Genomic DNA, 58972 nt, shown 5'->3' with positions numbered 1-58972 from the left:
CAGGTGTTGCCCAAACTGTATTGGTGTTTGAGTCATAATACTTTATGAAATCTGAAAAATTCCAAATTCTGAAACATCTGACCCCAAGAGTTCCAGATAAGGGATTGTGAGCTTTATTAACTTGCTATAAGTAAAGTCCAAAGTGACTATAGAGGACAGATTTTGGATGGAATGCTAATGTATGTATTGAGGGAAGTTCTACAGGTAGACCCTGAGGAAAAGGAGTATGGTGATTTTCCCTGCCAATTATCATTCCACCAGCATTTGGAACTAGGAAGTATTTAAAGAAAAATTTATTCTGACATTGGTTAAAACAGTAAGAAAGACTATTCAGGGATGTTGCAATAGGGGGCAAGAATATTGCAACAGGGGAGAGAGATGGGGCGCACCTCCAAATACAGTGAAGACAGCTGGGAATTTTTAGTTATTGTGCAGAGTTGGGGCAGGGAGGTGGATAGAAAATTACTAAGAGGAGACATCAGGGGTAGGGAGATGCTTGCTATGCTGATTTAACAGGATTCTTGCTCAAGACAGGCAGGGTGATCAGATTCTGAGGGTGGGGGATTTCTCTAAACTGACTCAGCAGGATTTTTACTAAAACTGGACTAAGCAGGCTGAAGACAGGGCCTAAGATGAGCTCTAGTCAGAAAGAGGACTCAGAAGAACATGGCTAAAGTTTGGTTGAGGAGTCTTTATCAGAAGCTACGCACAGTCCCTGTGCATACTGTTTACCGCCTGTATTTCTATTATAGAAATTGATATCCTGAAGGACATTGCTGTAATGAAAACAAAATGTGTAGCGCTGGTTTACCATTCATATAACAAGCAAGTGGGGCATGTATTTCGGGTAACATTTTGTCACCTTCTGATTTAACAGCTGTAGGGGTAGCAGCTGGAAAAGCCAGAATGTGAAATAAACTGGCTGTTCCCTTATGCTTTTTAGCAAGGTATCACAAGAAGGAGCTTTCCAGTTTCCAAGCAGAGATGGAAGGAAATAGAGAAAGATCATTATATTAGCTACCTCACATGATTAGAAAAGCTAATTGTTTCTGTACCCTGAAAGCAGAAAAAAATTCAAAATGGTTTTATTTTTGAGGTATGGGAGGTGGAAGGGGAAGCCCAGTTAAAACTTTTCTGCCAAGTGTTAAGCCAAAAAAAAGAACCCAGCCCTGCAGTGATACTTGGGTGTTGCATTCCCAGTGCAGTCTTATTTTCAGTTGACTTCAAAGTAGCCTTTATTAGAGGGGCAGAAACCTATGAGGAAGGAAAAGGAAAAAGCATACCTTGAGAATTTGTTCTAGAAAAGAGCTTGATTGTGGTTCCTAGCATATGCAACTGAAGCATATAGACAGCAAGGCTGTTTTTGAGGGAATTGTACTGCCAAAGAAACGTGAGCTTGGCCTTCCAATGATGGGCACCAAAATCACATCAGCAAGAAGTGGACTGTTTCTGCAACTCCCATAATAAATGGAACACTCCCAAACTTTAGAGTTACAGGAGGGTCGGGGTGTGGGTAAATAAGGAATAACTTTCCAGACAGGGGAAGCCATGGAGAGCAATAAGGGAAGTCCTTTGCCAGAGATTAGAATCAGGGTCAAATCAAGGAACTTTATCCACTATCATGGGACAGAATCTTCACAGGGTCTCTCTCCTAGTATTCCACAATTGCTTTGAATTGATGTTTCCCTTTATTCCATATTCCAAATTGAGAGTTGTTATTTGGGTATCCTATCCCCACTACACCATTACAAATGGGCAGAGCAAATAGTCTGTCACTAGTTTAGTGGTTGTCAGACTACTAGAAGCCACATCTACAACTGACAGACCTTGATAGAGACCCTGGATTTTGAGCTGAATCAGTAACTGGAAAAGGAGAGGTTAAGTATGTTCTGTATATGGGAAAAAGGTTGGGCAAAGATACTTAACAGCAAGAGAAGGGGGCTGTGGCTGATGCTTCTAGGTACCACCAATATCCATTTCCACAGTAAATTTATAGCTGGAATATGGCTTCCAGCTAGGAACGACATTTCTCAGCAATTCTTGCATCTAGGTGTAACTAAATCCCGACCCACTGGAATGTGAGAAGACATATGAGCCATTTCCAGGCAGGCCCAGCCCATAAAACCCTGCATATATGCACCATGCACTTTTTCTGCAAATTATAATGGTGATAATTAGTGACTTGGAAGCCATGTTTGAAAATGGCAGGGCCATCCTTAGCTCACAAAGCCTACTGGTTTACCGTGCTTACCTCAGAACCATTAGTTGGATGAGAAACATTAAAAAAATTTTTTAATTGAAGTATAGTCAATTTACAATGTTGTGTTAATTTCTGGTATATAGCATAGTGATTCATTTATACTTACATATACATAGAGATTCCTTTCCATATTTTTTCATTATAGGCCATTGCAAGATACTGAATATAGTTCCCTGTGCTATACAGTAGGATCTTGTTTATCTACTTTATATATGGTAGTATCTCCAAATCCAGAACTTCCAGTTTATCCCTCCCCACCCCCTTTCTCCCCTGGTAGCCGTAGCTTGTTTTCTATGTCTGTGAGTCTGTATTCTATATTATTTTATGTTTTTTTATCTCTGTGTCTCATTGCAAGAGCTTAGCCTAACTTAAAAAATGCAACCACCATTACTTTGGCAATCTTGGATCCTTTGAATTCTTTGCTTTTATTTTTTGAATTAATATATAATATCCTATATTTGTTTTAATAAAAAATAGTATTCCCTTAAACATCTAGCAACTGGTACTTAAAAATAAGATACGTTACTTATCTTGTGGCTTTGAACAACCCTGAATACACCACTGCAGCCAGTTACTTTGGCAACTATATCAAAACACACACAATTTTTGAAACAGCCTTTTTATTAAACAGCAAAGCATAACTGCAACACAATTTTAAATGTTTGAAAATTAGGTCACAAAGGGATGCAAAATGTTTGCGTATGACTATTATATATTCATACAGCTAAAGTCATCAAATCTTATACCAATACAAACATAAGATTACTTCATGATTAGCCTAAATTTAGTAACCATAAGCTATATTAGTGGATCTCTTTTCCTGTCTAACACTTTAACATTACTCGTGATACTCATTTCCTTACCAAATGGAATCTACAAACTAAATTTAAAAAAACTGTTAAATGACTAAAACTTTGCAAACCAGCAGCTGGGTTTACAGAAGATTCTAAGTAGTGAGATAAAATACTGAGAAAGCATCAATTAATATACATGTAAAACTCTCCCATTTTATTCATGATTTTGATACTAACACACTCTTAAGGGATTTTGCAAAGTTGATCTGCTGGGTACTACAAATAAACCTGAGAACAAACTTTGTTCTCTTCCAGGTCTTGTTTACATAATGTTAGCCAAACAGTCCATTTTCTTATATATTCCCAAATCTAATCTGTGCCAGAGATTAACACAAATCTGAAGTAGAAACATTTGGAATCCGTTACAAGTATTTACCAAGTACTTTTCACACCCTATTTCTATTTTTCCTCAAATTTTAAAATTTCAAACACACACACAACCAGAGCACATCTTTTCAGAAAACCAAGTGGGTAGCTTTGTGCAAGGGAAGTCTTTAACAACAAATCTTCCCCATTTGACAATTCAAAGAAAAATCTTCATTTTTATAGCCTCCGTTTTCACTGATTAAAGAGAAACAACTATCCTATCTTACTCCTAAATACAACAAATAAGCCCTAACTGAGAAAGTATCTTATTTTGGTTAAGTTTACAGTTAGAGTTCAGATTACTCCCTATATGATTAACTATAGAAATTACTTTTTACAAATGTGAAACCAATTTTTTCCTTGGGGAAGGAAAATGAGAAGAAAGCAAACGGAGAAGAGGCACACAATGGTGGACAGGGTACATAAAGCTGTGCACTCAGTACATGATTTTGGTCACTTTTTCACAACACGGTGGTTATTTTCTTGTATCTCTAACTATGCCTATAATAAAGTCAGTGCTAAACCTGTAAGTCAAAGCAAATATGATAAAACATTCATTTTCAAGTTTCATAAATATATGCATTTCTAATTATAAAGTCTCTACAGCACATTTGCACGTTTTCATAGACTAACATAATACACAAACTCATGGGAGTTTTCTGTTATGCTCTTAATTTTGCCTAGATCTGACATTATCTTCATAAATACTCAGTGAAGCCACAAACAAAAGTATTATAACGTCTGGAATCTATCCAAGTTTTAAAGAAAAAAATGATCAGCAGCAATTCCATAAAACATAAGGGATAATCCCTTACTTTCTTTTGCTTTTTGTGTCAGTTGTTTGAAAAACACTAGAAGCTGACATGAGGTTTTCTATATATTGTCCAAGAACTTGGTTTTCTGATTTTAGCTTCAGATTTTCTTCCTTAACTGCATCTACTCTTGCAGAGAGATCTATATTAAAAATAAAAAAGCGTATTATCAATAAAATGATGGCAATGATGCCACATTATAAAGTGCTTATTAAGATTCATTCTTAAAAGAAATACCACAGTCCTTAAATTTTCTGCTTTTAAATTCAGGCTAATTTAGAAGTTAAACAAAGTGAACTGAGTACCAATCAATAGTCAAAATTCCTACAAAGAGATGTCACATTAGATTAAATGTTATTCTTTGTAAACAGCATTTTTGTTAAGTAGTTAATTCTTAAAATGGTTATTTTTAAAAATACAGTTTTAAAAATGTGAATTTTGGTCCATATCTTACCATCATAAAACCATAATGTCTTTACAGAAATGTTTAAGAAAATGTAGTAGGTGAACATAACTGAATTCACATACTGGATATAGGCAGTCAGTTTCCAACTGATCATTATGTATTTTCACATTAGCAAGAAATTCAAAATAGCAGTTCTTGATGATAAAAAAAGATATTACCTCCATTCAGTAAGGATTGGCTGCCTTCTAAGTCATTCAGTAAGTATTAAGTGCCTGTAACAGGCACTGGTCTAGAGGCAATAGTAACAAAAAAGAAAGGTCCCTGCCCTTTCAGAGTTTACATTTAATGTGCATGTGGGCACAGGTGCATTAATGGGGCTCAGGGCGTGTAAGGGATCAGGAGAAAAAACAAGAAAGGTAAGGGTCATAGGAAGCAAAAGGAAAGCTGTTCTTTTATATAGTATAGTCAGGGATAGCTATTTTGATTAAGGAAATTTCACCAGAGATCTAAAGGAAGTGAGGGAATGAGCCATACTGACACGCAAATGATCAAGGGAAAAGATTCAAGCACAGGGAACAGCAACTGCCAAGACTCTGAGTTAGAGGCTTAATGAAAGAATAGCAAGGAGGTTGGAGTGTCTGAGGCAGGATGTATGAGTCAGAGAGTGTGACTGGAGTCTGAAAGTAAAAGGAAAGTAAGAGACTTCTACAGAGTAACCTGGCTTTCATTAACTGTGAAACGGGAAGCTACTGGAGTGACATGATCTGTTCAATCTGATTTCAAAAACAAACAAAGCAAACCACAATCCCTTAATTTCCTTAAAAACCAAAGTATATTTCAGTGGTAGAATTAATTTAATGCGAGACATTCAGAAAATGAAAAAACTCAGATCAATTCCCTTTTCATTTTTGAGGCTAATGTGCTATTCTTACTTTCATATAAGCTTTATTAAAGTGGACTTAGTATAACAGTGAGGGGACTTAAAAGGGCTCTCATATTAGGTCAGACCTTAAAGAGGGAAGCATAAGAACACTGACTTTCTTATTGAAACATCTCTGTTCTTTAAACTGACCAGCCAAAGCTACTGGCAGGAGGGGAAAAAAACTATTGAAGTAGACTTGAAGTTTATACTTTTAAAAACTGTGCACAGTAAAACACAAAATTTAGCAACATAAATGCTTACAATTTCAATTACCTGGATGTTAGTCAAGAAAACTACAAAATACAAGCTAACCTTCAAGTGTGTGTTGGAGTTCCAACACTTGATTAATAAGTCGTGTTTTTTCCTCCAGTTCCACCTGATTTTCAGCATCAACTGCTGTAATAAAAAGGTTCAGATTTACTATTAATTAACATTAGCTACCATTTGCGTAGTATAGCACTTAAAAATCTGTAAAATGTTTTACATTCATTATCTTATTAGACTTATACAAGAGCCCTATGAAGTAAAAGGTTATATCCCACATTGCAGATAAGGACACCAAGGTGAAGGCAAAATGTTTTGCCAACATCTCACAGTTAAGGAATGGAAGTTGCCTTATATCCTTTCTAGAACTATATGGGATTATAAATAGGTAAATTGCACAAGATCCAAGCCTTCTAAATATTGCTTCTCTGTTCTTTCCATTGCTTAATAAAGCAGTGTATGTTCCACAAAACCAGGAACATACAGAAAGGAAAACAAAGAACATACCATCCATGTCAGCATTCATCATCTTGGGCCTTGGATACAAAATTCTTGATAAATGGTCTGCAATAAGAAAGTCAGAAACACAGGCATACATAGCAATGAAATATAAGCTTGTTTTTCAAAAGAAAATTAAATGACCCAGTTGGACCCTTTTCGCATACTTTACTGTGTCTAAGAATAAAATACTCAGTGGGTAAATAAGCAAAGAATATGTACAAATAGTTTACAAAGAGAAGTATTCAGTAAACAAGAGGAAATGTTGATTTTCTTGGTAATCAAAGAAATGCATAGTAAAATACCACTGTATATTTCTCAAAATATTTCTCTAAAAGAAGATAATGGTCAATGCTAGAAAAATTATGGAAAAGCAAACACAAAATATTGGATACAAATTATAAACATGTAATCTTTTTGGAAGGCAGTGCAGTAATAAACAAGATTCATAAAAACATTTAAATATTTTTTACAAAGCAATTTTACTCTTGGAAATGTAGCCCAAGGAAAATTATGAAGGAAAAAATTATATCCATAAAAATCTTTACTTCAACCTTATTTATAACCCAGTAAATTGGAAACAACAAACTGTCCATTCGGAGTCTGGTTAATTGTAGTTGCCATTTCTAATAGAGTGGCTACTAAAAATAATTATGATGACTATAATAACACTAATGTAAATTATTTGAAATATAAGCATGGATAAAGAGAATACAGCAAAATGAAAAAATCTAACATCATTATGTGATGGTAGCAAGGAAGACATCTCTTAAAATAGTCTTCATTATTAAAGCATTGTTTTATATATAGCAATTAATACTTTTTAAACATAAAATTCTAAAGAAAAATACTAGGTATCTGAAACACTAATATGGATTAAATGAAAACACGTCCATTGTCACCTCCTGGTTATGGTTAAAACAGATTAATTAGGATATAAATAAGTAAATAAATATTAACATTTTGTTTCTATAAAAGGCTCCAAAATATTAGAGCACAAAATTCTTGTGAAACATGTCCTGCTCTATAGCTAACATTCATTCACATGCAATGTGCTCAAAATTTATAAATAATGCTACCAGATTATTACTGAAAACAGATTTGTTAACCAATCTAATCTACTCACTGAAGGAACTTAGACCTGTCAGTTTTGTTACTCTTTCAACAAGTATTTATTGAACATCTACTATATCCAAGGCATTGTTATGCCTCCAAATGCTGAACAGTAGAACCCAAACCTATTGAACAAAAACGTCTACTACTAGAACTATAATCACAATCAAAACAGTGATCAGTGTGTACTACCTCACAGTTTCAGTTAATATAACTGTGTGACACTTCAGATACTAGTGTGAACATGGGAACAGAATGCTCTGTACACAGGTATAAACTACATCTTGGTGAAGATATCAGTCTAAAAAAGAAAGATATTAAACTTCCTTTACACATAGCATTATTAAAGAATTACTAGCTACAAACAGTATAAAAATAACGCTTAATAAATCTACCTCAAGTATTCTGGCATCTTTCCACTGATCCAGCATAAGCACTGCTCTCCCTCATATCTTTTTCACATGGTTTTAATTCTCAGGTTCTTTGTACTTCAGAGAAAGTTTTAAGTAGGTAGGTAGGTAGATGGGTGGATGGATGGATAGAAAGAAAGGAAAGAAAGAAAGGAAGATATAGATGCAGAGTTGACCGCTGAACAGCACAGGTTTGAACTAGAATTTTTTTCAGTAAGTACTACTACAGTACTACACGACCTGCAGTTAGTTCAGTCTGCAGTTGTGGACTGCGCATATGTAAGGCCAACTGTAAAGTTATATGTGGATTTTCAACTATGCAAAGAGTCGGAGCTCCTAACCCCCTTGTTGTTCAAGGGTCAACTGTGTAAATATGTGTGTACATATACACACACACATCTACATAAATCCAAATACACTGATTATGAAAATTTTTTCAGAAGTTCTTCAACCCTGTGTAGTATTTGAAAACTACACTTCAAAAATTCCTCTGCATTCAAATAATGTATCTTTATAATTGAAGAGGAAGAGTGTTAGCAGTGAAAACTTTATTTGGCACTTCCCCAAGAGAAGAGCATTTTCATACCCCTTCAACTACTGATCTGGCTAAAGTCTGGGAAGAATAAGAGGTAACAACCAAAAGCAAAAGTAAGTGATCTTGGGAATACTCAGCAACAGTAGACTTCAACTTGGCTATTTACTCTGCTACATAATACAGGTATCCCCCATTTTTTGAAAGTTCACTTTATGCCACTTCATTTGTATGAAAGACCTACATGAGTACCTGTTTTTGCTAAACAAAAGTCTGAAGCAGATTTTCGCTTTCATGAAAAATGGCAAAAAGCAAAAATAGCATTCGGTGTTTGTTTTGCAGCAAGCTATAATAGAGGCAGCGTTCACTCTGAGCAGTGAGAGTGATACCACCAAGCTCCTTCCCTGAAAACACACAGCATCTCAGCATCAAGCCACCATAGCTTTGAACTGTGTCTGTAAGCTCCTGTGCTTTTATCTCTATTTTGTGCATCTGTTCACAAGATATGTCTTAAGATAATTGCTTCTTCACTTTACACCAATTGGCTTATAAAAGGTTTCACAGAAACACTTTCAGATAGTGGGGTAAGCCTATATATTAAATGCTTCAAATTTCTATTTATACAGTGTTTTGAAGACTACAGAGGAAACAGAATTTTCATGACAGCTAAGAAGGGTTATATAATATTCAAGCTAAAGCAACAGAAAACGACAAAATCTATGCACTTGATTTTGAAATTAGATCGAGTATAGGGATGGGTTATACTTCTTTTGCCTGTGTTTTAGCTAACACTAAAATTGAACCAAAAAGTCTTCTACAAAAGTGAAGTGTTCCAGATTAACCAATATAGTAGGTAAGGAAAGAGAAGCCAGTTTCTGAAGTTTTGGCCACATATAACCAGAACAATAGACAATTTATGCATGGCTTATCAACAGTTTGAATTCATCTGAAAAAAATAAAAGGAAAAAAAAACCACAGTAAAACAGGGTGAAGGGAGCTTATTAGAGGAAAAATTACTCTTAGAAAAATACATTCAAGGTTGGGGTGGAAGAGCATGGTGCGAGGACAGTGCTATAGGATACACCACGCAACCCGAGAGAGGACTACTCACACATAGTTACACACATAAGATTACACGCTAATGGTTGAACAGTGCAAAACCTGCCTAACTAGCATGGCAGCCCTGTGCAAAAGGGCAATACCCTTCACTAAAGTAGACCCGAGCACTACCAGCTGCCTCTGCACAACAATGATAAAAGACAATTTTTTCCTGTTGTGGTGTGATAAAATAGACTGACCTGAAAATGCTGCTCTTGAATATATTCTAAGAGTTTCAGGAAATTTAGAGTAATAAACTGGTTTATTTTATATATGTGATCAAAAGGTTTGTTGAGCTCTTTATGTCAAAATATTTGAGCCACGGATTTTACTTTCTTCAAAATAGGATCAATCTTCATACTCTGCAATGCCTACGTTAGCACAGTACTATGTCAGAACGTGCACTCCATGTAAGATTGAATTTTTCAACTATAAAATTTTTTCTCAAACTACAGTTGCTATCAAACCACTTCTACGTCATATGTGCTCTTAAGAGTTCATTTTCAACTCCTGCTCCTACACATAAAAGCAAATATGACATAAAAAGAGAGAGAATCCAGACCAAAATATCTCAAGTGTGGGAACACTGAAATAAACTTAGGATGCTAAGATTGATCTATTTATCCAAAATCGGCCTGAGTTCTGAAATAGATATGGTTGTCTGATATTCTTCAACTCTGACCAAAGCTGAGGTCAGATATCATAAAACTTTTCTCAAAAATCAGTCAATTTTGGCAACTATCTTCTTCATCTAGCCTTGGTCAGTGGAAGAGAATCTAGACTTACTTTGATAATTTAAGTCCAAGAAGCAGAAGAATGGAGACAGCAAGGATCAGGAAGTGTGGCACACACCCAACTGATCAGAGATTATCATTTGTATTACCAAATACACATCCACCTACTTTGCTAGTACCCCCAGCAGTACCACAACATCCTTCTTCAGAAGACGCAGTTTAGCACAGTGATTAAGAACATGGATTTAGATTACCTGGATTCAAACCCTAGCTCTGCTGTTTATAAGCTCTAGAATTTTAGGTAAGGTTAGTTAACATCTTTGCCTCAGTTTCCTCATCTGTAAAGTGAGGATAGTAATAGTACATACCTTATAGTTTTGTTGTGAGAATTTTACGAGCTGATATCCATAATGTGCTTGCAACAGTACACAGTAGGTGTTTTATAGTATTAGCTCTTATCTTCTCTACTTTTTAGCTGTAATTAAGGTCATAAGAATTTTAGAAAAATCACCTAGTCTAACTGCTTCAATTTTACAAATAAACCAAGGCCACGATGATAATGGCTTACCCAAGATCAGAGTCAAGACTGAGATTTTGAGACTTTTCCCTGATACCCATCCAATCTCAACCACCCAACTTTTCTGCATCTAATACTAATTTTCATCATCTGTCATCTACCTATTAGTGAACTAGTAATACTACTAAAATAATACCACTATGCATTAATATACTAAATGCTTTGCATACATTATTAGTTTATCAAATCAACAGGACATTACAACTTACAAATGGAGACGCTGTATCTCAGACAGGTTATGTATTTTGCCTTAGATTTCACAGGCAAAGTTTGTACCAAGAATTTGAACTCAGGTCTACCTATAAAATCCCTGCTTTTTCCATTATGCAATGGAAGATACTTGAATATGATCCTAATCTAAGTTTGTCAAACATTTTGCAACCCCTGATACCAAATTCCTTTGATATTTCTACTATCTAAGCAACTGAAGGTAAACTTCATTCCCTTCAAGCCGCATCAAACTTCAACATGGTTTGTTCAGGTTCCTCAAATTCTGACTTGTCCTGGTTAGATAAATCCCAGTTTAAATTCCGTAAGATTAAGAAATGTTTGGCCAAACAAGAATTTGATCAGAAACTAGATCCCCAGAGTGGCTAGCTATATTGAGTTTAATCAATGGGTTCGTACAGGCACAGAATATATAGGCATATCTTTGGAACCTCAGGTAGATACAGTGTTGAGAACATAGCACCACATCTGTTCTTAATATTACGTCATAGTACTGGAATCAATACGTTGAACAGCAAAAGTCCTGCCTTTCAGGAATGTGTCCTCTTTCTCCTTTCTAATCCTAACCCTGAAAATTGTCCAGGAGGAACTCTGAGATATGCCCATTGAAGAAACTGACCCGGACTGCTTTCAGCGCCTGGAAAGATGTCGCCAGCCCTTGTTTTACCGCTCACTCGCTTCCCCCCCCACCCCCGCCTCGGCGTCCTCTCCCCGCATCTCCGAGTTCTCGGCAAAGCAGCCACGGGCGAGTCCAGGCGTGCCAGGGCCCATCCCACCCGAAAGCCCCTCCCGCAGCCCCATTTCAGGGCGGGCAGCTGGACTGAGGCCTTCGGCTCAGGCGCTGCGGGGTGAAGGCGGCAGGAGGTCCTGCCAGGGACCGCGGACGACCTTCCCCAAAGGAACCTCTGGGCCAATGAAGAGAAGATGAGAAAAAGAGGTTGCGCAGGGGTTCTGCAGAGAGCCAGGCCTCAGCCGCCCACCAAATGCCCAGGCCCGGGGACGCTCTTCCCCGGTCCCCGAAGCGCTGGGCCGCGTCCAGCCCGCCCCTCCCTCCCGGCTTTCGGCGGTACCGAGGCCACAACTCCAGTCGCCGGGAGCCAGGCCCTCCGCGGCCCATGACTCCTCTCACCTGCCGTTTCAGACGCCGGCAGGGGGAGGGAACAGGAGGACGCCTCAAGCCCCGACTCTTGGACCAACGGGCACCGGCAGCCCCGTCCTCTCCGCCCACAGAGCGTGCGCCGAGATGGGAGTCCCGCCCCGTCCCGCCCGCCGCCAGCCAATCACCACTCAAGGAGGCACGCATGCGCATTAGCTGCCCTATGTCCCAATCGTCCTATCTCAAGCCCCGGGATCCACCTTTTGCCATAACAAAAGGAAACTGGCATCCAATCAGGATTGAGGCCGTTGTGGGCGGTTCCGGGAAGAGCAACAGCGAATGACAGTTCAGAAGCTAAATTAAGCGCGGGAAAGCCAGTCCGCGAGAAGCAGCTCTTCAGTCTCAGGAGGACCCTGAAAATGGAGTCAGAAATCCAGTCTGGAAAATTCTGACGGCTGACAGGAAGGAGGTTGGTAAAACTGAACGCTGAACGAGAAACAAATTCAAGAAAAGGGCATGTGTGGACGTAATAACAGGGAATGTACAGTGGTTCTTCAATTCTGAAAGCAGACTTTTCCCTATTTTTAATTTCCCAAATTGGAAAACCCGTAAGTGTACCTCTAAGGAAGTATACCTCTCCGCATCTTCCCCAAACTATTATAAAATCCATAGTGCTCCTGACCATTTCATAATATTTTAGAATTGAGAAAATACCTTAATACTACTTCAGTATATAGTGCTTTTGTTCACTTTAACCCGTTCGTTCCTCACAGCAACCCACAGAAAGAGGCTTAAAAGTAAATTAATGTCCTGCTCGAGGCCATAGGCACAGTGTGAAATGCTATGTGTCAGGCTTTGGGATGTAATGTAATCTTGCTTGATATCTTTCACAGTTACCTAGCACTTTACACAAAGCAGCATCCTGTTTGTTTTTAATATTTGTTATTGTTTTGGCTTTGGCACACTCTCCCAAGTTGTAGAGGTGAGCCCTATGTCTCTGTTTCTTGACTTTTTACTTCTAGCAGTTTCCTGACATAGGGTCTTACTTCTTTTAAGGAATATTTTTAAAACTTTGTTTCAGTGTTTGAGAACTACATATTTGGAGCTAAATTACACAGTATGAGGACATTTGCTAGACAGTAGTGCAGGAGCTAAATAAATGGAAAATAAGAGCCAACATAAATCTAATAGTGTCAAAAAGAGAGACTAGAGAGAATGGGTGTGAGCAGGATTCAAAGAGTAATAGCCAAGAATTTGTCAGGGTTTTAGAACATTTGAATTAGCTTCAAGAAGCACTTATTCTTGAGCAGGATTAGAATAAGGAATTCCATAAAGGGACACATCATGGTGAAGCTGCAGAATACCAAAGACTAGAAGTATTAAAAAGCAGCTTTTTTTCCTAGAAGGTTTGGGGTGGGTTTTTTCTTTTAGTTTTAAATAGAGTAAAATACACATAAAAGATCTGCCACTTAAACTGTTTTAAAGTGTACAGTTCAGTAGTGTTAAATATATTCTCATTGTTGTGCAACCAGTCCCCAGAACTCTTTTCATCTTGCAAAACTGAAACTCTTTCCCCATTAAACAACTCCCAGTTCACCTCTACTAACAGTCCCTGGCAACCACCACTCTTTGTCTCTATCAATTTGACTATTTTAGGTACCTCGTTTAAGTAGAATCATACATATTTGTCTTTTGTGGCTAACGTATTTCACTGTGCATAACATCCTCAAAGTTTATACATGTTGTAGCATGTATCAGAATTTCTTCTTTTTTTTAAAGGCTGAATGTTATTCCATTATATGACATACCACAGTTTAGCCATTCAGCATTCAGTGGACACTTGAGTTGCTTTTTGCTTTTTGCTATTATGACTGCTGCTATAAACATGGTCTGTGCAAATATCTCTTGGAGACTCTGCTTTCAATTCTTTTGGGTATGTATCCAGAAATGGAATTGCTAGGTCATACGGTAATTCTATTTTAAAAAGCAACTTTTAAAAATGTGATATTAACACAAAAATAGACAAAAAGAAAGTTAGAGAGAAGCTGTACCTGGAAGTTGGTATACAATAAGGGTGTCTGGTAAGAAAGAAATGTTGGTGAGGTTGTGGGACAGAATTGTTATTCATTATTCTTGGGAGTAAAACTGGTACAATAACTTTGTTAATAGAAACTTTGTTTCTATAGAAAAGACAAATCATGGTGGTTTTAGTTAAGTTAGCTATTTATATAAAAATATGAAATTAGATCCTCATCTCACACCACAAGTAAAATTAAACTCCAAATGAAGTAAATGTGAAGTGTGAAAAACAAAACTAAAATTCTAGGGAGAAAAAAACAGATGTCTTTGTGACATCACCATGGGGAAGAATTTGTTAAATCAGACAAAACAGTGCCATTCATTAAGGAAAAGATTTTAAATTTTGATTATTTTATACACAGAAGAGTTCTAAGTTTTATAAACAGAAGAGAAGACAGTTTAAATCAGGTTAAAAACAATGTACAGACTGGGAGAATATAGTAAAGCTCTGAGAATATAAGGAATTCTGAGAAAGATAAAAGTTCAAATAACATAAACAGGCAACTCACAGAGGAGGAAAAATGGCCAGACAGATTTCTTTACTGTTTACCTTCACTAGTGATCAGAGGAATTGATATTAAAACAAGATAAAGGAGCCAGTTCATTAAGAAGATGCAGAATCCTAACAGTGCTACCAAATGGCACTGAAGCAAAAACTGATGGAACTGAGATAAAAAGAAACTAGCCCACAACTCTAGTTGGAAAGTTCATCACTCCCCTCACTGTAATTTGTAACACAAGTATACAGAAAATCTGTAAGGATACAAAACCCAGGTCCCTTGCTTGCCTTCACATGAGAATCACCTGGGAATCTCCTAATAACGCCAAAGAACAGGCTACATCCCAGACTTATTAAATCACAATCTCTAGGGTGGGATACTGGCATTAATATTTTTGGAAAATACAAAGATAATTTCAACAGAGTACAGGCAAATGTGGAAACTATTGATAGAGAAGATCTGTATGGAAAGTTCTATCAACATATTTGACCTATTTGACATTTATAGAAAATTCCACCCAATAGCTGGAGGACATGGCTTCTTTTCAAGTGCACATGGAATGTTCACCAAAGTGGACCATATTCTATCATAAAACAGCATCATCAAATTTTAAATGATCGAAGTCATAAGAAAATATTTTCTCTGCCCACAAAGGAATTAAACTAGAATTCAATAACAAAAAGATATTTGTAAAACCCAGGTAGTTGGAAGTTAAATTACATGCTTCTAAACAAACTATGGGTCACAAGAGAAATTAGAAAATATTTTAAATTAACTTAAAATGTTAACATGTCAAAATTTGTGGGATGCAATAGAAGCAATGCTTACAGAAATTTCTTTACCATTAATTGCTTATATGAGAAAACAAAATAAGAATCTACATGTTCACTTTAAGAAATTAGGAAAAGAAGAACAAATTAACTCAAAGCAAGCAAATGAAAGGAAATAATATAATATAGAGCAAAAATTAATTATACTGAAAAGCTTTAAAACAATAGAAAAAATCAATGACATCAAAAGGTGCTTTTTTGTCTTTTGTTTTTTTAAGGAACAATAAAATTAAAGGCTCTAGGCAGGCTTGTCTAGGAAAAAAAATAAAAGACACCGTAAAATACAGGTAGCAAGAATGAAAGAGGGGACATCTTTAGAGAATCTGTAGACATTAAAAGGCAATTAAGGGAATATTATGAACAACCTTAGCCAATAAATTTGAAAATTTAGATGAAATGAACAAATCCCTTGAAAGAAAAAAAATTAAAAATTCGCTCAAGAAGACTAGATGTTACGAATAGCTCTATATCTATTTTAAAATGTCATTACTAGATTACCTTTCCCACAAAGAATGCTCCAGATCTGAATGATTTCACTGGTAAATTCTTCCGTATATTTTAAGAAATTTTATCAGTTCTCCACAAACTCTTCAGAAAATAAAACAGGAAAGAACACTTTCCAACTCATTTTGAGAACAGCATTACCCTGATGCCAAAACTAGACAAAGACATTAAAAAACATAAAACTGAACATAGATACAAACGTCCTTAATAAATTACTAGGAAATCAAATCTAACATTTGCCCCTAGGCAGAGAGCCTGGGCCGTTGTGATTCTGGCCCCAGGAGTTTCATTTCTTCAGGGATTATGTTCTCAAGCTGATTCTAAAATTTGTATGGAAATACAAAGGATCTACACTGGAGATGTTCTATAATATCTTGATTGGTGGGGTGGTTACACAGTGTATCCAATTGCCAAAAGTCATCTCCTGTAACTTAAAATGTGTGTATTTCATTATGTATTATTTTTCCTCAATAAAACTGTTTTTTTTCCTTTAATGAGAAGACTACCCAGGATTTCTTTAAGATTTGCAATATGCTAGGTAAGCTACATGTGATATTTTACTCAGTCCTCAAACAATCCAGTGATCTAGGTATTATCAATCGCATCTTACAGACGAGGAAATCAAGGCTCAAAGAGTGTCTTGTTCCATAGCAGATAGCTAGTGACAGACTGAATTTAAACCTATCTTTTTTACCTGGGAAATGAGTATCATAATACCTACTTTATTTAATTGTTATTAGGATTGTTAGAATTAAATGAAAATAAAGCACTGCAAAGACTTTAAAAATTGACTTGGAACTGCAGCCCAAAGAAAGTGGGTTAGAACCTGCATCCTCAACCTAACCAACTGAAGTTCCTACTAAAACAAAATCGACATTCTTCATAGGGCTTAAACAAGACCCAGGGACCCCTAATGTAATAGTCGAAATGTCCAGGATCCCAACCACAGTTTTTCAACTTATGAAGAATCACGAACATCTCAATTCACATGAGAATAACAATCAACACAGCAACTCTGAGATGTCACAAATGTTGAAATTGTATGGAAAAGATTTTAAGCAGATATTTTAAAATACTTGAACAAGCAATTATGAAAAATCCTGAAACAGAAGTTATAATTGAAAGTAGAAGCAACATAATAGAGGCTATAAATAAGAACCAAATGGAAATTTTATAACTAAAAAATAAAAGAACTGAAATTTAAAACTGTCTGCAAAGACTCAACAGCAGAATGGCAAGGAAAGGGGAATTAGTTAACTTGAGGATACCTCAGTAGAAGTTATCCAATCTTCCAACACGGAAAAAAAATATGGTAGAAATGGAATAAAAAAAAGTAAACTCAGGAGGAAGGGATAACAAAAAAGATCTAGCATTTGTGTCATCAGAATCCCAGAAGGAAAGGAAAAAGAGTATGGTACTGAAAAATATTTGAAGAATTAATGGTTTTTCAAATTTGGCAAAAGACAGTTTCCTAAGGGGAAAGGGTGATTAGGAAAATAATGTCTAAAAAGCTCTGAAGGTGGAGCATAATGGAAGACTGTTGAGAAATGCTGATCTGGACTCTGGGCACCAATGTCGCCAACATCACACAGAGAACTAAGCAGATAGCATTTACTGTCTGATGACAAAAGAATGCACCACTACCTATAAAGGTCTTTCAGAAAAACAGCAACAACAACAGAAAGCAGCCTGACCTGATCACGCCCATAAACTAGCAATTTAACAGGAAATAGAGAGGACTGAGAAATATGTTAAATCTACCATCTGGATAAAATTAGCAAAATCTGACAACAGAACAAAACAACACCAGGACAAGAACAAACAACAACAAAAGTAAAGCCCCTTTCTTTCCCAAATAAAGTGCACTGGGCATAAAAAGGATGGAAAGAAGATCTATAGATTAAAAGACACAAAATGTATTTTTAAAAACAGATCAAAAGAACCTATGGCTTATTTTGGATGCACCCTTGAATGATAAAACTACCTTTAAAGTGCAAGAAAATGATTGCCATTAAGTAGGATATGGTAATTTTAGAGCATTCACCTTTTTAAAAATTCAGAATCAAACATGTATCTTGCTAGAGAATTTAAACTTTAAAGAAAATCTTTAGACAAACTATCTGAAAAAGATAACATACAAAAAGGTAACCATAACATTAAAAGCAACATATTATTCACAAAATTTTGCAAATTGGATGAACAGTGTTGCTGATAATTAAGATGTGTCCTTGAATAGAAAAAAATTCTTGAAATGGCAAAAAGGTGACAAGAAAGGACAATAAACCCAAGTGAATATTGAAAGGGAGCAGAAACTTTGGCACACTCGGCATGAAGTGAACATTCAGTAAACTGTTTATTTACTTTATACAGTATTCCATATTTGCATTACATTTTTCAATAAAAAATGGTTTAAAAATAGCCACAAAAATTCCCTTCTTCTGAATAAGGAAAACATACTAGTACAAATAGGAAACACTGAAATTGCATAGAAATATTTGATTATAAAATGGACATTCATGTGCTCTGGAATGTGCATATATTAATATTATAAACCATCTAAATAAAAGCACAAATTTAAATATTCATCATAGAGAATGGAAAACTCCAAATTGAACACCATTGTTACAAGGCAAAGTAGTCTATGAGGAAGAAATGATAAATAATAGCGAACTTCCAAGATCATTTTGATGTTCTAGTCTGACATTCTCTCATCAAGAAATAAAAACTTTGAGCTTGTTTTCAGTAATTAGAGGGTTCTAAACATACTGTGGATATTTTAAAGTGAAATATGCTAACTGGAGACATTTTGATAACTTTCAAGTGTAACCAGGTGCATTCTCTCATACTTCCATGCTCATTAATTTGCAAAATATGTTTCGTCTCATTCCTAAAAAAGAACTCACTTTTTCCTTTTTACTTATTTTTTTTCCCTTGAAAGGTTATTGAATTCATTGGAGAGTGAATATTGTCCTGAATTTGGTGAGTGAAGAATATATTCTGCCTGTTGAAACTTGATTTCAAAACTAGACTCAATAGTATACTACACTGCTATTTGGTGAATTAAGTTGTGCCTGTTTACTTTTCTAAAGATTACAGTTTTTTGATAATAACTAATCATTGGCTAATTTGAGCAGAATCATTTTCATTCGTTTGTTCAATAGACAAAATGTAAGAAATTACTAGTGTATTTTTAGTGTTTCTCAAATGAAAACTCAGAAGGATTTCCAGGTCTCCATGGAATCAAGCTTTGAAGATTTTGACAAAATTGAAAATAATGAAGAATGACTCTGCAGGGTCTTGATGCTTATTTTTCTCTAGACAAAGTATTGTCTTAATCGATGTTCCTCAAAGATTGGTGCTTATACCTCTGGTTGAACATTATGAGCTTTTAAAAATAGTTATACATTTTATCATAATAAAAATATGAATAATACAGCTAACGCTCAGTTTGCAGATGTTGTTGCTTAGAACAAGAAGCTAAGTTCAAAAGTAACGTTAAGTGAATGGTTAACTTAATGTGGCAAAAAAAAATTGCAATATTAATACGCAGATGAGTGGTTTGGAAACCCTGGTCTGTCAGCAGTGCAACAAGCATTGGTTTGAAGAAGAGGGAACCTGGGTTCCAGTTCTGGCTTAATGTATATGTGTTCATTTACTTCTTCATTTCCTAGTTCAAAAGTTTCATGTAGTGTTCATTATGAGCTATATACTGTAGAGGATCCAAAGATTTGATATTGACCGTAAGGCTGAGGGGGATGAATTACCATACACCCTTGTGTCTTTAGATGAGGGACTGGCATGAAGTTAATTCTGCTTCTCTAATATTCTATAAAATGACATTGAGGAATTTACCAAGTAACACTACCAGTGAGTTAGACTGGATGGTTCCCTTTGATGGTTTGGTTGTGTCAGACAGTCCAGTCCTTAGTACTGTGCCTGCCTTAAGATCTGAAAGGTTTCCTGAGTGAGTTATCTCTAAGCCCCTCCACTCGAACCTTTTTGATTTTGAGTTTCTGTGATTCTCTATACATGAATCTACCACTGTCAGTCATTTCAGCTGAGTACATGTTCTACTGAATTTTTATAAAATAATCTGCTTTAAAATCAAGACTAATCACTGGGCTCTGAGAACGTAAAAGGTGTTCTGTTTTAGTAAGACAGCATGATTCTTTGAAGGGCGTAGGAGTCAGGGTCACAGGGAAACTAATATTTTATAAAAGGCTGCACATGAGTTGCTAGCAAGGTGCTAAAATGCTTGGTTCCTAATGGATTTTCTTACTTTCAGTACACAGACATAATCCTCATAGTTTTGTGTTTCCCCGGTAACTGTTTATACTAATAATCACCTTGAGCGAGTTCTGTCAGGCTGTGTCAGAATCTGGGATTTTACACAACTTACAAGCTTATAAGTTAGCTTGATTTCACAGGTGCTGGGAGGAGACATGAGATGCCCGGGTCAGAGTCTATTACTCACAGCTCACAGCAGTGTGAGCTTCATGATGATTTGCTTCTGTTCCCCATCTCCCCCGAGTCCCCCAGGTAGGTGTCTGCACACACAGTGGGTTATTGTACAGGGAGGGAAGCTGAGCTCAGGGAATCTATTGTTTTTACAGCAAGTGGAAGCAAGTTCACTCTTCTACCAGGGGGAGAGGAATGACCTCATCCCGTATAGTTGCTCTTTGCAAACACACCCTAAGAAATGGCCTGAATAAAGGCCAGGCAGGACCTTGTGCTCTTGGCACACCAGAGACACTCGGGGCCCTGGCAGACACCTCTCCTAGGAACCTCTAACCTCTTTAGTTCTGTGACAAATTCCTACTTTCCCTCCTCCTTCCTTATACAGTAATCTCAAGGGAATTACTGCAGAATGTCTCATAAAGTGTTGGTGGGCTGCCTATCAGTCAGAAAGGAGGAGAACTACACTGGCTGGCATTGAAGAAGCATTAGTAGAAGTCAACAGCATAATAGTAAATACAGTTTTAAATAAATCAAGTCCTATTTTGTAGCTCTCCCCCTACCCTTTCTTTTTCACTGTTTTACCAAACATTGCAACAATCAGAAGAAAGGACAAGCCTGTCTGTAGTTCAGTTTTGTTTTTGTTTTGAATATAGTTCCCTGTGCTATACAGCAAATCCTTGTTGTTTATCTATTTTATATATATATATAATATTTTATGTATTATATATATATTATATATTATATATACACATATATACTTTGTATCTGCTAATCCCAAACTCCTAATTTATCCCTCCCCCCTTTCCCCTTTGGTAACCACAAGCTTGTTTTCTATGTCTGTGAGTCTGTTTCTGTTTTGTAAGTTGATTTGTATTATTTTTATAGGTTCCATATAAAAATGATATATGATATTTGTCTTTCTCTGTCGGACTTACTGCACTTAATATGATAAACTCTAGGTCCATCCAAGTTGCTGCAGATGGCATTATTTCATTCTTTTTGTGGCTGAGTAATATTCCATTATGTATATACCACATCTTCTTTATCCAGTCATCTGTTGATGGACATTTAGATTTTTTCCATGTCTTGGCTGTTGTAAATAGTGCTGCTATGAACATTGGGGTTCATGTTTTTTTTTTTTTTATTTAGACCTTTTGTCTTTTCTGGATGTATGCCCAAGAGTGGGATTGCTGGGTCACATGGTAACTCTATTTTTAGTTTTTTAAGGAACCTCCATAGTGTTTTCCACAATGGCTTCACCAATATACATTTCCACCAACAGGGAAGGAAGGTTCCCTTTTCTCTACACCCTCTCCAGCATTTATTATTTGTAGACTTTTTGGTAATGGCCATTCTGACTGGTGTGAAGTGATATCTCATTGTAGTTTTGATTTGCATTTCTCTAATAGTGATGTTGAGCATCTTTTCATGTTGTGGTTTGTTTTAAAACAAGTGCTTAAGATTAATAATTGCCAGAATAGTTAGTAACACTCATCATAGCAAAAGTAGATCAAGTCTTCCCCAACTTGAAGCAGAGATCTGACCAGACTCCGTTTCTTCTTCTTCTCTAGTGAAGGCAGAAAACAAAAGAATACCTTGCTGCTAAGGGATAGGGTCTTGCCTGTTATGCTCAGAAACAGACTTTGTGTCTGGTCTAAAGGCTGATGATAACTAATTTAAAATCCCCCTTAAAGCTGTAGAATAACTAGCTCTTCAAGGTATGGAAAGAGCCTAGAACCCCTTGCTATTCATCCTTGATGGTAGAATTGTGAGTTTTTCCATTTGCTAGGTTTTCTTTATGTACTGCATGAAGCAAAATATAAGAAAATGTAGTTTTCATTTTGGGAGAAAATTGATATGCCCTTCAGAGGCCTCCTGGAGTCTCTCTGTCTCATGGAAGTTTCTTCAGCGACCTCTACAGATCTTTATGTTTCAGGGCAATAATGTCTCTTAGAGCATTGTTTCTCTCATTTAAAGATATTAGGCATTATTTTTTTTTTCTAACAAGCATCATTGGCCACAACCCAACTCAGCATTTTAACATCTTCTCACACGTATCTTTGTGGTTCAGTTTTGGATTTGATGTAAAAGGCATCTAGTCAACTCTTAACTTCACCTCAGAAAAGTGTCATCAGCTTTAAAAAGTCACTGGCTTTACCGTGCTGCAGGTGACCACCTGCGCTCGAAATGGGACTTATATTGCTTGTCCTAACGGTCTCTGGGGGAGATGCGGGAAGAAATTCTGAGGGAAAGTTGCCTGGCATGGTGGTCTGTAAGTACTAAGAGCATCTGGCTAGAAACCCTCCTCTGCCCGATTTCTTAGATTCCTCGAGGGCACCAGCTGGTCTCCTTCATTAATGTGGCGCCATCGCCAGCACACTGGCTACATGTGAGCCCATAAATATTGGTTGAATGAATGAATGAACGTTCTTCTCTAGATCCTTACTTTTCCTGCCTCTTAAAAAGGAGACATGTCTGTGCTGCCTCAGAGGGTGATACAGTGTTTCCACAATGCCTTTTCACCTCAGAGCTCATGTATCTTTCTGTCAGATTTTCTCACTGCCCCTTAACGCATCCCAGTGAGAGGGCAGAAAAGCCAGAGAATTAATTTTCCTTTTGGTTCTGGTCGTGGCCCTTCACACTTACAGAACCCTAGGCACATGTGAAACATCATCTACAGTGATAACCGATGTCACCCCATCATGACATACGTCAGGAGATACTCTGAATACACTAAAAGACACCATGAACGTCATTTAGGGGCCATGGATAAGGAACTTGACGGCATTTATTCTCTTTGAGATGGTACACTAGTGACCTCTAGTGGCAAAATTGATTCAAGATAAGTTTCTGTTTCACCATAAAAAAATTGTCTTTATTATTTTCAGTCCTTAGGTTTTCCCTTCATTTAGTAACATTTTCTACTTGTAGAATAACCTTAGTTATGCACAGTGATTTGTAGCTGCTCATATCCAAACTTTATTTTTTTAATTTTTTGTGGTTTTTTTCAAACTTTATTTTTGCATTTTATAGAATCACAGGACTTTTGAGCTGAAAGAGCTCTCAAAAGAATTTGTTAGTTTTATCTCATTCTGTGTGGAAAATGAGACCCAGAGAAATAAAGTGACTTGCCTGAAGTCTCGCTTCATGCATAGGACTAAAAGTCTAATGAGTCTGAGGCTTTTCTAACCAGAGGACTGCAGCCTAGCTGACATCTGGCTGCAAGGGCAGCAGGAATTCTCAAGGCAGAACCGCCCAGCTACACCCCCTTGAATCTCTGAGCCACAAAATAGTGAGCAAATAAAGTGAGTGTTGCCTTACAACACTAAGTTTGGGGGTATGTTACACAGCGATAATAATCAGAACAAAGAATTTATTTAGGAAGTTTCTCTGCTTCTATGAAAAATACTGAATGAAAAATACAAAATAATGTAAACCTATCAGGTATGAGTAAAATCTGTTAATCTTCTGTTAACAGTCAAAAATATCAGCTGTAATAAATCAAAGAGCTCTCAGTCCAAATGAATACATATTCTAATTGAGAGAAATATAAGTTCTTCCATTAGACTACAGATATTAGAGATATGTACGTTTTGAAATGAGGGACCCAAAAGAGGAAATGTGTTCTACATCCTGTAAAAATCAAATGAGTCAATCTCAATCAAAAAGCATAGTTTGAACTCCTCATGTGTTGGTCACTTAAGAGAATACAGAGGTCTCGGAGGGTTCACAATCTAGCTGGTAAGACACATAGTGTCCACGTTAGAACACCGATAAAGCAGGACGGCACTAAGTGTGATAGAGCTTTGGAGAGAGTTGGGCTATATTAGGAACACATGTGGGGGTGAGGACGTGACAAATAGACTTTCTGACTAGTGTACTTGCTATTCTCCCAGCAGTAATATTTATGAGAGTGGCAGCGTTTCTCTCTTAGTTTCTCCTGTATCACCAATACTCGGCCTATCACGGGGATGCAGTGTGAGCATATTGAAGAAATGGCTGAATGATACATGTTTGGAAATAGTAGGAAGTCAGTTGGATATTTAGAGTTTGAACCAGAAAGAATTAATAAATTAAAGAGTGAATGAATGAATCAGCTGAGAAGAACATGGAAAGTCAAATAGGAATTTGATACACTGGATTCCTAAGGTAGTGAGGGACATGTTTTCTGGAAAGATTTGTGTAGAGCTAGTATCCATTTGTAGGAAGAATCCACAGCGGGTGAAGGTGGGACATAAATAACAATAGTAATAGCTAACATTTATTGAGTTCTAACTATTTGTAAGGTGCTGTACTGAGCACTTAACATAAAATATCTCATTCAGTCCTCACCATAATCCTATAAGGCAGGTAGTATGATTATCTTTATTTTGCTCATGAGAAAACTGATATTCCTAGAGGCTAAATTCTATGACTGTACAAAGTCATAAGACTATAGAAGACTGTTACAAAATTCAGTCATGAGTGGTAGAGGCAGTGGAAATGGAGACAAGGGGATATTACCATAAACATTTTCAAGAAAGTAGAAGCAGGATGTGTTAACAGACTAAATCAACTATGGAAGATAAAAGTGAAGGAAGGGTCCAAGTTGAGCATGGTTTTCAGTCTCGGGTTCTAGAAAAAAAATGCTAGAAGTGTGTTGCAACTCTGTCACATGGATGCGTCACCCTATGGGACCTCCAGCCCCTTTACACCCCAGGTTCTGAGAGAGCTAAGCCTGCCTAAGGTATCCATTGCATGAAATAAAATAAATTCTCCCCTTGCATCTAGAAAGGTACTTGTTATGTGCCATCTCTGGGAGAATTGAGAAAGCAGTCACTCAAATCCTTTTCCACATTCCATGGTCATTTGAGGAAGCCTAGTTGAGAAAGGATATGATTGTTTAGCAGAATATTTCCTTTTGGAAATTGTATAATATTTAGCCTATTCACCCTTGTCCTTCCCCAGTCTAATAAACTACCTCAAAAGACTGTAACTTTGACCAAGAAAGAACTGGTTCCAAAGTTCTAACTTTGAGCAAATTCCTGGCTCTGAACTCCCAGCCCATTTGATGGCCAAGTCCATTGAATTTAATTCTTCTTGAACTCAAAAGCTTGAACTGCTGGTTGTTTTGCTTTGTTTTGTTTTTCTGTTTGTTTTCTCTACAAAGAATTTTCTTGGAAAGATTTTCCCCTTCCATCAGTAACTTCACCTTCTTAAAATGGTGACCACAGAATCTAGACTTTGTAGGTTGGTCACACTGTACCACGGTGTAGAGAGCCGAGAATCTCCAGATTCTCCAGGCCTTTCCTGATGCGTTGAGTGCTTCCTCTCTCACCACTTGGGTTTGGTGCAGTTTACCTGCCCTGCAATCCAGTGGGTTGGGAAGGGCTCACTTCATGGTGACATTTCTCTGGAAGAGTCCTATGTGTTGACTGGAACATCTGTAAACCCCTGTAGGTCAATCACCAAGCTGATGGGAAAAGGTTTCTAAAGCCTCCTAACCATAAGTCATTCACCTTTTATGTCTTTCAATATGTAAACTTTATGGAAATTTCTGGAAGGGATTATTCGGACTGAAGTGGTGACAGAAAAAGGAAAAGAATTGCTATTTCAGGTAGAACAATAAAGAACTGTGGTGGATTTTAACTGACTACAACACAAAGTTCCTATTCTGAGCTTATTTTTGGTATGGTAGCAGGGACAATTTTTTTAAAACTTCAAAAATTATTTGTTTAGTCAGGAATATTCATTGTAGAGAATTTTTCATTATACAGGTATTTTTTTTTTACTATATTTATAATATATATAACATATATTCCACATTTACCAGGTGCCACACAGTTTTACAAGAACTGTCTTACTTAATTCTTACAAAATGTTTAGGAAGTAGGTACTTGGCATCCCCATGCTATGGATGAGGAAATGAAAGCTTAGAGAGGTTAAATAACTTGCCCAGTGCTACCACAGCTAGCTAAGCCACAATTTGATTCCAGGGACTTCAGCTGCAGAGCTTGGAAACTTAATTATTACTCAGTGCTGCCTAAGAAAAAGCCATCCTCTATAAGTGCACAATAAATAAGGGAAATAACCAGCCTTAGCAGCAGTATTTGTGTGTGAATAGTTAATAGACGCAGCAGCAATCATTGTAATACACAGATTCTAAGTGCTTAAACCTAAATTTATCTGAGCTGAAGACTTCTTTCCATGTCCTTAAAATGATAAAACTAAAACTTTTCTCAAAAAGTTATTCAGCTCAGACTAGTGAGATCTTCCTTCATCTCCAGACCCTTAAGCCAACAATACAATAGGGAGTGGCTGGACCAAAGGAGCAAAAAGTGCAAAGTTCAGGCCATGAGATTAGGTTGGAGGGAAGGAGGAGGAGGACCTTGGACAGTGTAGATGAGAGAGAAGAAAAGTGGAAAGGAGGGAGGGTAGAGCAAGGCAGAGAAGGGCAACACAGGACCAGAGAGGGCAGTTGAGAGGAGATAAAAGGTAAGGTAAAGACAAAGAACAGAGTGGATTTTAAAAAAACACATGGAGGGAATATGGAAAATGGGAAGGAGAAAGAAGGCACGAGGTACCACAAATTAAAGATGTTCCTGTGAATCAACCTGTGTTAGAATGTTGAAAATGAGACCGAATGTAATGGTGTTTTTAAAACCAGTGTAGGAGGAAGGGCTATGAAAAGTGGCCTAGTGAAATGACAAAGTCAGCTCTGCTCTGTGTCTTGATCATTTTGTCAGGTGGCATCTCTGGTATGTGAAAGTTAAGATCATGATCCTAACGTGAGTCATGAGTTTGAGAGCCATAAGGAAATACCAGCATTTGGTTTATAAACATTCCATCTTCTGAGAGAAATTAAGGTTAACAACTTCTCGGAATCCAGCCACATGGTAATAGGAACATAGGCTGTCTACACCCGCCTTCTACCCGGTGGCCAATCACTGCCGGGGGAGCCCGACTTGAGGTTCAAAGCAGACACACTGAAGTGACAGCCTGAACCGAGGAGAGCCTAGTACCTCGTAGGCTGTCATTAAATGGGTGAATGAATAAAAGAATATTTGATTTTTCCTCGTTGGCCATCCTTCCCTATGACTCTTTTGGAGACTAATTTATAAGAGAAGAAGAAATGAAGTGAAGTTAAGTGAGAATTTTAGTAACTCAAGGCAGTAGGAAGAGAATCTATATACACTTGATTGAAATACTGCCTATAAAAGATTTCAGGGCACTAGGTATCTCTTCCTCTTCTCTAAGGCTATATTGAGGACTTTTACTCAATAAAGTAGGAAGCCATGAGGCTATTCTCATATAAATACATACATACATAGTTTGATGTGAAATGAAATATTACCTAGTTTCAAAATATCTCCCCCCAAAAGGCTTGCTAATTATTAAAATAAAAAGGAGCAAGACACCACCATAACCAAGGCATCAAAGTGAACCTCACTACTAAAGGATAAATGGAAACTATGGACCACCCGTTACAGTACAGTGAGAAGAACACAGCATTCCTTCTGTGATGTTCTCACCAAACATACCGATATTGAGGAACATGTTACAAAACAACTGCTCTATAATCTTTAAAATTATCAAAGTTATGAAAGTCAAGTAAAGACTTGTTCCAGATTGAAGGGGGCTAAAGCGATGTGACAACTAAATGCAACGTGTGACTCTAACCGGGTGCTTTTGCTGTCACGGATATCGTCAAGACAACTGGTGAGATGTAAATGCACTTTGAAGATTAGGTGATTGTGATGTCTGAATGTCATTTTCCTGACTTGGTTGGTTGTATTGTGATTATGAAGGAGAAAGTCCCTGTTTGTAGGAAATACGCACTTAAGTATCTAGGGGTAGTGGGGGTGTTGGATTGGCAACTTACTCTCAAATAATTCAGGAAAAAAGAATCCTTCTTAATGTACTTGCAAATGTTTGATACTTGAGGTTGTTTCAAAATGAAAATAAAATTTCAACAAAAAAGATATGACTATGTTGAAGGGTGGCATTTACAATTTAGGTCTTATCTCCCCTGCCCCCCACCCTCAGTGCTTTGTGTGTCCTATGGCCAAATCTGCCACTTTCCACATTTTATTCTCCTAAGACAACTTTTTGCACACATCACTAAAAATGCAAAAGGCGGTAGTGATGTGTTGATAGATGTCTTCAATCCTAGCACTGGTATTTTCACATGCTTCTCAAAAATCAGCACTCTAGTTAGGATTGATATCTTACTTCCATAGATCAGAAAAACTCTAATGTTAACCTTGTTTTTTAGAAAAAAAAATGATTGTATAAATAGAACATGAAATGTAATAATTTATAATCCCTTCACACTAATAAAGACATTTTTCCACATTCTCTTCCCATCCTAGTCCCTATACATAAATTACTTTCACATGGTTGTAATCACAACATAGATACAATTTTATATTCTACCGTCCTTGTCTGAGCATACTCCAGTATTGTTAGAGAGCCTCTGGGGCGCTTCCTGCCCTCTGAGTCTGTGATTACATTTTGAACATTGACCTCATAACTATGGGACCATATTTCACTGTTCAACACCTGCAATGCAGGCACCTTATTGTTTCCACCTTGTCAGTATAATGCAATTGTGCTATCTGGTAATTTCCATCCTGATGCATTGTCATTTGACAAAGGCTTTGAAGTCGGTCAGACCTGGGCTGCTATCCCGCCCTGTTTTGGACAAGTTACTAAACCTTTTGAGTCCCAGTTTTCAATGTGGAAACCAGGGATAATAATATCTATCACATGCTGTATGTGAGGATTAAATGAGATAATGAATGTGAAGTTCTTAGCACAGTGCTTGGACGTATTAAGTTCTCAGTAAATGTCATTAGCATCCACCTAAGAGATACATGATCAGATAGTAAAATATGGGCTTACTCCGAATATTTAATTTTGTGACTCTTAGTTTTATTTGTGATGAGTGATGAGTTATTTTTTAGCTGGTATCAGATATCCAAAGAGTTAACTAGGATTTCTAAAGAAACCAACTGATTTTCTAATCATCTTCAGGAGTGAGAACCTATAGGAAAACTGGAGTGAGAACCTATAGGAAAACTAGAGTGATAGCTGATTAATCATCTTTCTTCAACATCTGCTTTAGTTTTTCTGCCTCCTCCCCCTCAAAAAAGGTTAAAAAAAACCCTTAAGGATATTATCATTGGAACATGACCAAAATATTACACACAGTTTGTTTCTTTAAAATGACCAGTTAGCTGTAAATTTGCCTAATTCCTTTTATAGTCAAATGACTATATACTATGGAAAAAGGATGATGTCCCCACTTACAGACTGGACCAATAAAGGAATTACTGTTTGTGTTAGCAGAAAAAATTCTACAAACACTATTCTTTGAGAAATTCCTTGAAATATAGGCTCTCCCTGTGTGTTTGATGATCATCAAGTATTTTACAGAGAGGCACTGAATGAGAGAGTTAGTGTTTTCGGGCCAACAGTCACTGCCATCTGAGCGAGTTGCTCAGATGGTACATCAACTACATCTTATTTACAGAAAATTCTGTTTTTACACTCTTTTAAAGCAGAAGGGACAGGAATCCACTATAAGCTGAGGGACATTGTCATAGCATAAAGCTCAAGCCACTTAAAATTCTAAAAGAAAGAAGGCTAAGAAGCATTGTTGAAAATAATATTCTTATAAACAAAGCTTTCTGAAGAGTTACCATGACCTTAGAGAAGCCCACTAACCTTGCCACAAAGAATGCAAATGAAAGCAAAATATTCACGTGGATGAACAAATTATAGTTGTCTTTTGTTTGCTAGGAAAAGATAGTGAAGATTCTCAGGAGGGATAAGAAAGGACGAACGTGTTTTAAAATGCAAGCTTTTTCAAACAGCTTTTATGAATGTCAGGCTACCAGCAAGGACAGAACTACGCATGTGCACAGCCAAGTATCCTGAGCCAAAGTCATTAAGCTAACAATGAAACGTGTGTGTGGAGAAACAAGAGAACAATGATTAAATGGGAAAGAAAGCCAGTTAGGGCTGAAAAGAGGTGGCTGCTGGCTGTGTACATCCCAGGGAGGCCGGTGGAGGGAAGACCCGGGTCCCTCTAATGGAAGGGCTGCCAGGGAGGCTCACTGTTCTCCTGGACCATTCACATGGGCTGCCACCAAGCCCCTTCCGTTTCCAACGTCAAATTCGAGGATTGAAAATGAACGCTAATGTCTTCTGTGAAAGCAAAACATGTCTCTGAAACAGCTTTGAGCAGAATCTGATTCTGATTCTGTGATTGGAGTACGTATCATTTCCCATAGGGTCACTCAGAGCTTTTGGATCATTGAAACATTTGATTCCTAGGGTTGAGGAGGACAGCTGAAGCTGGCTCATCCAGTTGCCCTGCTCTGTTAGGGTTACCCTCCTTCTCGCTACACTCCAGATTCTCTTTGCAGGCTCAAAAAGAACCTTCAAAGTGTCTCTCCAGGGAGCCCCAAGGGTCTCTAAGGACCCTCAAATTCTGAACAAAGCAGGCAGGAGGCCTTTGAGGGGAAGCGTGTCCAAAGTTGATCCAGTCCAACTAGGGCCTTTGTGAAATAAAGGTCCCTGTATTGGAAAATAGCCAGCTGGTCTCCTTCTCAACAGGAAAAGGACCTGGGAGAGTTCAGCGTCTCATTAGCTCATGAGCTCAAGTAAATCAAATTCACCCTTGATCCTTTGAATCTCCTCTGGATTTTCCTCTAGAAAAAAAATTAGCACATTATGAAGGATTTCATATAAATTTGACAAAAAAATTCCTACTCTTTTTGTTGTTAATCTAATAAAAAACACTGCTGATACAAGGAAACTGATGGATGGTTTTGTCTTTTAAAGGAAGTCAAAATATTAATACTTATGTTTTGATGAGAAAATCAGAGAACACTCTAGATTACTGAAAACATTTTGATGCTGCCCTAATATTCCATTTCTTAAGCTTGTTTATTAAAACTAGTTCTTGCACTATGGTAGACTGTTTATTTCAGGTAAGTGGATTTCCTCTGACTGAAGCTTTTTCATAGAAAGAGCACTTACAGTTTCTAGCAATACATTAGTGACCCCAGAGCCATTGCGCTCTCAGAAGTGACTGGGAAGCAGAGTTAATCTCCTTTTTCTCGTTGAATCTCTTCTGCTAAGTCTCTAAGGCATTTTGCTGGGCCAGGGAGGTATGCCTAATGCCACTGTCCACATTATCTTCAGTTTACAGGAACAGATATTTCACTTGGCCAATGTCATTATCTATACTTCTGTGGATCCCAAATGCCAATTAAGATTTGCTGAAACTTTCTGTCGTTGCTGATGCAATGAATACACTTGTTCAATCCACTAAGAACAAAAATATTTCCATCATACTAGAGGTGATCTCTTTTGATATCTCTAAGGATGTCTGAATAATCTTCTGAATTAATATCCATGGCCGGATTCATCAGAGGGTGTCAACTGAGATGACGCAGGAGCCACTCCACTCTCCCTGCCCAGCACACACCCTCGCCTAATCCTTGTATAGTTAATTTAATGATGCCTCCACTCCAGGACACTCGTCAGCACCGCATCCTCCCACGAGGTCCAGTGTACCCAGGAAAGCCATTACCAGCATTGCAGGGGACACTCTGGAGCATGGTGCTGGCTGCAAACACAGGCTCCATTCAGCAACAGAAAAGAAAAACCTGCACCCTTTTCGTGGACAAACTCCTGCTGTGGCTCAGTGTGTCTCCCAGCTGGGGAGCCACGAGTCTTTTTCCTTCTTTAGCCCGAATAATAATGGAGGGTAAGATGAAAAGGAACACAGACCGTTGATACCTTTTACTTGGAGTGCTAACTAATGCAGGTCCTCGTGTCTGATCTTCCACTGGGCTGAGGGGATGGCAGATGGCCTTCTGAAAGCTCTTCAAACCCAGACTGCTTTCAGCAGGGCACGAGGCGGGTATTGTTCCATTTTCCGTATAGTGGTAGGAAGCGGCATCAAATAAAAGCACAAACAATTGCGCCACTTCTCCGGGAGGCTTATTACAACCTTCCAGTGAGGGCTAATTGGCTGATGCCAAAAGCAGATGCAGAAGCAGCTTTGAATATTATTCAGGAGAGGTTTTAGAGAGCAGAGTCAGGAAGGAGGCATAATGGAGGACAGTGATGGGAAGAACATCAGCGGGGAAGAGGTGAGGGCCAGGATGAAGAGGAAAAAGAGGAGCTGTACTATTTGTATCAGAAAAGAATCACATTCTTGTTTAAAGAGTCTGTTCACACCCACCTCCCTCTTCTATCACAAGCCTTTTTATCAGGAGGACGTCAAGAGTCCCTCCCGGCTTACAGAGAGGCATCCACAGGACACTGCCGTTACCATGACAACTGATGTGGCCAAATCTTGGAGCCTTTTAGGAAACTTTTGTGTGATCTCCTTGAAGTGGGTAGAAGAGGAACTAAAACGTACTGAATATTCACTGTAGGCCAGGCTGGTTCAAGAAGCTGCCTTTATTATTTCATTTAATCTCAAGACAATTCTGAGACATATTCTTATGATGGTTTTGCAGCTGAGGAAACTGAGGCTCAAGGATGTTAAATAACTTACTCAAAGTCTAACAGATTCAAATCTAAGCTTTTCTGACTCAAAGCCCTTTCTGCCTCACTACCCTGAGCCAGTTCTCCAAATAGCCAGGTCCTGTCTACTACCTGGCATGTGATAGTATAATAACTCAATAAATGTTAACTTATAATAATAATATATATAATATTATGATAACTCAATAAATGTTTTCTGAAAGCAGAACTGACTGACCCAGGAGTGGATATGGGAAAGAAACTCTACAAACTAGAAATAACTTAGGAAAGCTGACCCTAAAGTTGATTCTCAGCTAGGGGCCAGCCTGCCTAACTGGCCCTCATCCCAATATACACACAGACTCAATCAGAATTCTTTGGGGAAAATGGTTTTAGTGTCTGTTAGTTGCCAGACATTTGGCTAGGTGTCAGAGTGCAGACATTTTAAAACCCAGGTTGCATCTTCTCGCAGCTCACAGTCTTCTTAGGCGGGGTTGAGGGGGGTACCCATATACAAGTATAACATGCTGTGAAAAAAATATAGATAGAGATAAGTTTGGAGTTCTCAGGAAGGAGAAAGGAAACCTAACTCAGCTTGGGAAGGTCAAGAGATGCTTCCTAGAGGAGGTGATGCCTGAGTGGCTTCTTTAAGGATGAACAGGAATTAGCCAGGCAAGAAAAGGTGAGTGGTGTTATTCCAGGCAAAGAGCAGCACAAACAAAGTCCAAAGGCATGAAATAGACAGCATGTGGGTAGAACATTAAGTATTTCTTACTGAGGCCAAACTGTGTGGCAGGAAAGGACGCTAAAGAGACAGACAGAGCCAGGAAGAGGGAGACTTTAAATGCCACATTAGTGTCTGGGACTTCATCCAGCAGGGGATGCAAGGCTCTGATTATTCTCTGCAGGGAAAGGGTGTGATATGGTCAGTGTGGAGGAGAGATTTGAAGGGAGAAGAACTGAAAGAGGAAGAACAGTTGAGAGGTTGATGCTGTGGTTTATGTGGGAGATAGTGAGAACTTGATCAGGGAAGTGATGACAGGGATGGAGAAAGCCAGATTGATCTGAGAAACATTTTCAAGGTCAAGTCAACAGGAATCAGTGATTGATTGGGTTGTGAGAAATGAGAATAGGACAATGATGTGAATTTCTAGCTTAAGGACCTGGATGGTTGATAGGATCATTCATTAAAATTATGAGTCAGAAGTGGGAAGCAGATTAGGGGGTGGGCACGGGGTAAGATGAGTTCATCTGACCCCGTACCTAGGTGTCTAGCAAGCAGTAGGATTATGAATCAGAAACTCATATAAAGACAAATGATAAAGACTTGAGAACAGAAATCTGAAAGTAGTTTCTTCTGCAGTTACACCTGTCCTGCACATGTGTTTTGTTTGGCTTCCATGATGTCATTTTTAAAATTAGGATTAAGTGGAAAACATGGAAGAATCAGGAAGCTGCACCAAAAAAAATTGGTATTTTTGGTGTTGCTTGAGAATGCTGCTTATTTGCATTTCTCTTCTTCCATGACAACAATCAGCTAGAAGGGGGAAGCAGCTTGGCTCTCTGAGCAGGACCCCTGCTCTCCAGGGGCCTCAGTCCTCACCTGGCCAGACCCCGGGCCCAGAGGGTCCACTTGGGTTGCCATTTCCTCATCACCATTGCTCTGGCGCCCTTCTCACAGTAGAGTTAAGAGAAAAGTAAACTTTTATTGTTCTCTTATCTTAATCAAAAGTAGAAAATGAAGTCCAGTCCAAGAGGACTGTGTGTTTCAAGGAAAATGGTGGCGAGAAATGAAGAATGTTCCCATATATTCGATGTGCAAACAAAGCTTGTCCCTACTGAAAGAGTGAAACCTGAGGCACCATTGTGAAGAGTAATATCTGCTATATTTAAAAGATACATGATGATTCACTATTTATTTGTATCTTCTTTAATTTCTTTCATCAGTGTTTTGTAATTTTCAGGGCACAAGTTTAATATTCTTAAAATTTCCATCCTACCCAAAGCAATCTACACATTCAGTGCAGTTCCAACTAAAAACCCCACTGGGATCTCAATTCTTTACAGAAATAGAAAAAACAATTCTAAAATTCATATGAAACCATAGAATACCCCCAAATAGCCCAAAATATCTTGAGAGGAAAAAAAAAAAAAAAGAACAAAGCTAGAGGCATCACATTTCCTGATTTCAGTGTAATTAAAATATATTACAAAGCCATAGTAATTAAAACAGTGTGATGCTGACACAAAGACTTATAGACTACTGAAACAGAATATAGAGCCCAGAAATAAATCTATACATATAGATCAACTGATCTTCAACAGGGTGCCAAGCATACACAATTGGGAAAAGATAGGCTTTTTAATTAATGATGTTGGGAAAACTAGCCACATACAAAAGAATGAAATTGGATCTTTATCTTACACCATACACAAAAATCAACTCAAAATGGATTAAAGACTTAAATGTAAGACCAGAAGCTATAAAAGTCCTAGAAGAAAATATAGAGGAAAAGCTTTGTGACATTGGTCTTGGCAATAATTTCACAGATATGACATCAAAAGCACAGGCAACAAAAGCAAAAACAGACAAGGAAGACTACATCAGACAAAAACACTTTTGCACAGGAAACAATCAAAATGGTATAATGGCAAACTACAGAATGGGAGAAAATATTTGTAAATGATATATCTGATATGAGGTTAATTTCCAAAATATATAAGGGGCATCTCAATAACCAAAAACCAATAATAACCCAATTAAGAATGGGCAAAAGACTTCAAAAGATATTTCATCAAAGAAGACATACAAATGGCCAACAGGTAAGTGAAAAGATGCTCACTGTGACTAGTCATCAGGGAAATGCAAATCGAAATCATAATGAGATATCACCTAACACTTGTTAGGATGGCTATCAAAAAAAAAAAAAAGACAACAAGTGTTGACGAAGATATGGAGAAAATACAACCCTTTTACACTACTGGTAGGAATGTAAAATGGTACAGTCACTATGGAAAACAGTATGGAAGTTCCTCAAAAAGTTATAAATGGAACTACCACATGATTAACAATCCCACTTCTGGATACTTATCCAAAAGAATTGAAATCAGGATCTTGAAGAAATATTAGCACTCTCATATCCATTGCTACACTATTCACAATAGCTAAGATATAGAAACAACCTAAACGTCCATCAACGGATGAACAGATGAACAAAAATGTAGTATATACACGCAATGGAATATTATTCAGCCTTCAAAATGAAGTTCTGAAATCTGCCACAACATGGATGAACCTGTGGACCTTATACTAAGTAAAATAAGCCAGTCATAGAAGGACAAACATTGTGGATTGCAACTTATATGAGGTATCTAAAATAGACTCATGGAAGCAAAGAACAAATGATGACTGCAGGGGCTGGTAGCAGTTGCTAATCAATGGCTATAAAATTTCAGGAATGTAAGATGATTAAGTTCTAGAGATCTGGTGTACAACATTGTGCCTGTGGTTAACAATACTGTATTATACTGTACTATATTATACTGTACTGTATCCTGGGTTCAATCCCCAGTACCTCCATTAAATAAATAAATAAATAAATACATACATACATACATACATACATACATACATACATAAATACATAAACAAACAAATCTAATTAACTCTCCTCCCCCCAAAAAAGCCTAAAAAAATTACTGTGTTGTTCACTTAAAAATCTGTTAAGAAGGTAGATCTCATTTTAAGTGCTCTTACTGCATTAGTATACAATTTTTAAAAACTGAAAAAAAAGATACATGATGAAGGACCTAGGAAACTGAAAAAAGAATTGAAATGTCAATAGTTTGTTTGGGAAACTGAATGAAATACACATTCATAGACCGTTGCCTCTTTCCCACAAGTGCATGGCTTGGCCCTAAAGGTGTTTGAATTTACAAGCTCTGTTTTAGAGTCACTGGAATATAATATAGGTGGTAGGAATGGAACTAAAGAGGAGTGGATGAGAGCATCTGGAGCGTGTATCCAGAGAGAGGAGAAAAGCAGGCGAAGGGCAGAATCTTGGGGAAACGCTTGAGAGAAGGGGTTCCCAAAAGAGCCTGCGAATGACAAGGAGAGGTCAAAGGAGAACCTGAGAAGTGTGGCAGCACAGAGCCAGGGGATCAGAAACACAGGAAGGAAGGACAGATCAATACTATCAGATGTCTGTCCTGCACTGTGTGTCTCACCCAGAAGCAAGGCCAGGGCAGCCGCAGGACAGCTTAGACCAGAGATTCCCAAACTACCTTAGTTCACAGTGCCCTTCATTTTAAGTAATTTTTTCACGGTGTTTCCAAGGCCAGGAGAAATACAAAACAGCTCTAAGAATTAAGTATTCAAGTTCAGACATCTTAATAAGTATTTGTATCCTTAAAACTTAGTAACCATTTGAAAAAACTATTTCATCTAAGCTGAAAGAAATTTCCGTCTCTTTTTAATTTCATTCTGAAATAAACCCACTCACTTACTTCATAGGATATGTGTGCCTCTTGGGCATTTCACAACTTCCTCAGTCTTCTCAAACTGACACCCTTACTACCTGTTCTACGTTGATTTATACACAGAACTTGCTTTTTATCACACTAACCACAGGAAACCCAGCCTGGAAAGAGATGCCATTGAAAGAAGTGCAGCTCCATCTAATGTGAAATTATGAACAAGCTGTATTTATTTCATAATACTTTGTCTTCCTGTTTTTATTAATCAAAGACCAAGAACCTCTGATTAACAACAGGAAACCAGTACTATCACATCAAATCGATACAGTTGTCTACAACCACCCCCCCCCCCCCAAATGGGGTGTCAGTTCTTTTCTGTTACCAGAACGTGAATTTCCATTTGCCATCTTGGAATACTGAAACAGCACAAATTAGTGCTAGTGCCTCAGCCCACCTTGTTCCCATGCTGGACCATCCCATAAGGCCCCTGTGCCCTAAGATTATGTGATTCGGCCAACCAAGGATGAGGAAGTCTTGAGTGAGAGCAAGGAACCATCGGAGCCCTCGCTGGGCTGCCATGTCTCACCACCAACCCGCTTTACACATCCCAGTTTATTGTAAGCAAGCAACTTTGACGGAGTCCCATTCAAAACCATTGCCAACAGTGGATTGGACACCTGAATTCAAATCCCCGCCCTCCTCTGCTTTTGTCTGCCCTGGAAATGTGAGGGTGGCTGAGGATGAGATGTGGAGGGCAGAGCTGAGGCAGTGCCCAGGGCTGGAAGTGAGAGAGAGTAGTTATGGAAAGGCTCTTGCCCAGCTTCAGGCTTTCAGGCCCAGCCCACGTTTAGACGGAGAAAGAATCCTGGGCGGGGGCGACTTTGGAGCAAGCAAGCACCCTGTCTGAACTGCACCCGCCCACAGCATCTAAGGTTCCCCACGCCCATGTTCAGCACTCCTAACTCCTAGAAGCTAAGTAGCAGGTTTCCCTTGGTCTTTGTTTCTTTCGCTGCTGACTGCAGCTCTGTCGTTTTTCTATAACACCCTGGTGAGAGCATGTTAAGACCAGCGGTATCCCACTTCTTCAACAGCCGCAGTACTTTGTACCTTTCCTCCTGTCAGAGAGCTGAAAATGCTCCTCTTTGTTTTTCAAAGCCCCTGAAGCATGTTTATGCGGTGCCAGGAGGGGAGGCTTAGCCCGGACGGGCTGGCAGTTGGTGCTAATTGTCTGGCCACAGTTTAGAAAGAGGCTTTTTGAATCTGAGCATTTAGGGAGAAAGTGAAGAAGCGTGGCTGTATGAAAGAGCAATTGATGTTAAATATTCATGCTCTGCTCTCTGTTAATCAAAATCAGTAACCCCCGTTGCTTAGCTGCAGTCTTGCTGGCTTCTTACTATGTATGATTGTGCTAAGGGAACTTGGATGCAAAACACTGCTGCCAACACACGCACACACACGCACACGCACACACGAGACGTGGGTGCTTATAGGTTTGAAGTGTTTCCAGTTAACATGTGACTCAGCATTGTCTGTTTTCTCTGGGATGTTGAATGAGCCATGTTACCCTTCCATCAGCATTTTAGAACCACTACTCTCCCTTTTTTTCCTTCTCTCATGTTGAATTCAGCAAACTTGGTCCTTGCTTAGAAACCAGACGTTTTCTGACATAATTTTAAAAGCAAATTGCAGCATATTCTTGTTCATTTTTCAGAAATGATCAAATTATTTCACAAAATAGGAAAAGAATGGACTGTAATTGAACAAATTATGGTAATAATAGCATAGGTTGTTTTAGCAACTTTAACGTCATGTTTCCAGAGCTTTTGTAAGTAAACATTTTCTATTTGTCGACTTATTTTAAAAAGTAGAGAAAGTTTTACAATAATCACTCAATTTTAATGGAAAAAGAAAATAGCTCTTAAATGAAAACTTTTTGTTTTATTTTTGTAGTTATATTTTTTCAAGTTTTCTACAATGAGTATGATTTACCATATAATAAAAACAATAAAACTTATATTTTTTAAACAACTGCTGAGCAGTTGCTGAATTTTATGTTTCAGAATTCATCAGCTTCTTCCTTACCTGGGTCGTCTGCAAGAGAAATGTTGGTGAAAGTACTATCCTCCTCTTGCTGTTTGCTGGACCCATCCATCTTGTTCACTTTTCAGGCCTGTTAGTGAGAAAAATGAGGGCAGGGAAAAATGGCAGTCCTCTCATGTGATTGCCCTTGATAAATCATTAATAAATGAGTGTCCATGCAGGTGCTATCTGATCCTTGCACTAGCCACCCTCTTCCTGCTTTCCACCTGAGGAGTTCTTACTGAATGTTGTGTTCCTCGCCGGAAATGGTTAGAGATCAAAGTTAAAGAGTTACAACCCTTTACCTGAAGCTGTTGAGTTGCACTGCTGCTGTACTCTGGCTAGATGCCAAACCTTGCCTTCTTTCCAGTGTCAGTTTCCTTGGGCTGAATTGCCCAAGAGCATTGCCCCAAAAGCCCTGGATAAGGTTGGGGGTAGAAGTTGAATTTTATATGATCAACATATCTTTTGGATGCCTACAATAAACTTCTTTGGGATTTGGGTCAGTGACCTAGCAGCATGACTTGGTCACCAAGCCTGTTTCCTGTCCTGTATCAGGATAAGTCTTTAGTAAGGATTAAACGTGAATAACATGCACTTAATAAGTGTCAGTTACAGTAATGACCACAGACAATCACACATATGTGAGAAAGTAAGATTCTCTACATACTGAGCTCATCGGTGCCTTCTCATATTACTGTTTATATACTTCACAATGTGGAAGCTTGTTAAAATGCCAGGATCTCCCTTTTCATTTCTGGAGGAGCTAAAGGGAAGGGAAGTTGCCTTTGCCAGCCCTTAGGCCAAGGGCCCTTTGTTAGAGGAGGAAGCATTCTTTTACAACTATTTTTCTTGATCCCCTAGTCCCCATTTATATATACAGACAAACCCAAAACTGTTTTAGAATTTCACATCATCTTTCCTTTGGAGGGGGTGGGAATCAGCCAAATTTGGTGAAGAATTTTAAGCAGATATTAAAATTGAGTTACTACATGCTACATTCTACCCTAAGTACTTGATACATAGGATTTCTTTTTATTCATCTGAGTTCATTGCTGCCATATCAAGCAAAATGGATGTAAGCTGTTGGAAATCCTGAATGTTAACAATTAAATCCTAGGGAAGAATTCCCCCTAATTTTCCAATTATATCCTACAAATATTGAGTGCCTATTCTGTACAAGCTGGAGACTTTGGAGGGTTCAAAGCAGGAGATAGTTATTGCTGTTAATAAGCTTATAAAAAGCTCAAAGGCAAGGGTCCTTGCAGTTTAGGTAAGGGTATAGAGTATACCTGGTTGGCAGATCTTGAAAGGCTTAGAGAAGGTGACATTTGAGATACATGATCAATGACAAGTGGCATCCAATAGGGAAAAGTGGCCAGGAGGTAAGTGCTTTCTCAGTGAGGGGGCATGGGCAAAGGCTCAGAGATGGGAAGCATTAGGTACTTTAGGAAACCAAGAGGGAAAGATACACGAAGCTAAGAGGTAGGAGATAAGATGGCATGTGGCTTAAGGTAGTATGTAAGAGAGCTTTGAATGCCAGACTTTATTAGTTCAAGTCTTCTAAGTATCAGGCACTAAGGTGGGATTAAAAGGGTGAAAGAATACAGAGAGGGAACCAGGAAAGTTTAGGAGAGCCATCAAACCATAATGCAAGACTGTCCCAGAGTGAAGACAAAGCAGGATGGAAAGTCCAGCTTGCCTTTCAGACTAAATTTCAACAAGGTTGTCAAAGAGTACTTGAGCCAAAATTAACCATAAGAGGAGTCCTGTGCCTCTCAGGAATGGCCTTCCTGCAGTACTTAATTACTGGCTGGAGCAGCTGGTAGGAAGTGAGACCTTTGTGCAATGTGGTCATGGATTTCAGAGCACAGCCTCTGGGCCCTTAGTCAGTTACACCAAAGTTGGAGGTCTACCAGGCACATGTTCATGGCCACCATAGAAGCTGCTCATTCTAGCAACTTTCTGTATCATCATGAAAGCATAGAAACATCTCTCTTGCCTGATCCATCATCTATCAGTCCTAGAAATAATAGCACACACTTAAGTACTTACTATGTGCTAGGAAACAATGCCATGAAATAAGCACTAATATTATTCTCATTTTAAAGATGAGGGAGCTGAGGCATGGAGAGAGATTAAATAGAAGACAGGCAGTGAAGTTAGTCCGGGATTGGAATCCAGGCCCTCTGGATCCAGGGTCTATGCTCTTAACCACTGCATACCCTGTCCCTGGCTAAGAGTTTAGAAATCAAAGGGTGCATTTGGTTCAAATTGTGTATTTTGGTTTTATTTTTGTTACTCATGGCCAATTTTCATTAGGATTAGCCTAGGCATTTGATTTTTTTTCCTTCTTTCTAATTACCTTCAATTACCTTCTAATTACCTTCTCATGAAATATCTACCCTAATGGACAAGAGGATGAAAAGAGATTAAACTCAAGTCAGTCATCCTTGCTACCATTCCTGTAGTCTTTGGGCAAAGTTATGATGGAGAAGATGTTCTTTTAATTGGAGTGTAGAGTTATCTGTGGATTTAAATTATCTATGGCAAATACTTACTCCTGTGTTTTCTTCTACTAGTTCTATTGTTTTAGCTCTTAAATTTGGGTTGCTGATCCATTTTGAGTTAATTTTTGTATGTGGAGTGAGGTAGGGGTGCAGTTTCATTCTTTTGTGTTTGGATATCCAGTCGTCCCAATGCCAATTCTTGAAGAGAATATTCTTTCCCTCATTGAATGGTATTGACATCCTTGTCAAAAATCAATTGGCCATAGATGTTTTTGTTTATTTCTGGAATCATGGTTCTGTTCCATTGGTATGTATGTCAGTACCACACTGTTTTGATTTCTGTAGCTTTGTGGTAAGCTTTGTAATCAGGAAGGGTGAGTACTCCAACATTTTCTTCTTTAAATAATGTTTTGACTATTCAGGGTCCCTTGCTCTTCCATATGAATCTGAGGATTCCATAAATTTGGCAGTGAATTCTTAGATTTGACACCAAAAATGTGAGCAACAAATGAATAAATAGATAAATTGGATTTCATAAAAATTAAAACCATTTGTGTGTTTTGATAATGTCAAAAGACATTATCAAACTGTGAAAAGGCAGTATACAGAATGGAAGAAAATATTTGCAAATCACATAGCTGATAAGAGTTTAATATCCAGAATATATAAAGAACTCTTAACAACTCAGCACAAAGAGATGAACAACCCAATTTTAAAAACGGGCAAAGAAGATGAACAGACATTTCTCCAAAGAAGATATACAGATGGCCAATATGCAAGTGAAAGATATTCAGTATCACTGACCATTAGAAAATGCAAATCAAAACCGCAATGAGATACCACTTCACACCCATTAGGGTGGCTTTAATAAAAACAACAAAAATGGCAAATAAGTATTCGCAAGGATATGGAGAAATAAGTACCTTTGTACATTGCTAGTGGAAATGTACAATGGTGCAGACACTGTGGAAACCATTTTGGCAGTTCCTTAAAAAGTTAAACATAGAGTGACCGAGCAATTCCACTCCTAGATATTTACCCAAGAGAAATGAAATGTCCACACAGAAACTTGTGTATGAATGTTTATAGCAACATTATTCATAGAAGTCAAAAGGTAGAAACAACCCAAATACCCATCAATGGATAAATGGATAAATACATTGTGATATGTACATACAATGAGATTTTATTCAATAAACAGAAACAAAGTAATGACACATGCGACAACTTAGATGAACCTTGAAAACATTATGTTAAGTAAAAGAAGCTAGATACAAAAAGTCACATATTTTATGATCCCTTGTATATGATATATTTCAAATAGGCAAGTTCTTAGTGACATAAAGCAGGGAACAGGGAAGGAGGGAATGTGGAATGATTATATTTTTCTGGGGTGATGAAGTTTGAAACTGGAGAGAGGTGGTGGTTGACCACATTGGGAATGCACTGAATGCCACTGACTTATATACTTTATAATGCTTAATTGCATGCTATGTGAATTTCACCTCAATAAAATTTTTAAAAAGATAAGGAAAATCAGATCAGGTAAAAAAGTATCTGTGGGTTGCTTGTCTCTCCGTAATATGAATGAATGAATGGAATTAAGTACCTTAAATCCTAACATAGCCTACAATTTCAAATTCAGCATGACTAGTCTCCCATGTATCATAGAATTAATAAGACTAGAATGGACCTTGTAACATATCTACCATATCTCACAGAATTAATAATGCTAGGAAGGAGGTTAAGTTAAGGATACAAATCTTTATTAAAATAAAATCTTCCCTAAAACAGGATTCAAAAGCATAAACATAAAGGTCAATATAGTTATATAACAAATCATCTTCTCTCATTTTTAAATGGGGTGTGTGAGATATAAGTGTGTGTGTGTGTGTGCACGTTAATGGGTGTTGGGGGTAACATAGCTGAAGAAAGTCCAACATGAAGAAAGTTAGTAAACTAATCAGGATTCTCACATTCTATCATGATCTCAAAATATCAGTATCAGTAATGAAGCACATTGGAAGCTAGTGTTTACAATGGGATTTCTCAGAGCTTTTTCTAAGCAATAACCCAAGAAACATCTCTAAGGGCTCTGAGTACCAATTATGACATTTGAAGTGTGTGTTATCAGTAGATTCCTGGAGAGAAACTGGCATCTCTAAAGAAGCTGCTAAGCATTCCTCTGCTGTATAAAAGATTCTCTTCTTTTAGGAGTGATTTCACATGAAACTATTTAGATATTTTTGACATTAGAGCAAACTGGATTAATTCAGCCCATTAACTACAAAGAGGGGATATGATGGCAGAACTTTGTTTTCATTATGTGTAGCTATTAATAACAGCTAGTATTTGTTGAGTGATTACTCTATGCTAAGCACTATTCTAAGTGTTTCACCTGTAACCATCTCACATTTCCTCGCTACAACCCTTAAGAAAACAGACACACTTGGATAAGATACTTTGCCCAAGACCCACAACCAGGAAGTGGCAGAACCAGATGCACATCCAGGCCCAAAGCCCATATGCCAACCATCCTAATGCTTGGCCTCTATAGTCACAGGCATTAAAATACACAATCTGATTAATATTGTATTTTTACATCTACATGTTGAGTTTAAAGATAAGGATCAAACACTAAAATATGTAAGGAAGGAAATAGGAAATTTTAGATTTGTACACTTCTTTAGGCTACTGTGAACTAAGTTAGCTATTAGTGTGGTATTTTAAGTAAAGTTTTTTCCTTAGTTATACCCTGTTTTAAATGAATTTATCTTTTGGTTTTCACAAGTGTATTTAAATTGTATGTCATTTGAATCATGTATTGAATTTCAGAAAATATTCTTTAATATGCTAACAGCTTACATTAAGAAATCTTTATATACACAATTAGCTTTGGCAATAGGGTGGTAAATAGAAACACGATTCCTGATTTCGCTGTTGGATATTCCCTCATAAGACATCAGTCTTGATTCTTCAGCATCCACAATAGTGAACCACGACATAATATACTCATTTAGATGGGTCCTACATGTACACAAATCCTGTTTAGTAATAGAATTTGATGGCAATTGGTGAAAACAAACATGTAGTAAATTTAACATTTTGTAATTCAACACAAGGCCAACAAAGTGTTAAGTAATGTTAGTTAGTGGCTATTGTTTTGCCTAATTACCGCTAGGCAGTCTACTCGCAAGGATGGTGGATTTCAGTCCACTGTTCATCGAAACGTGGCTTGAGTGTGCTTCAGAGGTAAATACCATATTTCTTTAAATGCCTTTCAATTATGTCCAATTATGGAAATTTTTAAGGTAAATTTTAATGCATTTTATTTTAAAAATTGCATGTAACTTTTAGTCAGTGTATAAACTGACTAAATTCATTCAGGAAGTATGTATTGAACGCCTGCTATGTGCTAGGCATTTTCCTAGGTGCTGGAGTTAGATAACAATGAATTAAAATGCTTTATGGCACAGACCTTACATTCTTGGTGGGGAAGACAGACAATGATCACACACACATATACATACACAAATATGTATATATATGCACTATATGTATATACAAATATATATATCAAAACACACACACAGTGGAGAAAAGCATTGTGAAGTCCTATGAAGGAAAATAATGCAGGGTAAGGGAGACAGAGGGTGTTAGGAGTGTGGTATTATTTAATACAGTGCATCAGGGAGAACCTGTCTGAGAAAATGATATGTGAGCAGAGACTAAAGGAGATTGAAAGAGTTAGTGTGAGGACATCTGAAGGATGAAAGACCAGAAAGTACAAAGGTACCTCCCAGAGGTGGGAGCAGGGTCGGCATGTTCACAGAAGGTTCCCAAAGGACAGTGATGGAGTGATACCCAGATATACAGCAGAGGGCTAAGCCTTCCATATAGAGCCTTCCAGACTCTTTCAAGCTCCTTGAGTTTCTCTCTGGGAGGTGGGCCACATGCAGAGGAGACACACAATCTCACTTAGGTTCACTTAGCATCACTCTGACTGCCAGCAAGAAAGTTAACTCCGCTTGGAGAGTGGGGAAGGAAGGAAGGGCAGAATTAGGGAAGTGAATTAGAAGACTGTTGTGATAATCCTGGCTAAGAGGTGTTGCTGACTTAGACCTGAGTGATAGCTGGTATGAAGTAGTCCAATTCTGGACATATTTCAAATCTGGAACCAACTGATGTTGCTGATGTGGTTAGACAGAGCAAGAGATGAGCCAAGGATGACTTCAAGGCTTTCTGTGTGAGCAACTAAAAAAGGAGGACCGTTTGCCCAGGTGGAAAGGGCTGTCAGGTGTGAATGGTTGGGGGTGAAAATTAAGATGTTTGCTTTTGGGCCTGTCAAGTTTAAGATGTTTTTAAATATCCAATGGAGATGTTGAGGAGGCCATTGAAGATGAGTCTGGAGTTCAGAGCAGGAGCCAGGGGAAGATATAAACTTGGGAGTTGTCCGGAATGGATGGTGTGTAAAGGACCTGGTGAGGTCGCAGAGGCAGTGGTGTAGACAGAACAAAGGAGAGGATGGCTAGTGGATGTCAACCCTTGGAAATCAGGAAGATGAAGGGGAATCAGTGCAGGAGACTGAGAAGGAGCAGCCAACATGGAGAAGGACATGGGAGAGCTGTGTCCTGAAAGAAACTTTCCTCCCTGTGTCCAAATGAAGAAACTTTCCAAAGGACAGAGTGATCAATAGGGTTAAGAGCTGTTGTCAGGTCAAATAAAGTAAGAACTGAGAATTGGTCACTTATAAGATGCAAGCCTTCAGGCCTACATGCAGACCTGGTTTCAGTTGTCTCCTACAAAAATTTTTGACCCATGAAAGAATTCATGGCTACAAGAATGAGGAGGTAGGGAGTGATCAGGAAATGGGATATTATAAAGGAAAAGGCAACTTGGAAAATATCAGCAAGACCTTTCCAGCAGGGTGGATTGAAAGCAGAGGAGAACAGGATGGAAAATGTCTGTTTCCATAGAGTGATGGATCCAGAATTTCTCTTTAGGAAAAATTTCAGGTCGGCATTCTGATTGGAAGGGGGCAGGTGGGCCACTTGTCTTGGACTTGCACTTTAGGTGAGATAAAAAAAATTCCATTCCATTCTTATCAAATAATTGGGGAGAGGGAGGATTAAAAACTACCCTCAAGCATCCCCTTGGAGCTACCACTGCCCAGACTCTAGGGCTGCCGAATATGGTTGTGCGATTGTTCCTGTGCAGAGCTGCCTGCTAGCGGAAAGCAGAGCTTAAAATCCATCCCTTGCTCTGCTCACCAAGCCATGCCCCAGGCTTCAGAGGTGTACCTTTTTCTAATTTGTTTATATGCTACTCGTGGTCCTACATGGTCCTACAAAACTTTTTTCCATCTCTAACAGGCACAAATTGTGTTTATAAATTAAATTCACGTATTGAGGAGGAAAATTGCCAGCACTCACTTCTCCACCTGAAAATTCTTCCTAATCTGTAAAGTATTTTTCAAAGATGTACTCTCCTTATTTTCATGTCCATAGACATTTATTAGCATTAATGTCTCCAAGGTCAGTTGCCTCTTACTATTAAAACATGTCTACTGTTGAGGAGAAAAAAAAATAAACCCATGAATTAAATCTGACTTCAATAAAATTTCACATACCTTCCTAGAAACCAAGAAATTGATACTTGGTTTGTGTGTGGAAACTGCAGTCCTTGTCTGAAAAGCTTGATTGGTTGGCTTGCTGGGGTCAGTATGTTCCTATTATTTGGGCTCTGTTAGTTCCCTCTGGTGGACAGATTATGTGAACATTAATTTTGGGTGCTCTTTAGCTAAAAGCTTCAGTGTTTTGGAGCCTTGAGGGCTTTGCCTGTTAATTGTGAGTACAGGAGATTTCCCGTATTTGTGTATACTGTGTATACACAGGTTGCCTTTGGGAGCAGTAGGTTGGAAGTACCAAGGAAAGGACCGTCGGGGTAGCCATGGTGATCTTGTGAACATGTGTCAGATGGAATTGCTATTGATGGGCCAAGGGCCTTCAAGACTTTGGAGGCTTTGGAGACTTTGTTTTATATAGTAAAGTGTGCAAATTGTGAGATTATAGATATATAATATATATCCAACACTCAAATCAAAAACATTTCCAGCACCTTGGGATAAGACTTTTTAAATATTGGTTTGCTTATTAGCATTCAGGTCTATTTTGCAGCAGCGAAAATGACTTGTAGTTACAGAACTGCTCCCAGTAGTCTACCCAAAGGCTCTGTGAGGAAAATTTTGTTAAATGCATTGAGATGAAATTATGTCAGTACAGAGGTGGCACACTGCTATTAGTGTCTTCCAAAGTGAAAATTATTCATTTCTCTCCCTTGCTTGGTTACAATCTCTTTGCTCTCTCGAATAATTTTCCAATTCTATCCCCTCTCTTCAGTTCAAAACACGCTGATTGATTGTTGTGTGCTCAGGACTGTGGATACAGAGGAGAGGAAGTTATGGTCCCCGCCCTCCCAGAACTCATAGACCACTTGAGTTTAAAGCAAAAGTGGACATAGGTGATTCCAACCCAGTGTGTTAAGTATGACAGTAATAAGAGCTAACATTTATAGAGTGTGTGTTCCAGTATCAAGCTTTTCTCTCCGGGTGTTACGTGTGTCTCCTCATTTGAACCTCATCACTATAACCGTTAGTTTTGAGAAGATGAAAGCACAGAGAAGCTGGTGATTTGCCCAAGGACAGTGTGGCTGGTGACTGTGGCTGCCAGGATCCGACTCCATCTCTCACTTCCCTGAAGCTGTTTCTCAAGCCTGGTGTTGGGAGCACGTGCAGGGCACAAAGGGAGCAGGAAGATTGCTGACTCTCTTGTCTTTTGAGCTGCCCAATCAGGAGCCACATTCAGCGCTAGAGAAAAATATGCCAGTCAGTATCTTTCTCTGACACAGCCTTAGTCCAGCTTCCTAACTTGCTTTCTGACAGACTCAATTAAAAGCTGGCTGCACCATTATAAAACTTCAAGTGTGTTTTCTTTTCATATGAAATAAAAGGAAAAATTATTCCAGAATTAACACTTGACTATTCATTGTTAGGGCATGAATTTCTCCAAATCATGAGCAATCAACAGAATCAGATGTCAAACAATTTTTTAAAAATTTCTATTCAAATTGATGTTATGAGTGCTGCCCACTAGTAAGTGACTTTCCTTTTTTTTTTTGGTTTTTTTTTTTTTTTTGCCCAACTTGAAAGCACGGTAGAAAACATTGCTGTAACCTTAGGGAGTCCCAGATAGTTCAAAACAGATCAGTGAAGTGGTGCGAGATTTTGAAATCCCACCTGAGGGTGGTATTTGCCTCTTTCTCTCGTCAGGACTTTCCAAAGCAGGCAGAGACTCAGGACAAAGATAGCAGAGCCTTCCCTCACGATCGCCAACAAAGTCTTTTCTCCTTGAACATAGAGTCGTGTCCATCTGCATCCTTGCAATGGGCTTCACACTCAGGCTCCTCAGAGGACAAGGACCAAGTTTAACTCAAATTAAATTTCATTTATCACAGGCTAGGTGCAGATGGGAATAGAATAATTATAACAGGGTCTAGTAGTAGTCATGATGGTGTTAACGTGGGAGGTGATTCCCAAACTCTTCAATCCATCATATATGACATCAGAGATGCTGTAAAAAATGAGGTTTGTGTAATCGTTTGCAGAGAAAAAATAATGGCAGAAACATTGAGTAGTCCTAACGGTCGTCAGGGATGCTTGCTTCAAAGGACCCAACCACATTGTGAGGAGTGATTTGAGTTCACCAATTTATTGGTATTAGGTTGAGTTTTATTAGGGTTACAGTTTTCTTTGTGTCTGATTTATAATTTTGTTGGGGCTTCATAGCTGTATATAAATTATAATAAAAATTTATATATTTGTTTGTTTATACATATTCTTAAAACAAGATGATAAAGGACATCGACATTGTGAGTTGACAACCCATAAGAAGTTTTTCTCCTCAAAAGGGTTGTCTGTAGATTACTCAAGGACTGTAACCCACCAGCCTCTAGAGGGAGACAAACACAGGCCTTGCTCCTCTGGAGCTTCCATTAGCATAGCATTGGTCCATCATTAGGAGTGGGCAAAAGTGAAGACTTTTTTGAAGTCATGACACTGTATTTAATGTTGTTTGTTTTTTCTACTCTTTGACATACTTTAAAAGTTGCTACTCAGCAAATAGTATTTTTCTGCATCCCTTATTCCAATAAAAATCTTGACATCCTGGTTGATTTTTTTTTTCAATATGCATACAATAAAGTTAAGTAAAGTGCACAATTCTATGGGAGTTTGACAAATGCACAGAGTCTTGTTTCCATCACCCTAGTACCATATAGAACATCCCATCAACCTAAAAATTACCTGGTCGAGCCCCTTTGTAGAAATCCTCTCCCCTTTCCCCCAACCCTGGGGCAACCACAGACCTGTTTTCTATCACTTTAGATGTGCCTTTTCAGTAATTTCATAAAGATGTAATCATATAGTATGTAGCCTTTTGAGTCTGACTTCTTTCACTTATAGAATCAATTTATGATTCATCCTCATTATTGTGTGGGAATCAAAAACACATTCATTTTTATTGCTGAGTGATAATCCATTGTATGGATATATCAAGTTCATTTATCCATTACCCTGTTGAAGGACATCTTGATTGTTTCCAGTTTGGGATGACTATGAATAAAGTTATAAACATTCTTATATAACTTCTTGTGTTATACATTTAGGTTATACATTTAGTTTTGTGATCCATATTGAGTTAACTTTTGTTCAAGAAATGAGGTATATGTAGAGGTTTATTTATTTGCATATGGATGTCCAATTGTTCCAGCATTGTTCTTTGAAAAGACTCTCCTATGTTCATTGCATTGCTTTAGCATCTTTGTTAAAAATCAGTAGACTATTTCTGTGGGTCTATTTATGAGCATTCTATTCAATTTCATTGTTCCACACATCTGTCCTTTAGCCATTGTGACACAGTCCTGATTATTGTAGCTTTATACTATGTCTTGAAATCCTACAGTGTGAGTCCTCCAACTTTTTTTTCTTTTTCAGAATTGCTTTAGCTTTTCCAGGTCCTTTGCCTTTCCATATCAATTTTAGAATTGGCTTCTCATCATCTATAAAATACTTACTGGGATTTTGATTGAGATTGCACTGAATCTATAGTTTAATTTTGGGAGAAATGATACCTTAATAATACTGATGCTTCTAAATTATGAACACAGTATATCTCAAGATACTTAGATTTTCCTCACTATCTTTCATCAGTATGGTTTTTAGTATATAGATCTTGCACATATTCTGTTAGATCTATACCTAAGTTTTTAACTTTTTTGTATAATTATAAGTGGTATTGTTTCTTAATATCAAGTTTCAATTATTCATTGCCAGAATATAGGAATATGATTGGCTTTTGTATATTGACCTTTTAAAACTTACTTGTTTGTTCCAGGAATGTTTTTGTAGATCTTTGGAATTCTCTGTGTTAACAACCATGTTGTCTTCAAATAATGACAGTCTTACCTTTTTCCTTTTAAATCTATGTGCCTTTTACTTATATTTCTTAGCTTATTTCACAGGCTATGACTTCCAGTATGATGTTGAATTGGTATAGTGAGTGAACATTCTTATCTTATTCCTAAACTAGGGGGTAAGCTTTCAGCATCTTACCCTTAAGTCTGATGTTATGTATAAGTTACTCATAGACTCCCTATATGAGATTAAGGAAGTTCCCTTCCATTCTTAATTTTCCAAGAATTTTATCACAAATGGCTGTTGAATTTTGTTTTCACTTGTATTGAAATAAATGTGTGTGTGTTTTTTTAGGCTGTTAATATAATGAATTATGTTGATTGAGTTTTGAATTTGAACCAGCCTTGGGATCTGGGATAATCCCATTTGGTCATATATTCTCTTTTTTATGTATTGCTAATGTTTTGTTGAGAAGTTTTTTCCTTTATATTTATGAAGAACCTTGGTCTATAGTTTTCTGTTCCTGCAGTATACAGTTTGGTTTGGGCTTTAGGATAATGCTGACCTCATAAAATGAGTTGGGAAATGTTGCCTCCTCTTTATTCTGGAACATACTGTGTACCGTTGACATTATTTTTTCCTTAAACATTTTATGGAATTTACTAGTGAAACCATCTGGGTTTTCTTTTTTGAAATTTTTTAACTACAAATTTAATTTATTTAATACATATAGGACTATTTAGGTTAAGCATTTCTTCTTGAATGAGTTTTGGTAGTTTGGGCATTTCAAGGAATTGATCCATTTCATCTAAGTTGATAAATTTATAAACACAAGAGTTGTTTGTAGTATTCCCTTATTATGCTTTTAGTGCCTATGAGGTCAGTAGTGATGTCCTTTTGAATTCCTAAAATGGGTAAATTCTGTCTTTCTCTTTTTCTTGGTCAGCCTGATGAAAGGCTTATCAATTTTATGACTTTATAATTTCAAAAAAATCAGCTTTTGTTTTTATTGATTTAATGTATTATTTTTCTGTTTTTAATTTCATTGATTTCTGTTTTATATTATTTCCTTTCATCTGCTTGCTTAAGATTTAATTAGCTCCCCTTTAAGTTGGAAGCTTACTTTACTGAATTTAGATCTTTCTGGAGCTCTTTTTTAATATCAGCATTTAATGCTATAAATTTCTGTCTAAGAACACTTGAGCTGCATCCTACAAAATTTGATATGTTTTATCTTTATTTTCATTTAATTCAAAATATTTTAAAATTTCTTTGGAGGCTTCCTCTTTGAACCATGGATTATTTAGAAATGTGTTGCTTCATTTTCAAATATTTGGGTATTTACCAGATACCTTTCTATTCTTGATTTCTAATTTAATTACACTATGGTTTCAGAATATACTATGTATATTTCCTGTTCTTTTAAAGTGTTAACAGAATATGACTGACAATACTCTTTGTGCACTTGAGAAGGTATGTTCTGCTGCTGTTGGAGTCAGTGCTCTATAAATGCCAAATGAGACAAGTTGGTTGATGGTGTTATTTAGGTCATCTATATCCTTACTGATTTTCTGCCTACTTGTTCTAAGAGTTTCTGAGAGAGGAGTGTTGAAATCTCCATCTAAAATTGTAGGTTTGCCTATTTCTCCTTTAAGATAATCTACCAGGTTTTGCTTCGTGTATTTTAAAGCTCTGTTGTTGGGTGCAAACACATTTAAGAATTTTTTTTTTGAGAATTGACCTTTTTCATAATGTAATATCCTCTTTATCTCTGATAATATTTCTTGTTATGAAATGACTTTGTGTTTGCATGATATATCTTTTTCCATCCTTTTATTTTTAACCTAAATATGCCTCTATATTTCAAGTAGGTTTCTCATAGACCACATATACTTGAGTCTTGTTTTGTTTTTAGTCAATTCTGATATTTCTGTCTTTTAACTGGTGTGATTACCCTCTTAACATTAAAGATAGTTATTGATATAGTTGGATTAAAATCTACCATCTTACTAGCTGCTTTTTATTTGTTTCACTTATTTTTTTTTTTTGTTTTTACATCCTTTTCTATCTTCTCTGGGTTTAATTCAACATTTAAAAACTTTTCTAATGGTTGCCTCAGGGTTTTTAATATGCATTTAAAAAAATCTGAATCCACCTTTAAATAATATTATACTATTACACATGTAGTTCCAAAATCTTATAACACTACATTCTCAGTTCCTCTCTCCCTCTGATGTGCCATTGTTCCCACACACTTCACTTGTACATAAGTTATAAACACACAATACATTGTTAATTTTGTGGCTTTAAACAGTCATCCTTTAGAGCAATTAAAATAAGTTGGAAATGATTTTATAAGCCATTTATTTATTCCATTTCTGACACTCTTCATTTCTTAGTGCACGTCCAATTTTCTGACATATATCTACCTTGAAAAACTAATTTTAATATTTCTTGTAAGATAGGTCTACTGCTGGTACACAGGCCCCTGCATTTTTGTTTGTCTGAGAAAGTCTTTGTTCTTTCCCTACTTTAGATGGACACTTTTTCTGGATATAGAATTCTGGATTGACATTGTCCCACCTTTCAGCATATTGAAGACATCACTCTGTTTTAGTTTCTCACAAGAAGTCTGCTGTTAATCCTTACCCTCATCCCTCTGTAGATAATGTTTTTTGCCCCTCTCCGGTCTCCTTCAAGATTTTCTCTTTGTCTTTGGCATGTCTTGGTGTTTTACTTTTTGTTTTGTTTTGTTCTTTTATTTACTTTGTTTTGTTTTTGTTGTTTTTTTAATTCTTCTTGGATCTGTGGTTTGGTGTTTGCTTCTAATTTAGAAAATTTTCAGCTGTTATTCCTTGAATATTTCTTCTGTCCATTTTCTCCCTTTTCTCCTTCTGAGATTCTAAATCACACGTATGTTAGACTGTTTGATGTTGTCCCACAGCCCTTAGATTCTTTTTCTATTTTTTTCTTATTCTTTTATCTCCTTGTGTTTTAGTTTGGGTAAATTTTGTTGACCAATAGTCAGCTTCACTAATTCTTTTCTTAACTATTTTAAGTCTGTTAATGAGCTTGTCAAAGATATTCTTCGTATCTGTTACTGAAGTTTTGATTTCTCACATTTTCATTTGAGTCTCTTATTTCTATCCCTCTACTGAAATTATCTGATTTTTGCATTTTGTCTACTTTTTCCATTAGATCCCTTAACATATTAATCATAGTAATTTTAAATTCCTTATCTGATAAGTCCAACATGCATCTGATTCTGATGATTGCTTTGTCTTTCCAGAGTATGTTTTTTCTTGCTTTTTTGAATGTCATGTCATTTTTTTTGTTGAAAGTTGAAAATATTGTATAGGACAATATATACTAAGTAAACTTTTTTTTTATTCTCAGGCTTGAGCATGCCTTTCCCCTGCTAGGCCTTTAATGTGGGAACTGTGGGAATTAGACTGAGAGTTCGTTGGTACTATGGTTACCCTCTGGAGCCCTCTAGTGTCACTTTGTTTTTGTCTCCCCTCTTTTTTTTTTTTTTTTTTTTTTTTTTATTTTGCGGGGAGGTAATTAGATTTACTTACTTATTTCTTTTTAGAGGAGGTACTGGGAATTGAACCCAGGACCCTGTGCATGCTAAGCATGCACTCTACCACTTGAGCTACACCCTCCCCCAACTTATCTCCCCTCTTGGTTTGGGGTCTTCAATTGGGCTAACCCACAGAGAGAGTCTACATCTTGTATCTCTCCCAGCTGTGTCTTACTGCAACTCTGGTTAGTATGCTAGGAGGAGATGGGGGAGGGTTGACCCCTTAGGTTCTCATCTCAAGCCTAGGTCTCCAGCGGTAGTGCTGGACCCAGGGCAGGAACTTCTTTTTCCCCCTGTTCTCCTCTCCTCGCTGCAGTCAGTTTCCAGTAGGGCCCTCAGGATACAGTTTCAAACCCCTTTCTTCTGCATGTTAAGGCTTTGTTGGGTTGGGGAGATCAAAGCTGTCTCAGGGTTTGGGCTGTGGCTGCTACTCTCCTTAGCCAACTGGCACCTTAGAGGACATTTTCATAGGATTCTCCCCATCTTCCCTGTGAGCACCCAATATTCCAGGAAGAAAAACCTACAAAAGAGTGTGAACCCTCCTACTTCTGCAGCCCTCTGGGACTTCACACTCTCATGCTGGCCCATACTTGGCCTTTAGCAATTCTGTCAGCATTTCTAGTTTAATCTTCTTACCAGCTTTTATGGCATTTGGCAGCATCCGTCTCAGGTGAGCAAACACTTGAAACCCATTTCTCCCTGCAGTCCTCTGTCTTTCTCTTGGTTTTAAGTTAGTTGTTTGCCTGCAATATCAGTTCTTTGATAGGTTCAAGAAAAGTTGTTAGTTTTATATTTATCCAGCTTTTTTCTTATTGTTAGGATGGGAAAAATGCTTTTTCCAGCTCTTAAATCTTTGAGCTTTAACCAGAACCATTATTTATGTTTTAAAATTTCAATGTCATAAGCATTAATGTGATTTTGAAAGTTTTGGAGAATTTTTGCAACAGCCCCCATATATCTCTGTAGGTATATTTGGACACTAGAACTGGGAATCAGCCATGAAGAGGGTATACAGATATGACGGGATAATATTTTGTGTCACTGATTTATTTGGATTTTCCTTTCCATATGTTTCTCTCACTCAAACTTGGAGCTGATTCTGTGTTTCAGTGCCTCAAGGGAGGTATGTGGTAGGACAGAGAGAAGTAAGTTCCAAAAATTTCTGGGTTTTGTTTCCTGAAGCCTGAGCCTGCAGTATAACTTAGCAGGTTTGCTGAGAAAGAGCACTTAGGAGTTTGTGAGAAGAAGCAAAGAGAACTGCAGAAGGAAAAAGAGCCTTTCCCAGACTAGAAAAACGGTTCCTGTCACGGGACTGTCAATCAAAGGAGGCCTTGTAATAGAGCAGGAGGAGGCTGCAAGAACCCACAGGGGAAGCACCACATGAGCTATGCAGGCAGACAGGACCCCTCAGACATCAAAAGATGCCCCTGCCTTAGGTATGACTTGAAAGTGTAAAAAAATTAATGAACCGAAATCTCAATTAAAATCGTCGTGAGTCCAGATGGGGGCATGCTCATGCTCAGTGATAATAGCAGAGCCCAACAGGAAGAAGAAAGATCCTCTTCTTTCCTGGCAAGGACTCAGCCAATAAAAGATCAGGGACTCTTGGTTTACTATCGCCCTCCCCACTTCCTTTCTCCCTCTATGAAAGAGTTCTCTCCATTCTTGCTGGGGACTTGGACATGACTTGTCATGGTTGCAGACCCCAAACTGCAGTTCTCTGCTGATATGGCATGAATCCATCTTTGCTGGAGAAATACCTGGCAGTCTGTTTGACTTAGGTCAACAGAAGCATCAAAGTGCCACCAGTCCTGAAAAGCCCTTAGGACCAAAGACAATGATGTCTCCATGGAAATCTGTGGGACAGATGGCAAATACCAGAGTACTTCACCTCCACAGACACCTTCACACTGCAGAATGCGCTGTGAAGGAGGGAGGGACCTTGAGGGAGGGAGGGGCAGTCACCAGAATGACTGAAATTATATCTTCTCATGAGCTGGGACGTATTGGGGCTCAAATTCAAATTCAGCCGATTTCTAGAACTAGACATTTAGGTATTGCTTGCACATCTTAATTTGTGGACTGAGGATCATACCTGCTACTAAAGGATTCCATTCCCAGGGACCTAGTTATCATTCTGTTCTGTTGAATATGTTTTGGATTCTACTGACTCGAGATTTTTTTCCACTTAGACGTATTGGAGGGGTTTGATGTGCTCTCAGTGGTAATGATTGCTCCGTTCCTGGGGTGGGGTTGGTAGAGACAGCAAGGGAAAGGCACTTTGAATGAATTCCCCAGGTGATTCTGAAAGCTATTCCTCCCCAACACTAGCTCGCCTTGGCCACCCTTCCCTGAGAGCCCCTTGTTCTCCTGGTGCGTGTGCTACTTTTCACTTGGGACCCTGAAACAAAGACACAGTTTAACTCTTTCAAGCAGGAGGTGTGTTCTTACACAGGTGCAAGTAAAACAAACATATTTCTGTGAAAACACCTAGTGCTCCATGCATCAATTGAAATGATGACCATTATTTGCATTACAAACAACTAAAGAATAAGTGTATTTGTGAATCTGTGGCTGGAAGAGAAAAAATAGTCCCTGAATTTCCTTCTTGAGTTGTTGTTGACTTGGGCAACTGTCCTCCTTCTGACCCGGCCTCCCACCGAGGCTGTAAGAAGGATCCTCTGAAACACACATAAACATCTGAATGAAAATGTCCTCAAAGCTCACAATTGAGAGCATTAAGCACTTCTCCCCTTCAGTTCTGCTGACCGGGCCTGCCACTGGCATACTGGGGAGCCTCCTCTATGTGACCACAGCAGCGATGTGTGTTTTTCACTAGTGTTTTTACCAATGAGACCGTACCTGACTGGGAGTAAGTGTTGGGGGCGGATAACACATTTTGTGTTACATCTTCTGGAGCTTCTGTCTGATACCACTGTGGGGAAACATAGTTAGGGACCCGGTTGTGGGACTCATTTTCTTATTTCTGGAAATGTTTCATGGCCACACAAGGCCATGGCAAAACCTGACAGCTTACAGCTGCTGCATGTGTTGAGTTTACCTCTCTGACCTAATAGCATCGTATTATAGCACTTCTCTCCTCTAGGGGGTAAAAAAGGGAAAAACCAGGTAATGTGGAGACTTCTAAAAATCTAGGTTAAAGTGTTCAAAAGTCTCCTGAGAGAGGATGGTTATTCCTTGTGATTCCACCAGTGTGGGTATCACAGTGGTCGTGCTGGCAGGAGCTGGGTGCTGCCCAGAGAAGCAAGGTGTGGGCTGTACTTGGACCAGGAAATGCCCATCCAGAGATGGGATGAAATGGGTTTTTGAGCATTCATTCCTGTTACAGAACACCGGTTAGGAGCTCAGGCTCTGGAGTTAAAACTGAGTGGAGTCGCAGTTTTACCTCTTACAAGTTGCGTGACCTCAGGCTAGTCACTAAAATACAAAAAGGGGACAAGACGGCACATCTCTCACAGGGCTCCAGTGAGGATTAGATTTGGGCCTGCAGAACATACTGGGGCCTGTGGAGCTACACACTAAATGTTGGTATTGTTCGCCACATTCTTCCCTTTTAAAATATTTAAGCTACGCTCTACTACTTTGTGTCATTACTCAAAGGTCACTTCCCCCTAGAAAAGGAATGTCTGTTGACATCTGCGGGAAGAATACAGACTTGCGTTGTTGTTATTTCACTCACTGAGAAGAGAGAATATCGCATTCTGTTCACGGGATTTGTCGGGGTCAAAGAACCAGGTTCTTTCCTGTAGGAGTCCCAGCATATTA

The 58972-nt window shown here is 38.0% G+C and overlaps 1 protein-coding gene across 2 annotated transcripts; it reads right to left on the bottom strand.

The window, feature by feature from the left end:
* Nucleotides 1-2863: 2863 nt before the first annotated feature.
* SCOC (short coiled-coil protein) lies at nucleotides 2864-39771 on the bottom strand. Of its 2 annotated transcripts, none has more exons than XM_032463881.1 (4): nucleotides 39628-39771; nucleotides 6392-6448; nucleotides 5933-6013; nucleotides 2864-4434 (listed from the first exon to the last, which is right to left on the bottom strand). In XM_032463881.1, the coding sequence occupies exons 1-4, from the start codon at nucleotides 39695-39697 to the stop codon at nucleotides 4292-4294; spliced, it is 351 nt and encodes a 116-aa protein (XP_032319772.1). In that variant the 5' UTR covers nucleotides 39698-39771; the 3' UTR covers nucleotides 2864-4291. The 2 variants fall into 2 exon arrangements, with proteins under 2 accessions (XP_032319772.1, XP_032319765.1); XM_032463874.1 differs by having other exon boundaries at nucleotides 5933-6016; nucleotides 39628-39768.
* Nucleotides 39772-58972: the final 19201 nt, after the last annotated feature.

The sequence above is a fragment of the Camelus ferus genome, chromosome 2 (assembly GCF_009834535.1).
Source record: "Camelus ferus isolate YT-003-E chromosome 2, BCGSAC_Cfer_1.0, whole genome shotgun sequence".
Lineage (NCBI taxonomy): Eukaryota > Metazoa > Chordata > Mammalia > Artiodactyla > Camelidae > Camelus > Camelus ferus.
Note: the sequence above shows the minus strand (reverse complement) of the source record. Positions and strands in the feature narration are given on the sequence as shown.

Coding starts and splice junctions, on each gene's coding strand:
- SCOC (XM_032463874.1), bottom strand. CDS start 39,697: ATGGATGGGTCCAGCAAACAGCAAGAGGAGGATAGTACTTTCACCAAC. Junction 6,449..39,627: donor TTCTCTTGCAGACGACCCAG/GTAAGGAAGAAG, acceptor TTCTTATTGCAG/ACCATTTATCAAGAATTTTG. Junction 4,435..5,932: donor ACTCCAACACACACTTGAAG/GTTAGCTTGTAT, acceptor TTTTTAATATAG/ATCTCTCTGCAAGAGTAGAT.